General features: G+C 38.1%; 1 protein-coding gene and 1 long non-coding RNA gene across 7 annotated transcripts in view; both read left to right on the top strand.

The window, feature by feature from the left end:
- The window catches only part of pgm3 (phosphoglucomutase 3), a 7,228-nt gene extending 3,228 nt beyond the window's left edge, over positions 1 to 4,000 (top strand). Inside the window, exons 6-13 of the mRNA XM_055191216.2 lie at positions 376 to 571; positions 708 to 865; positions 2,648 to 2,731; positions 2,968 to 3,066; positions 3,151 to 3,270; positions 3,365 to 3,487; positions 3,563 to 3,736; positions 3,824 to 4,000. Coding sequence (XP_055047191.1) covers positions 376 to 571; positions 708 to 865; positions 2,648 to 2,731; positions 2,968 to 3,066; positions 3,151 to 3,270; positions 3,365 to 3,487; positions 3,563 to 3,736; positions 3,824 to 3,913 — 1,044 coding nt within the window. The 3' untranslated portion in view covers positions 3,914 to 4,000. The remainder of the gene's footprint in view (positions 1 to 375; positions 572 to 707; positions 866 to 2,647; positions 2,732 to 2,967; positions 3,067 to 3,150; positions 3,271 to 3,364; positions 3,488 to 3,562; positions 3,737 to 3,823) is intronic.
- Positions 4,001 to 29,047: 25,047 nt separating this feature from the next.
- LOC141350532 (uncharacterized) lies at positions 29,048 to 45,396 on the top strand. 6 transcript variants are annotated; one of them, XR_012358602.1, is made up of 4 exons: positions 29,131 to 29,145; positions 39,504 to 39,545; positions 44,172 to 44,499; positions 44,570 to 45,396. It is a non-coding gene; the product is annotated as an uncharacterized lncRNA (long non-coding RNA). The 6 variants fall into 6 exon arrangements; XR_012358576.1 differs by lacking the exon at positions 39,504 to 39,545 and having other exon boundaries at positions 29,048 to 29,145; XR_012358596.1 differs by lacking the exon at positions 29,131 to 29,145 and having other exon boundaries at positions 38,158 to 39,545.
- The last annotated feature ends 26,693 nt before the right edge of the window (positions 45,397 to 72,089 follow it).

Here is a 72,089-nt window from a genome sequence, read left to right on the forward strand (position 1 = left end):
TCTATAAATATATACATGTAAATGTTTCTTAAATACATACTTGCATGTGTGTGTATTTATATATACAAAATAATTAGACACAGAGTGAACACACACATTATGCAAAAACAAACTCTTATTTTGTATGCAATTAATCAGGATTAATCTTTTGACAGCCCTAATATTTATATTTCATATTTGTTTAACGTTAAACTGTTTCTGTCAAAATATTTTGCAGCATCCTTACCGTGTGTTATTAGTTTATTGTTATCTTGGAATAACAAACCTGCAAATGTCGCGACTGGCCAATCAAAATCAAGCATTCCAACGAGCCGTGTAATAAGTATAAATTGGATCTGCCGTGATGGACAAACAGCATTTCCTTTATTTCCAAAGGCCCTGAATCGTACTGATGACCAGAAAAGGCTGGTAGTGGATGGAGCCAATGGCATTGGAGCATTGAAGTTGAGAGAAATGGAGCCGTTTCTTCGCTCCGAACTGCAGGTGGTGCTTTCAAACGACGGCAGTAGTGGAAAACTCAATCACCTGTGTGGAGCCGATCATGTCAAAGTCCAACAGAAACCCCCTGAAGGTCTGTCAAAACTAAAGACGAGCTCTTTTAAGAAAGAATTAAACATTGGTGCCTGCATTAGATGATCCTGTAAGGGCGACCCTGAGTTGTTTGGCCTTTTACTAAATAATCGTATGAATGCAACACTGTTCTCCAGGTTTAACTATGGGAGTAGGCGAGCGCTGTTGCTCGTTTGACGGTGACGCTGATCGAATTGTTTACTATTACACCGATTCTGATGGACGCTTCCAGCTCCTGGACGGAGACAAGATTGCCACCCTTATCAGCACGTATCTCAAAGAGCTGCTCACACAGGTTCAACACACAAACCTTTAAAGCTTTTATCAAAAGTGTCTTACCGTGCATTTAAAGGAAAACACCACCGTTTTTCAATATTTTACTATGTTTTTACCTCAACTTAGATTAATTAAGACATACCTATCTTTTTTCAACGCGTGTACTGATCTTTGTACAGCGCGTCGTGAATGTGTTGGCATTTAGCCTAGCCCCATTCATTCCTTAGGATCCAAACAGGGATGAATTTACAAGCCACCAAACACTTTCATGTTTTTCCCATTTAAAGACTGTTTCATGAGTAGTTACAAGAGTAAGTATGGTGGCACAAAATAAAACTTTTGTTTGGAGTCATGGGAATGGTTGGGGCTAGGCTAAATGCTAGCTTATTCACAGAGCGCTGTACAGGGATTAAAAGTGCACGCATTGAAAAAAGATGGGTATGCATTCATATATCTAAATTGAGGTAAGAACATATTAATTTTAACCCTTGTGCCTTCTTCCAATTCACTACCCTTTCATGTTGTTGGCGGCCGAAAATGGCCACTGGATTGAACGGCTGTCAAAATGTATCGGATACATTTTTTCAAATTTTTTGCATAAATCTGCTAACTACCAAATGTTTCCAAAAATGTAGTGATTTGGCTCTTTAGTTGCCGGGCTCATAGGTGGTGCCACTGATTTGAGGGAAAAAACCCCCACAAAATCACTGATTTTCAATATAAAAAGTGATTGTGGACTGGATTTTTTCGCACCAATCTTTTTTTTTACCAATTTTTGACATGCCCAAGACTGTGAAAAAGTTAAAAGAAAATCCACTCCACCAAATCAGTGACACCACTTATAAACTTGGCAATGAACGAGTTAAAATCATGGAATTTTTGTAAACTTTTGGTAGTTTTGATCAGTACTGAGGTTGATTAACAGATTTATGCAAAAAAAATTGGGGAAAAAATCATCCAGTACATTTTTACAGCAGTTTGATTTGGTGGCCATTTTTGGCCGCTAACAACACGTAAGGGTAGTAAATTTGCCCACGGTATATTGTTAAGTTTTTGAAAAATTCCAAAGCAATTTCTTAAAATATGTGTAAATATAAGATTTGTCACCAAAAATCATTCTATTTGCTGAAACACAGAGAAAATTGTGGCCAAATTAAGACTAAAAAAATAACAAAAATGGCCCCAACAACACATAAGGGTTAATAAATATATAATAAAATATTGAAAACGATGTAGTTTTCCTTTAAAGCAACACTATGTGGTTTCCATGTAAAATGACTTACAGCTCCCCCATGTGGTTGAAAAGCGCAACAGTGCCTGGTATCAGACACTCTTCTGCAGGCATGGGGAGGGGCGGGGCTGTGTGCTCTACCCTCCACCGCCTCGTTCAGAGTGTGCTTGTAGCAGCTAGGAGGCTGCTCAGGTTGCAGCAACAGTACAATTTGTCCAGTTAAAAGTTGTTCTATCACTGAAATAATTAAAAAAACTACATAGTGTTGCTTTAAGCTATACATTTGTGACCCTGCCATTTTTATAAAATATAAAAATATATATTTTAAAATATAATCTTGATATCTTTAATATTGACTGAGTAAGTCAAAGATTGCCAATTAAAGTAAAATTATTGACTGAAATCCAACTTTGAAGCTTATAATTTCAATCATATGTGTGTTCCCTGGGGCTCGAACCCATGACTTTTTGCGCCACTAATGCAATGCTCTACTAGTTGCTACAGGAACACAGATAAAGCAGGTACTCATCCGGTATGAGTTTTGATATTGTTCATGTTTGTGCACTGCAGGCAGGGTTGGACCTCCAGATTGCTGTTGTTCAGACGGCCTATGCCAACGGAAGCTCCACTCGCTACTTGGAGGATGTGATGAAGGTAAAGTTTTGTTTGGTTTAACTTTCCTATGTTGTTATGCTCTGTGGTTTATGTAAGGAAAAATTGGCAATGGGCCGTTGAATTATTTGAAAATAATGCACACACAAGGTGGTAATGAGACCATCATTTTATCAAAATATCTTCCTTTGCATTCATCAGAAAAAAGAAACTCAGGTTTAGAACAACATGACTTTTGGGGTGAACTATCCCTTTAAATAACCTCTCACGCTTTACAGGTCACTGTATGCTGTACGAAAACAGGCGTGAAGCATCTACATCACGCTGCACAGCAGTACGACATCGGGGTTTATTTTGAGGCCAATGGGCACGGAACTGTAAGTTTATCATGTTTCAGTCAAAAGGATTTCTTGTCTTTATTTAAGCAGACATTTGATGTATTAATTCGGAATATGTTACAGGTTTTATTCAGCAAAGCAGCCCAGAAAAAGATCCAGGAGCTCGTAAAAGATCCAAACGCAAACGATGAGAGAAAACGAGCTGTTAAACTCCTGGAGAATACAGTTAACCTTATTAACCAGGTCTAATCTAGATCACTTCTCTAATGCTACAGCAAATACCTCTGCTGTTGTATTGCTGCCTGTTTGACAATAAAACTTTGGTTAATTCCTGCAGACTGTAGGTGATGCTATCTCAGATATGCTGCTGATCGAAGCTGTGTTGGCCATCAGAGGGATGTCTGTGCAAGACTGGGGTGCAATTTACACCGACCTGCCAAACCGCCAGCTTAAAGTTAAGGTGCGGACTTGGAAAATAGGTTTGCGCACAAATTAATTTACTTTATAAAAAACGTTTTTATTGGCTTGCCTTTAGGTGTCGGATAGGCGTGTCATAGACACGACAGACGCAGAGAGGAGAGCCGTAACACCGGAGGGTCTGCAGGATGCCATTGACTCGCTCGTGAAGAAGTACAAACAGGCTCGGGCTTTCGTTCGACCCTCGGGAACGGAAGATGTCGTCAGGGTCTATGCGGAAGCAGACACACAGGTAAACAAGCACGTATATAGCACAATATCATGCTGACTTTCTACAGTATGATCATAACAATTAAACCAACAACATGTTTGTTTGCAGGAAAGTGCTGATAGTCTGGCTCATGAGGTCAGCCTGGCTGTGTATCGCCTTGCCGGTGGAGTGGGTGATGAGCCTAAACCTCTAAATTAAGATGTTGAATCATAGACATAGTCTGAAGAAATGTCAATATTATGAATACTGTACATTTACAGTAAATTACAGGTTTTGTGGCACAAACATTTGTTTGGAAATGCCTTATTTTACAGTTTACATTTGTATGCATGAGTTGTATGAATGACCATGAAAGTGTATGGCTGTATCCAAACTTTTAAACCATGATATGTGAGATGTAGCTGATCTCAAGCCTTTAAAGAGACTACAATCCTATAATCTATGCTAATCTTTGTCAAATCTAAAACCTACATGGAAGCATCTTTGTCCGATACAAGCCTTTTTAATATACTGTATGCATGAGATTCAGATTTAAGATTTTTATTGTCGTATGTACCTAGGTACATAATGACTTTTTTTACATAGGGTGGAAGGGGGGCAACCGAAATTAAATTAATATAAAAAGTAAATAAAAATGAAGTAAAATGCAAAATAAAGTAAGAATGAAAGTAAAAATGAAAATAAGTTTGCAATAAACACAAAGTATAAAATATAGCTGCAAGCAGCGATGGCGGGCCCTCGCACGTTATTTTTCCGCTACACGGTGCGTCCGAGAAAACGATGCACGGTGGGCAAGGGCCTCAAGTGGGTAAATATCAGTGGGCTATTTAATGTTGTTACTGAACCATTTGGGGACTGTAGGTAAAAGAAACCCCACATTTTAGACAAACGGGGGGGGGGGGGGGCTAGTCAGCCACTAAATAGACACGCCTTTATCTGACCTTTTTGTCAACACTTAACTGCCAACAACTCTGATGTGTGTGCCAAATTTAAAGTTAATCCAAACACGCCAAGAGCCTTAAAAAAGTCTTAAATAAAAGTAAAGTTTGACGCGTTGCCATGGGAACAGCGTTCGAGATATCAAAAATCCCTTCGCAATTTATCATCTACAATGTCTCAGCATCATGTTGACCACTTTTGGTGTCAATCGAATGAATATTCTAGAAGGAGTATTTAAAAGTTCACTGCATGGAACTGAAAGGCTTCAATATGCCTTTAAAATGAAAGTAAAGTTTGACACGTTGCCATGGGAACAGCATTCGAGATATCAAAAATCCCTTCGCAATTTATCATCTACAATGTCTCAGCATCATGTTGACCACTTTTGGTGTCAATCGAATGAATATCCTAGAAGGAGTATTTAAAAGAACATCGGATGGAACTGTCAAAAAAATCCACCTTTGTGACTGACACACTTCCTGGCGCCTGGTGGTGGCGCTATACCCGAGACTCACAATAGGCACATCAATGCGATCGGAATCTTCAGACGAACAAACGCCCCGCGTGTCATCACAATAAGACATTTTTTGCCTTAGATATTAGACACTTCCTGTTTCTCTGATTTCGCCATGACTTTGTCGCTTCGCCATGGCAGAACCGTTCGAGATATCAAAAATCCCTTCGCAATTTAGCAAGTACAATGTCTCGACATCATGATCACCACGTTTGGTGTCAATCCCATGAATCCCCTAGAAGGAGTATTCAAAAGTTCACTGCATGCATTTTTTAAACAATCCGAAATAGCCGACTTCCTGTTGGGCGGAGCTTAAATGTTAGAGGGCGAAAGTTGTTCGGGTCGATGAGATCTATATGTGTACCAACTCTCGTACATGTGCGTACATTTTTGCCCGATCTGTGCCCCAATGTTTGTTTTTGAATTACAGGGGGCGCTACAGAGCTCCCTTGCCACGCCCGTATTCCAGCCTTTGCATGAGCCTAGTGGCACGCGACTCTGACGTGTGTGCCAAATTTCAAGACTTTTCGAGTATGTTAAGGCTCCCAAATTAGCACAAGTGTTGAAAAAAAAAAAAAAAAAAAGAAATAAAAATAAATATAGCGGCAAGCAGCGATGGCGGGCCCGCGAACGTTATTTTTACGCTAAACGGGGCGTCCGAGAAAACGATGCACGGGGGGCAAGGGCCACAAGTGGGTAAATATCAGTGGGCTATTTAATGTTGTTACTGACCCATTTGGGGACTGTAGGTAAAAGAAACCCCACATTTTAGACAAACGGGGGGGGGGGGCTAGTCAGCCACTAAATAGACACGCCTTTATCTGACCTTTTTGTCAACACTTAACTGCCAACAACTCTGATGTGTGTGCCAAATTTAAAGTTAATCCAAACACGCCAAGAGCCTTAAAAAAGCCTTAAATAAAAGTAAAGTTTGACGCGTTGCCATGGGAACAGCGTTCGAGATGTCAAAAATTCCTTCGCAATTTAGCATCTCCAATGTCTCAGCATCATGTTGACCACTTCTGGTGTCAATCGAATGAATATTCTAGAAGGAGTATTTAAAAGAACATTGCATGGAACTGAAAGGCTTCAATATGTCTTTAAAATGAAAGTAAAGTTTGACACGTTGCCATGGGAACAGCATTCGAGATATCAAAAATCCCTTCGCAATTTATCATCTACAATGTCTCAGCATCATGTTGACCACTTTTGGTGTCAATCGAATGAATATCCTAGAAGGAGTATTTAAAAGAACATCGGATGGAACTGTCAAAAAAATCCACCTTTGTGACTGACACACTTCCTGGCGCCTGGTGGTGGCGCTATACCCGAGACTCACAATAGGCACATCGATGCGATCGGAATCTTCAGATGAACAAACACCCCGCGTGTCATTACAATAAGAAATTTTTTGCCTTAGATATTAGACACTTCCTGTTTCTCTGATTTCGCCATGACTTTGTCGCTTCACCATGGCAGAACCGTTCGAGATATCAAAAATCCCTTCGCAATTTAGCAAGTACAATGTCTCGACATCATGATCACCACGTTTGGTGTCAATCCCATGAATCCCCTAGAAGGAGTATTAAAAAGTTTAACGCATGCATTTTTTAAACAATCCAAAATAGCCGACTTCCTGTTGGGCGGAGCTTAAATGTTAGAGGGCGAAAGTTGTTCGGGTCGATGAGATCTATATGTGTACCAACTCTCGTACATGTGCGTACATTTTTTCCCAATCTGTGCCCCAATGTTTGTTTTTGAATTACAGGGGGCGCTACAGAGCCCCCGTGCCACGCCCGTGTTCCAGCCTTTGGATTTCTGCGATGACGGACGACTCTGACGTCTGTGCCAAATTTCAAGAGTTTTCGAGTATGTTAAGGCACTCAAAAAGTCCAAAAGTGTTGAAAAAAATAAAAAAAAAAATAATAATAAAAATAATAATCCGAGCAAAAACAATAGGGCTTCGCACCTTTCGGTGCAGGCCATTCTGGCCTGCTCCTCGGTGCTCGGGCCCTAATAAATTCGAGCAAAAACAATAGGGCTTCGCACCTTTCGGTGCAGGCCATTCTGGCCTGCTCCTCGGTGCTCGGGCCCTAAATAATAATAAACGGAGCAAAAACAATAGGGTCCTCACACTGGTGTGCTCGGGCCCTAATTAAAACTGCAAGCAGTGATGGAAGGGCCCTCGCACGCATGTGCAACGCCACTCTATGGCCTTAGTAAAGCAATAAACCAGGGGGATTGAAATTTCCGTGGATAAATATAGGTGGATATTCAAAGGAACTTTGAAGTGTCACTACTCCTTTATGCAGCAGGTGGCGCTATAATTGTAATTGATTGTTGTAATATTGATGTGTTGAGGCCACGACCCTTGTCAAACGTATGATGTCTGTGACAGGTCGGACATTGCATGTCTGAGTTACAACAGCTTTCTCATGGTGAAAAATCAAACTTTGACAGGCCACAACGGACACGCCCCTTTAACAAAATGTCAAGATCTTCACAATTTATCATTGTGAAGTCCATAAGTTCCGACTGATCAAATATGATGATGATCTGAATACATTTCAATGAGCAACAAATCACTGTGTAAAACATGGCATTTCCTGCTGCCAGCAGGTGGCGCTATAACTTTTTCTGAATATTGTCATGTTGATGTGTTCAGGCCAGGACACTTATCAAACATGTGAAGCGTGGGTCAGATTGGACATTTAAAGCCTGACTTAGAACAACTTCCTGTTTCATTGCCAAACACAGAAATTTGACAGGCCGCCACAGCCACACCCTCCAATGACATGTCAAGATCTACGCAATTTAGCATTGCAAAGCCCTTTAGATGACACTCACCAAATATGATGATTATCTGATTAAATTTATAGGAGGAGTTTGTTAAAATACGAAGGCCAGAAATGGCGAAATTTGCACTCAAGCTACAGAAAATTCAAAATGGCTGACTTCCTGTGAGGTTTAGAGCTTTGCTCCAAGAGACTTTTTTGTAGGTCTTGGGGTGATACATGCTCCTACCACATTTTGTATCTGTGCAATTAACGTAGCGGCGGGGGGCTGCTCTATTGAATTTTTGTAGGTGGCCCTATAGAGCCATTTTAACACCCCAAGTTCTGAGGCCTATATCACATGAAAATATTCACCACTTTTGACACGTGTGCAACGTTTCATGACTTTTTGAGCTCATTTAGGCTGTCAAAAATGGGATTCATTTAGCGATACTTTGCGAGGCCGCAACGGACACGCCCTTTAACGAAAGGTCAAGGTCGTTGCTATTTATCATCACACAAGGTCTTGAGATGAGACTGATGAAATATGATGTTGATATGGTTAAATCTCTAAGAGCAGTAAGTCACAGCATAAAAGGTGGTATTTCCTGCTGCCTCTAGGTGGCGCTATGACTGATACTGAATAATGACATGTTGATGTGTTCAGGCCGGGACCCTTATGAAACGTGTGAAGTTGGGGGCAGATCGGACTATGTATGTCTGAATTACAACAGCTTCCTGTTTCATGGTGAAACATCACACTTTGCCAGGCCGTCACGGACACGCCCTTCAACGAAAAGTCAAGATCTTTGCAATTTATCACCGCAACAGGCTTAACATCAGTCAGACCAAATATGATGATGATTTGATTAAATCTCTAAGAGCAGTAAATTACAGCGTAAAACATGGCATTTCCTGCTACCTCTAGGTGGCGCTATGAGTGAAGTTGAATATTGGCATTGAAATGTGTTCAGGCCAAGACCCTTATCAAACATATGAAGCGTGGGGCAGATTGGACATTGTATGGCTGAGTTAGAGCCACTTCCTGTTTCATGGCGGAAATGCAGAAATTTGTCAGGCCGCCACGGACACACCCTCTGACGAAAAGTCAAGATCTCCGCAATTTAACATTGCAAAGGCCTTTAGATGAGATTGACCAAATATGACCATGATCGGATTAAATCTGTAGGAGGAGTTAGTTAAAGTATGAAGCCTGGAAATGACCAAATTTGCACAAAAATCAAGGCAAAAATTCAAAATGGCGAACTTCCTGTTGGGTTTAGAGCTTCGCTCCAAGAGACTTTTTTGTAGGTCTTGGGGTGATAGATGATCCTACCAAATTTCGTATCTGTACGTTTTTCGTAGCGGGGGGGCTGTTCTCTTGAAATTTTGCAGGTGGCGCTATCGAGCCATTTCTACACGCCCACTTCTGGCGCCTATACCACATGTAAATTTTTGCCACTTCTGACATGTGTGCAAAATTTCATGAGTTTTCGTGCAGGTTTCGCCCCTCAAAAATGCGATTCACTTTGGAGAAGAAGAAGAATAAATAATAAATATAGCTGCAAGCAGCAATGGCGGGCCCTCGCACGTTTTTTTACCGCTACACGGTGCGTCAGAGAAAACGATGCACGGTGGGCAAGGGCATCAAGTGGGTAAAATATCAGTGGGCTATTTAATGTTGTTTCTGAGCCATTTGGGGACTGTAGGTAAAAGAAACCCCACATTTTAGACAAACAGGTGCACTAGTGAGCCACTTAAGAGACACACCTATGTCTGACCTTTTTGTCAACACTTAACAGCCGAAAACTCTGATGTGTGTGCCAAATTTAAAGTTCAATTAAGCAAGCCAAGAGCCTTAAACATGCCTGAAATTAAAGTAAAGTTTGACGCATTGCCGTGGGAACAGCGTTCGAGATGTCAAAAATTCCTTCGCAATTTATCATCTACAATGTCTCGGCATCATCTTGACCACTTCTGGTGTCAATCGCATGAATCCCATACAAGGAGTATTTAAAGGTTCACAGCATGTAACTGTCAGCCTTAAATATGTGTAAAAATGAAAGTAAAGTTTGATGCCTTGCCATGGGAACAGCGTTCGAGATATCAAAAATCCCTTCGCAATTTATCATCTACAATGTCTCGGCATCCTCTTGACCACTTCTCGTGTCAATCGCATGAAAATCCTAGGAGGAGTATTTAAAAGTTAACTGTATGCAACTGAAAGGCTTAAATATGCCTTTAAAATGAAAGTAAAGTTTGATGCGTTGCCATGGGAACAGTGTTTGAGATATCAAAAATCCCTTCGCAATTTATCATCTACAATGTCTCGGCATCATGGTGACCACTTTTGGTGTCAATCGCATGAAAATCCTAGGAGGAGTATTTCAAAGAACATTGCATGGAACTTTCAAAAAAATCCAGCTTTGTGACTGACACACTTCCTGGCGCCTGCTGGTGGCGCTATACCCGGGAGTCACAATAGGCACATCGATGCGATCGGAATCTTAAGACGAACAAACACCCCGCATGTCATCACAATAAGACATTTTTTGCCTTAGATATTAGACACTTCCTGTTTCTCTGATTTCGCCACAACTTTGTCGCCTCGCCATGGCAGAACCGTTCGAGATATCAAAAATCCCTTCGCAATTTAGCAAGTCCAATGTCTCGACATCATGTTCACCACTTTTGGTGTCAATTGCATGCATCCTCTAGGAGGAGTATTCAAAAGTTCAACGCATGCATTTTTTAAACAATCCAAAATAACTGACTTCCTGTTGGGCGGAGCTTAAATGTTAGAGGGCGAAAGTTGTTCGGGTCGATGAGATCTATATGCGTACCAACTCTCGTACATGTGCGTACATATTTGCACGATCTGCGCACTCCTGTTTGTTTTTGCATTACAGGGGGCGCTACAGAGCCCCCGTGCCACGCCCGTGTTCCGGCCTTTGGCTTTCGGCGATCACGGACGACTCTGATGTCTGTGCCAAATTTCAAGAGTTTTCGAGTATGTTAAGGCCCCCAAAATGCCCAAAAGTGTTGAAAAAAAAAAAAAAAAAAAAAAAAAAAAATAATAAAAATAATAATCCGAGCAAAAACAATAGGGCTTCGCACCGGGCTACACGGTGCGTCAGAGAAAACGATGCACGGTGGGCAAGGGCATCAAGTGGGTAAAATATCAGTGGGCTATTTAATGTTGTTTCTGAGCCATTTGGGGACTGTAGGTAAAAGAAACCCCACATTTTAGACAAACAGGTGCACTAGTGAGCCACTTAAGAGACACACCTATGTCTGACCTTTTTGTCAACACTTAACAGCCGAAAACTCTGATGTGTGTGCCAAATTTAAAGTTCAACTAAGCACGCCAAGAGCCTTAAACATGCCTGAAATTAAAGTAAAGTTTGACGCATTGCCATGGGAACAGCGTTCGAGATGTCAAAAATTCCTTCGCAATTTATCATCTACAATGTCTCGGCATCATCTTGACCACTTCTGGTGTCAATCGCATGAATCCCATACGAGGAGTATTTAAAGGTTCACAGCATGTAACTGTCAGCCTTAAATATGTGTAAAAATGAAAGTAAAGTTTGATGCATTGCCATGGGAACAGCGTTCGAGATATCAAAAATCCCTTCGCAATTTATCATCTACAATGTCTCGGCATCCTCTTGACCACTTCTCGTGTCAATCGCATGAAAATCCTAGGAGGAGTATTTAAAAGTTAACTGTATGCAACTGAAAGGCTTAAATATGCCTTTAAAATGAAAGTAAAGTTTGATGCGTTGCCATGGGAACAGTGTTTGAGATATCAAAAATCCCTTCGCAATTTATCATCTACAATGTCTCGGCATCATGGTGACCACTTTTGGTGTCAATCGCATGAAAATCCTAGGAGGAGTATTTCAAAGAACATTGCATGGAACTTTCAAAAAAATCCAGCTTTGTGACTGACACACTTCCTGGCGCCTGCTGGTGGCGCTATACCCGGGAGTCACAATAGGCACATCGATGCGATCGGAATCTTAAGACGAACAAACACCCCGCATGTCATCACAATAAGACATTTTTTGCCTTAGATATTAGACACTTCCTGTTTCTCTGATTTCGCCACAACTTTGTCGCCTCGCCATGGCAGAACCGTTCGAGATATCAAAAATCCCTTCGCAATTTAGCAAGTCCAATGTCTCGACATCATGTTCACCACTTTTGGTGTCAATTGCATGCATCCTCTAGGAGGAGTATTCAAAAGTTCAACGCATGCATTTTTTAAACAATCCAAAATAACTGACTTCCTGTTGGGCGGAGCTTAAATGTTAGAGGGCGAAAGTTGTTCGGGTCGATGAGATCTATATGCGTACCAACTCTCGTACATGTGCGTACATATTTGCACGATCTGCGCACTCCTGTTTGTTTTTGCATTACAGGGGGCGCTACAGAGCCCCCGTGCCACGCCCGTGTTCCGGCCTTTGGCTTTCGGCGATCACGGACGACTCTGATGTCTGTGCCAAATTTCAAGAGTTTTCGAGTATGTTAAGGCCCCCAAAATGCCCAAAAGTGTTGAAAAAAAAAAAAAAAAAAAAAAAAAAAATAATTAAAAATATAGCTGCAAGCAGCAATGGCGGGCCCTCGCACGTTTTTTTACCGCTACACGGTGCCTCCGAGAAAACGATGCACGGTGGGCATGTGCATCAAGTGGGTAAATATCAGTGGACTATTTCATGTTGCTACTGACCCAATTAGGTACTGTAGGTAAAAGAAACCCCATATTTTAGACAAACGGGGGTGCTAGTCAGCCACTAAATAGACACGCCTTTATCTGACGTTTTTGTCAACACTTAACAGCCGAAAACTCTCATGTGTGTGCCAAATTTAAAGTTCAACTAAGCACGCCAAGAACCTTAAACATGCCTGAAATTAAAGTAACGTTTGACGCGTTGCCATGGGAACAGCGTTAGAGATGTCAAAAATCCCTTCGCAATTTAGCGTCTACAATGTCTCAGCATCATGTTAACCACTTCTCGTGTCAATCGCATGAATCCCATACAAGGAGTATTTAAAGGTTCACAGCATGTAACAGTCAGCCTTAAATATGCTGGAAAGTGAAAGCAAAGTTTGATGCATTGCCATGGGAACAGCGTTTGAGATATCAAAAATCCCTTCGCAATTTATCATCTACAATGTCTCACAATTATGTTGACCACTTCTGGAGTCAATCACATTATTTCCTCAGGAGGAGTATTTAAAAGTTTACCGCATGCAGATGTAAGGTTTAAATATGCCTTAAAAACGAAAGTAAAGTTTGACAGGTTGCCATGGGAACAGCGTTTGAGATATCAAAAATCCCTTCGCAATTTATCATCTACAATGTCTCGGTATCATGTTGACCACTTCTCGTGTCAAACGCATGAAAATCCTAGAAGGAGTATTTAAAAGTTAACTGCATGAAACTGAAAGGCTTAAATATGCCTTTAAAATGAAAGTAAAGTTTGACGCGTTGCCATGGGAACAGCGTTTGAGATATCAAAAATCCCTTCGCAATTTATCATCTACAATGTCTCGGCATCATGTTGACCACTTTTGGTGTCAATCGCATGAAAATCCTAGAAGGAGTATTTAAAAGAACATTGCATGGAACTTTGAAAAAAATCCAGCTTTGTGACTGACACACTTCCTGGCGCCTGGTGGTGGCGCTATACCCGGGAGTCACAATAGGCACATCGATGCGATCGGAATCTTCAGACGAACAAACACCCAGCGTGTCATTACAATAAGACATTTTTTGCTTTAGATATTAGACACTTCCTGTTTCGCTGATTTCGCCACAACTTTGTTGCCTCGCCATGGCAGAACCGTTCGAGATATCAAAAATCCCTTCGCAATTTAGCAAGTCCAATGTCTCGACATCATGATCACCACGTTTGGTGTCATTTGCATGAATCCTCTAGGAGGAGTATTTAAAAGTTCACTGCATGCATTTTTTAAACAATCCAAAATAGCCGACTTCCTGTTGGGCGGAGCTAAAATGTTAGAGGGTGAAAGTTGTTCGGGTCGATGAGATCTATATGCGTACCAACTCTCGTACATGTGCGTACATTTTTGCCCGATCTGTGCCCCAATGTTTGTTTTTGCATTACAGGGGGCGCTACAGAGCTCCCTTGCCACGCCCGTGTTCCAGCCTTTGCCGGGTCCTAATGGCCGACGACTCTGACATCTCTGCCAATTTTCAAGAGTTTTTGAGTATGTTAAGGCCCCCAAATTGCCCCGAAACGTAAAAAAAAAATAAAAAAAAAAAAAAAAATAATAAATCCGAGCAAAAACAATAGGGCTTCGCACCTACGGTGCAGGCCATTCTGGCCTGCTCCTCGGTGCTCGGGCCCTAAATATAGCTGCAAGCAGCAATGGCGGGCCCTCGCACGTTTTTTTTTACCGCGACACGGTGCCTTCGAGAAAACGATGCACGGTGGGCAAGTGCATCAAGTGGGTAAATATCGGTGGACTATTTTATTTTGGTACTGACCCTTTTGGGGACTGTAGGTAAAAAAAAACACACATTTTAGACAAACGGGGGCGCTAGTGAGCCACTTAAGAGACACGCCTATGTCGGACCTTTTTGTGCACACTTAACAGCCGACAACTCTGATGTGTGTGCCAACTTTTAGGTTAATCTAAGCACGCCAAGAGCCCTAAATATGCCTGAAATAAAAGTAAAAGTTGGGGCATTGCCATGGGAACAGCGTTCGAGATATCAAAAATCCCTTCGCAATTTATCATCTACTATGCCTTGGCATCATGTTGACCACTTTTGGTGTCAATCACATGAAAATCCTAGAAGGAGTATTTAAAAGAACATCGGATGGAACTGTCAAAAAAATCCACCTTTGTGACTGACACACTTCCTGGCGCCTGGTGGTGGCGCTATACCCGAGACTCACAATAGGCACATCGATGCGATCGGAATCTTCAGACGAACAAACACTCCGCATGGCATCAAAATAAGATATTTTTTGCCATAGATATTAGACACTTCCTGTTTCTCTGATTTCGCCATGACTTTGCCGCATCGCCATGGCAACACCGTTCGAGATATCAAAAATCCCTTCGCAATTTAGCAAGTCCAATGTCTTGACCTCATGATCACCACGTTTGGTGTCATTTGCATGAATCCCCTAGGAGGAGTATTTAAAAGTTCACCGCATGCATTTTTTAAACAATCCAAAATGGCTGACTTCCTGTTGGGCGGAGCTTAAATTTTAGAGGGCAAAAGTTGTTTGGGTCGATGAGATCTATATGCGTATCAACTCTCGTACATGTGCGTACATTTTTGCCGAATCTGTGCCCCAATGTTTGTTTTTGCATTACAGGGGGCGCTACAGAGCTCCCTTGCCACGCCTGTGTTCCAGCCTTTGCCCAGTCCTAATGGCCGACGACTCTGACGTCTGTGCCAAATTTCAAGAGTTTTCGAGTATGTTTAGGCACCCAAAATGCCCAAAAATGTTAAAAAAAAATAATAATAAAATATAGCTGCAAGCAGCAATGGCGGGCCCTCGCACGTTTTTTTACCGCTACACGGTGCGTCCGAGAAAACGATGCACGGTGGGCAAGGGCATCAAGTGGGTAAAATATCAGTGGGCTATTTAATGTTGTTTCTGCCATTTGGGGACTGTAGGTAAAAGAAACCCCACATTTTAGACAAACAGGTGCACTAGTGAGCCACTTAAGAGACACGCCTATGTCTGACCTTTTTGTCAACACTTAACAGCCGAAAACTCTGATGTGTGCAGAGATGTATAGTAACGAAGTAGAACTACTTCACTACTGTACTTAAGTACTAATAGGCAGTATCTGTACTCTACTGAAGTATTATTTTTTTCTCCTACTTCCACTTTTACTTCAGAACATATTTTCGATGAGTTTAATACTTTTACTCCAATACATTTTTTATGTGCTGCATAGTTACTCGTTACACTCAAATGTTACGAATCATTCCAAACCTACATTATCACTGCCGGAGCGGTAATACACATTAGAAACACACACAGATTGTGGTCTAAACCAATAGGAGATAGTGAAGAGCGGACCCCTCCCTCCCTCTCACTCACAATTATGAGCCGCAGTTGTGGACAAATGTGAAGTGAAGAGAGAACCAAAGTGCACGAGAGAGACCGATCGAGAGAGAGAATTCGCGAGAAAGGGCGAGTGTGCGCAAAAGAAGGAAACCTAAATACATTGAAACATCTTGTACCTTTACCTAATACCATTACATCGACTAATATTTTATTAATTCTGAATTCTCTATTGCCATATTAGTTAAATTAATCTGAACATTCCTGTCCTTGTACTCCTGCTACAGCCAAAGCAATTGTGAGTGTCCTTTAGCTTAAACATTTGAAATAATATAAACAATATTATATTCAAACTTTTGACTGTTTTCTTTAATAACTACATTACACAATACTTGTACTTTTACTTTCAGTACTTGAGTAGTATATTTTAAAATAAACTACTTGCAATACTTAAGTACAAAACATGTTTAATACTTCATTACTTCCACTTAAGTGGTGTGCTCACTTTTTTGATAGAGCACTTGTACTTTTACTCAAGTCTGGGTCCCTAGTACTTTATACATCTCTGGATGTGTGTGCCAAATTAAAAGTTCAACTAAGCACGCCAAGAGCCTTAAACATGCCTGAAATTAAAGTAAAGTTTGACGCGTTGCCATGAGAACAGCGTTCGAGATGTCTAAAATTCCTTCGCAATTTATCATCTACAATGTCTCGGCATCATGTTGACCACTTCTGGTGTCAATCGCATGAATCCCATACGAGGAGTATTTAAAGGTTCACAGCATGTAACTGTCAGCCTTAAATATGTGTAAAAATGAAAGTAAAGTTTGATGCATTGCCATGGGAACAGCGTTTGAGATATCATAATCCCTTCGCAATTTATCATCTACAATGTCTCGGCATCAGGTTGACCACTTCTCGTGTCAATCGCATGAAAATCCTAGAAGGAGTATTTAAAAGTTAACTGTATGAAAGGCTTAAATATGCCTTTAAAATGAAAGTAAAGTTTGACAGGTTGCCATGGGAACAGCGTTTGAGATATCAAAAATCCCTTCGCAATTTATCATCTACTATGTCTCGGAATCATGTTGACCACTTCTCGTGTAAATCGCATGAAAATCCTAGAAGGAGTATTTAAAAGTTAACTGTATGGAACTGAAAGGCTTAAATATGCCTTTAAAATGAAAGTAAAGTTTGACGCGTTGCCATGGGAACAGCGTTTGAGATATCAAAAATCCCTTCGCAATTTATCATCTACAATGTCTCGGCATCATGGTGACCACTTTTGGTGTCAATCGCATGAAAATCCTAGAAGGAGTATTTAAAAGAACATTGCATGGAACTTTCAAAAAAATCCAGCTTTGTGACTGACACACTTCCTGGCGCCTGCTGGTGGCGCTATACCCGGGAGTCACAATAGGCACATCGATGCGATCGGAATCTTCAGACGAACAAACACCCCGCGTGTCATTACAATAAGAAATTTTTTGCTTTAGATATTAGACACTTCCTGTTTCTCTGATTTCGCCACAACTTTGTCGGCTCGCCATGGCAGAACCGTTCGAGATATCAAAAATCCCTTCGCAATTTAGCAAGTCCAATGTCTCGACATCATGTTCACCACTTTTGGTGTAAATCGCATGAATCCTCTAGGAGGAGTATTCAAAAGTTCAACGCATGCATTTTTTAAACAATCCAAAATAGCTGACTTCCTGTTGGGCGGAGCTTAAATGTTAGAGGGCGAAAGTTGTTCGGGTCGATGAGATCTATATGCGTACCAACTCTCGTACATGTGCGTACATGTTTGCACGATCTGTGCATTAATGTTTTATTTTGCATTACAGGGGGCGCTACAGAGCCCCCGTGCCACGCCCGTGTTCCAGCCTTTGCCCGTTTGCAATGACGGACGACTCTGACGTCTGTGCCAAATTTCAAGAGTTTTCGAGTATGTTAAGGCACCCAAAATGCCCAAAAGTGTTAAAAAAAATAAAGGGCCCTCGCACGTTTTTTTACCGCTACACGGTGCGTCCGAGAAACAATGCACGGTGGGCAAGGGCATCAAGTGGGTAAAATATCAGTGGGCTATTTTATGTTGTTTCTGAGCCATTTGGGGACTGTAGGCAAAAGAAACCCCACATTTTACAGGGAGCTACACTGCGACCAAAATGGTCGCATATGCGACCTTTTGAACTGAAGTTGCGACCTTAACTTTTAATGGGTCGCAAATGTGCTACCTAATGTTTTAGACAATATGCTATGATTTACTATGAGCATTTATTAAAACATAAATGTGGATTTTAAGAATACGTTTTATAACGTGCTCTGACTCTGAGCCATCAACACGTTGGCTTGATTTTGCGTGAAAGCACGTCGTGTCTCTCCCCATCAGTGTGCGTTTGCGTGCTCAGCTGTTTCTCAATGAATTGGGTGCGACGCGACGCAAGCGCAGTGTCTTCCATGTTTCTGAACTTGAGCAGAGGTCTTTCTTCACTGAGGACGCGGGACCCGTGTGGTTCCGGGTTTATATTTTAAATGGTCTGTCGGGTCCGGTTAGGTCCTAGTTTAATTACTTTGGGTCCCAAGTCTGATTAATGTTGTGTTTATAACCCGAGTCGATCGGAAAACGGCCATGAGCGCTACCGCGCTAAAGCTCGAGTGCAGTTTAGCGTGCCTTCGGTTTCTATGGCGATGGTTCTTGTTACGACCACGCGCTGCGTTTTCTTTCTCACATGTTTTTAATAATCTTATTATTAATAAACCATATATTTTCTAAAACCATATCCATATTAAGTTTGCACAGATTGTAGCAAAAAAGCAATGCTAATGTCAAGCCCATTGACAGCAAGTAGATTTGAAAATAAAATAAGTGGAATAATATTATTGAAATAATAAGTGGATTAAGCTTTTTAAATCGGCAAGAGAGAAATAGAAAGATAGAGCAGAAGCAGTAAAAGTGCCTATTTAATAGAAATTATTACCATTATAACATCAGTCATAACATCAGTCACATTTATAATCTATAGACCTGCACTGTCTATGAATATACTATACATAGTATTGTATTATATTGAGTTTGATAAAAGGGGTCTAATTGCTTCATATATCAGTGCAAAAACAGTAAGTGTTTTCGTGGTGCTTTGACAAACAGTGTCAGCTTTGTTAATGGCAAAGAAAGTTTGGAGTGTTTAGATTAATGAAATATAATGTGAAATTAATATTAATTTTCAATAAATCAAAGTATTGTGTTGTGTCACACATTATTAGTTCTTCGTCATATGTATAGTAGACCATTATTTGTCAGTGGGTAATGATTGCCCTTTTTACCGGTTACCACCACCAAGTAAATTTCAGATCTGTGGGAAATACTGACTGCAACGTTTAAGAAAACAAGGCGGCATGTGGTTTAAAAGATGGCAAGTAAAATAAAAAGCATATCTGTATGCAATACAGTTTCATTATTGTTCATTATTATCCAGAGCGCCTTAATATAACTTGAAAAAAATATGTGCGACCAAATCATATTTTGCGCCAGTAACTGAAAAAGTTGGTAGCGCAAGTGCCACCAGTGGAAAAGGTTAGTGTAGTTCCCTGTTTTAGACAAACAGGGGCACTAGTGAGCCACTTAAGAGACCACCTATGTCTGACCTTTTTGTCAACACTTAACAGCTGAAAACTCTGATGTGTGTGCCAAATTTAAAGTTCAACTAAGCACGCCAAGAGCCTTAAACATGCCTGAAATTAAAGTAAAGTTTGATGCGTTGCCATGGGAACGGCGTTCGAGATGTCAAAAATTCCTTCGCAATTTATCATCTACAATGTCACGGCATCATGTTGACCACTTCTGGTGTCAAATCGCATGAATCCCATACAAGGGGTATTTAAAGGTTCACAGCATGTAACTGTCAGCCTTAAATATGTGTAAAAATGAAAGTAAATTTTGATGCATTGCCATGGCAACAGGGTTCGAGATATCAAAAATCCCTTCCCAATTTATCATCTACAATGTCTCGGCATCATATTGACCACTTCTCGTGTAAATCGCATGAAAATCCTAGAAGGAGTATTTAAAAGTTAACTGTATGAAAGGCTTAAATATGCCTTTAAAATGAAAGTAAAGTTTGACAGGTTGCCATGGGAACAGCGTTTGAGATATCAAAAATCCCTTCGCAATTTATCATCTACAATGTCTCGGCATCATATTGACCACTTCTCGTGTAAATCGCATGAAAATCCTAGAAGGAGTATTTAAAAGTTAACTGTATGGAACTGAAAGGCTTAAATATGCCTTTAAAATGAAAGTAAAGTTTGACGCGTTGCCATGTGAACAGCGTTTGAGATATCAAAAATCCCTTCGCAATTTATCATCTACAATGTCTCGGCATCATGGTGACCACTTTTGGTGTCAATCGCATGAAAATCCTAGAAGGAGTATTTAAAAGAACATTGCATGGAACTTTCAAAAAAATCCAGCTTTGTGACTGACACACTTCCTGGCGCCTGCTGGTGGCGCTATACCCGGGAGTCACAATAGGCACATCGATGCGATCGGAATCTTCAGACGAACAAACACCCCGCGTGTCATTACAATAAGACATTTTTTGCTTTAGATATTAGACACTTCCTGTTTCTCTGATTTCACCACAACTTTGTCGGCTCGCCATGGCAGAACCGTTCGAGATATCAAAAATCCCTTCGCAATTTAGCAAGTCCAATGTCTCGACATCATGTTCACCACTTTTGGTGTCAATCGCATGAATCCTCTAGGAGGAGTATTCAAAAGTTCAACGCATGCATTTTTTAAACAATCCAAAATAGCTGACTTCCTGTTGGGCGGAGCTTAAATGTTAGAGGGCGAAAGTTGTTCGGGTCGATGAGATCTATATGCGTACCAACTCTCGTACATGTGCGTACATGTTTGCACGATCTGTGCATCAATGTTTTATTTTGCATTACAGGGGGCGCTACAGAGCCCCCGTGCCACGCCCGTGTTCCAGCCTTTGCCCGTTTGCAATGACGGACGACTCTGACGTCTGTGCCAAATTTCAAGAGTTTTCGAGTATGTTAAGGCACCCAAAATGCCCAAAAGTGTTAAAAAAAATAAAAATAAAAAAAAAAAAAAAAATAATAAATTCGAGCAAAACCAATAGGGCTTCGCACCTTTCGGTGCAGGCCATTCTGGCCTGCACCTCGGTGCTCGGGCCCTAATAATAAATCCGAGCAAAAACAATAGGGCTTCGCACCTTTCGGTGCAGGCCATTCTGGCCTGCTCCTCGGTGCTCGGGCCCTAATAAATTCGAGCAAAAACAATAGGGCTTCGCACCTTTCGGTGCAGGCCATTCTGGCCTGCTCCTCGGTGCTCGGGCCCTAATAAACGGACGTAAACTGGATTGGATGTGGTATGAAATGAAGATCGTTATTGGAGCGGTTTCACGGACAGTGATTGGCTTAATCCAGGACTAGGCCTTGGTTTAATTAGGAAATATAACTAGTTTTAACAAACATGCCTTAATAAAAACATTACTTGTGTGCATTTTGAGGCAAAACAAAGGGCCCTGATGTATTTTAAGATATGTCAGTGCAAGTTGTTGTCAGTTTGAACAGCACTTAAAAATGTTTTAGTCTAGGACTAGTCTAATCCCTGTCCGGAAAACCGCCACATTGTGAGTTTAAACTGTGATGTTTTAGATATATGCACTAAAGGGTTCTTTATAAACAATCAATTATAACATCATTGTTTCTTTTGGTTTAATTGTACTTTCCAATACAAAAACCGTTGTAAATGTCAATTTAACATTGTTAAACCATAGCTCTGTTAACCTTTTCCTGCACTCTAACCGTGTTGTATAAAACAAATACAAGTCAAAAGTATTTTAAGAAAGTACGTTTAAAAAATTGCGTTTTCATGATTGATTTATAGGAAATTTATTGTGAGTTGCTGAATTTTTATTTTAGTCCGTTTATGATCTGTTTTGCTATTTTTAAATGAAGAGGACCACAATGGAAATTGAGTCTATGGCTTTTATGTGTATATTATAACAGTTTTAAAATGTGTATGAATTAGTTTTAATGGAATTTCTTGTACACTTTAAAAAGTCGGATCAACTTAAAAATTACTTTAATTGGTAACGCCTAAAAAATGTAAATTTATTCAACTTAAAATTTTACTTTAGGTGAAAAATTTAAGTTGAACATTTTAGGTATTACTATTTAAAGTAATTACCAATTAAAATTCATATTTTTTTTACTTTTTACAGTGTGTAATGTTTTTACTTGTTGTAATGTTGTAACTTGTCAAATTAAAACCTACACTTAACTAAAAATGCTGGGTTGTTTTTGAATATTAAAAGGGAACATAATATGCCCGTTTTTACAAGATGTAATATAAGCCTCAGGTGTGCCTAGAATGCGTCTGTGAAGTTTCAGCTCAAAATACACTGTAAAAAATTTATATTTAAAAAATTGTGGAAACAGAATGTTAAGCATTGACTCAACATATTGCTTTCAAATAATTCTCCCCAAACAAAAATATGCATTGTGGTAATTAAAACTTAAGGTAGGCCTATTGGGGTAAAAAAAGTATATTCACAGATATATTAAACTCTGCTGAGCCAATTTATCGTGTCAAATGAAAAATCCGAGTTGACTGAACGTAGTTTGGGCCAGAAAAGCGTATGCACCTGAAAGTAAAATGGCTTCAGTGTGGTTGCACGGGAGTTGATGATCTACATTTACAATAAAAGTTATGGTAGGCCTAAGTACTAGGGCCCGCTGCCGGGCCGATGCGTGTTAAAGCAACACTATGTAGTTTTTTTACCTTTAAATAATTTCTCTAAAATTATTTCAGTTATAGAACAACTTTTAACTGGACAAATTGTACTGTTGATGCAACCTGAGCAACCTCCTAGCTGCTACAAGCACACTCTGAAAGTGATGGTGGAGGGTAGGAAACACAGCCCGCGCCTCCCCCTGCCCGCAGAAGAGTGTCTGATACCAGGCACTGTTGCGCTTTTCAACCACATGGGGGAGCTGTAAGTCATTTTTACATGGAAACTACATAGTGTTGCTTTAAGAAGTTTAATTCTTAACACGCACCGGCCCGGCGGCGTGCCCTAGGGGGCGTTTTTACGTGTTTTTGTACTTTGTTGATTGAATATTTGATGTTAAACAATCATAAACTTTGCATTATTTGAAAGTTTAAACACTCCAAATTCATGTTCTGAGCTTATTTTTGCAATCAATACACTGGTGTGGAAAGGGTTAAATGAAATGCAGACGAAATGCATATAAAAATGGTTGTGGGTACTTACATATCTTGCCATATGGTCAAGGCCGCGTTATCCTAATGGGCAACATGGGCTGCAGCCCAGGGCCCCGAACACTAGGGGGCCTCCGAGACAATTCTATTTAGAGTTTTTAAAAACATTTTGATTGACGTAATGCGTAGCGCTACCTAGAGCAGAGGCCCCCAACCACTGGGTCGCAAGAATGTTCTGAAAAAATGTGTATAATAGCTACGTAATAGCTTATGGGATATTTTGTCCTTTAAGAGCCGACTTCAAATAACATCGATCATTTCCACTCTTGTACAAGGCTGCGGTCTCTCGTTCCCTCTCTCTCTCTCTCTCTCTCTCCCAGCGCATCGGCAATCACATTGCTGTCTAGTTTGAGTATGAGCACAGAGGTATTATTTATGAATCATTTCCAAATTTACCTCGCAAATCATGTATACGTGAAGACGTTCAACCTGGTAACATCCCAAATGACTGAAAAGTAATTTCAGAATTATCCAGCGATCGTGACACCATGATAAAAATAAACTCTTTAACTGTAGAGTCTGTTCCCCCTATGTTCCCCCTATTTTTCCCTTCAGTGTAGTGTTTTTATGGCGTTTTTATCACGTTATAGGTTTTATTATTTATATATTTAAAGTTTTTATGGCTACTGAGATGTATATGTGTGCATTTCTGTAATGTATCTGTATTGTTCTTAAGGGTAAGTCAATTATTTTTACAGTATGAATCATATTATATGTATAATATTTATTTAATTATGTATGCAAACATTACATTTTTAAAACAACCAGTAAAGGAAAAAAAAAGAAAAAGACAGGCTATATTTTAAAAGAAATACCCTAATAGAAAACTGTCAAATGTATGAAATATTTAATAAATTGTATTATAAAATACATGATCTTATGCCTTTTTAGTATAACCAATTCAAATCTTTAATCTTTCTGAATGTAACGTGATGAAAACGTTATAAAAGCACTACACTAAAGGGAAACATAAGGGGAACTGAGTTCGACACAACACCGGTACTGCATATGGTTCTGATAATTTCTGACAATTCCCAGAAACTTCAACGTACATTGCAACGTAAGGGTCCACTCTTCAAAAAGCATCCCACGTTTTAATCCAAAACAATGAAAATAGTGAGAAATCCAGCAATATCCTCCTTTGTTTACATCCGCGCGTCCGGTAAGTATGATCGATCATGTTTATTTTCTATCAAATATCGATTTTTATCAGTGAAAATCCATCTCTTCCTGCTTCGTTAGACTGTTCCGATAAATATCCCGCCCTATTTTTCTGTTTTGTCCAATCAGAAAAGGTTTGACAACTCAAAATGCCATGGGATACCCGATTAGCCGAGCCAGATGTCCTTCAGCTCACCATAGGCTTTTGACTGGATTACGCCAAAACGAAGCCAGCCAATGCATAGCCAGCAAGTTTGAAGGGCAGGGGTACTAACCAATCATGAAACGATTACAAGGATTCAACTTACGTCAGTAAAGTGTACTTCTGCGCAAATCTACAGAAGCGCATGGAGCGAAATGCCCACGCCCCTCCGTGCGCGTTTGTTTGTTTGGGTAGCATAGCAGCCGGCTAGGCTCTCCGGAGCCTCTCCAAAGGTTAGATATAACATCTACATTGTGGATCGTCGACTGCAGATGACTTTTTTGTGTTGAGAGTGTTTTGGAGAAGTTGATAAAGAGCACGATTGCGGAGCAAAAATGCAAGACTGGATATAAACGAAACCGCGTCGTCGAGGAGAGATGGACCGGACTATGAGCTCAGCTACGTTCGCTTGGATAAAGTAAGTTTGGATTCTTTTGTTCATTATTTATTTAACGTTACATTTCTTGTTAGCTGTTTTGATTATAAAGTAACATTGGAGATGACTAAGATGCGAGTTTTACATGGTTTCATTTTTCTATGACATGTTATATAAATGCATCGTATTTATAGCTATATGAATCCAATGCACAGAATATACAAACTAAAAACTAGAAAATAAGATATGTGGTGGAAAATATTAGTATTACCAGCTGAGAAATATAGGTTATTTGGCAAACATAAGACATTTGTAATTATAAATAAATATATTCATGTAATGTGTGTGTGTATATGTATGTATTATATTCATGTATATTACATCATACTTTCTCATACAAATAGTTATATGTCTCTAACTTTTGACTCAAACTAAAATCCTCTCTTGCTTTGTGTGTGTGTTGTAACAGGGCTTCAGTTGACACAGAGGAGGACTGGAATCTGCAGTGCATTCATGAGCGACCACATTTAAAATAGCAAGTATTTTGTTATAATGTGCAAATGTTTTTTTCTGAAATAGTTTTTTCTATGTGCTTTGGTGGGCAGAGAAGTTCTGAATTGATATACATAATGTAATATGTAGTCCTGACTCATTTTCTTTTGATCATAATGTCATTTTGTTATCATGTGTATATTTGGAGTTTCCAAGTGCACTTTTTCTGAAAGGACGCCTGGACTTTTTTAAAATAAAAGTTTGCAGAAACAACATTTTTTGGAGTATCATTCTCAAATTTGAATCACCGCATGGTCAGACATTCAGTTCACCTATATGGTGTCCCCAGGTGTCTTACATGACCATTTCATACCTTTTTTGCTAAGTGAATGTTATTTAAAGAAAAACGGAAGTCATTTAATGTATATTTTACCTTGTTTTACTCTGTTTCTTTACTACTCTGAGTTGTTATGACTATTAGGCAACAATATGTCAAGTGTCTAGTTTCAAACAAGACCAGAATTGTGATTATAGACCATAGGGTTTAAGAGCTGCAGATGTTTTAGTTTGGAGTTGTCTTTTTTCAGAAAATGCTCAAAAATAGAAGTGCTAGCTAACAGGTTAATTATTTACATTTAAGTCATTTTTAAAGTCATTTTCGTGTTAAACTGAGTGAACATCTGAATAATTACAGCATACAAACAAAAGGCATATGTTATGTTTTCTCCTCAGTGTAACGCACCGAGCTAACGCTTCATTTAGTGAGGAAATGGCAAGGTCACTACACCTTCAACAGTGAGTATATGTATTTCTTATATAACATATTTGTGTGAAAACTGTTAGGTTTTTGCGAGATTTAGGTGCGTTTTTTTATTAAGAGCCACTGCGCCGCGCCCACACACGTGCACACATAGACATGAAAGGCTGCTTGCAACCTGCACCTTTCTAGAGAGAAATTGCCGTGTTTTTTAATAAATGAATATATTACGAGTGTAGGGGCTTCTGTATTCGGCCTGGACGTAACGAAATGGGCGCATTGTTTACATGTATTCGAATGCATGCAGCACTGCGCAGACAAATCAACCTATGACATCAAAGTTCCGCGAGAGCCATTCAAAAGCTTATATCTCGCGTTACATTGATCTCATGTGCCAATCGATCTGCGCCGCCCATGCTGCAGTCGTCATGTAGTCTCAGCCTCAGACGTCACGCCCACAAACTGTTTTTTTTTTACGCCCACAAACTGTTGGCTTCAGTATTGAAGGTCTGGCTACGTGAGACTAGTCGTCATCTTGCATCAGGAAAAAATCCACAAGGGAAAGGACGCTCTTGTTGTAAAGCTGCTGTTTATACTCAACAGAGCGAGTCTCAAATAATTGCACGAACACCGCCAAAACGGACGAGATGTTTAAATAATCAGCGCGTTGCCTGTACTGTAAGTAATCGAATATAAAACCAACACGAAGTAGCGCTTATAGGTTTGCTTGAACAATTCGCCCTTAGAAAATTAACCATAGTTTTACTATTGTTTTTGTTGGATAACCATATAACCACACATTTACTAAAGGATATTTTCAGTGAAACTATAGTAATGAAAAATTTCCAATACCAAAATAACCGTAAGTTACTTCTATTTTTCATAATGTTGAACACATTTAAGCTAGTAGCAGCCGTTTTTCAGAATTTTCAGAAGTTTAAACTTTGAGGATATTCTATATTGATCTGGTTTAATTTAGTACATTGGCTTGTACATGTACACTCAGTGATACTTTTTTACTTCTTACAGAGTATCAAGGCTTTGGAGATTTACACACGTGACATGAAAATGGGAATTATTGAAACACTGAGCAGTTGCTGATCCATGTCAAGATTTATTTCCAGTGAGCAGGTTGTGCTGGAAAATTTGTGAGAAGTTACCTAATGGCATGAAACCAAACGACACGTGGACCATGGTAACGTTACTCTAATGTTATGTGCTCTTTAAAGATTTCCCAAGCAAAATCGTATTTGAAGGCAATCCAGACGCACACAGACAAACCAAGCCTGCATCTCAATTTGCCTACTTATACTATGCATTAAAATTATGTACAGTTTTGATAACGTATAGACATTTGAGTGCATTGAAAGAGATGATAAATCTCATTTCGACCACTACTTAGTACCTGCAGGGCAAGTCTGGCCCTGACAGCATCGCAGAGAAAATCATCAAAGGTATTTATACTGTTTTACCACAAAAACACCTGTAGCCCATGGACGCCATGGACATTGTCTTCTATGATGTACAACACAACCATCCCTGTTAACATCATTAAATTGAACTAAACTAAACTTGAGATCTTCAGAAATGTGCAAGCAGAGGATATTAAAAGTGACCGATCTTATGATGAAAAGCCTTTTGGCAATTGTTTTTAATATAATTTTTGTCTGTCTTATGTTGAAAAAATTAGAAATTTGCAGACGGCAACACCCAAAAACAAAGTTGAAAAGCACAGTGTCGTCTTGTTTTAGTTATAAAGAAAACAAACTGTGTGTGTGTGTGTGTGTGTGTGTGTGTGTGTGTGTGTGTGTGTGTGTGTGTGTGTAAATAAAAAAACTGTTTATAAAACACTGCATTTGTGATTCTGTTCTAGCACTTAATTCATGAGTTTTCTCATTTGCTGAAAATATATAGCATAGGAAGTGACTCAGATTTATGTCTCTTCATTTTTGTGAAGCTTCTGGATTTAACATTGTAAGGTTAAAGTAAGATTACGTTGCCCTGGATACTAGTATTTGGGTCAGGTTTTGCTTACATTCTGAGGGCTTTATAACACACACTTTATGTCATAATGTCCATAAATGCGAAAAGGCTTCCCTACTGGAAAATCCAGCATGAGCTGGTTTTAGCTGGTCTCTTAGTTTGGTTTTTGCTAGTGTAGCAAGCTGGTCTAGCTGTGTTTTTGTCACTTTTTAAGATGATCTAGCTGGACTTTGCTGGTCAGGCTGGAAGACCAGCTTGACCAGCTTTGCCAGGTTAAGAGGACCAGCTTAGACCAGCACTGCCACCTTAAACCAGCTAAAACCAGCTTATGCTGGTCTTTGCTGGATTTGTCAGTAGGGTTAGTACATTTTTTTTTTAAAAGCCCCCCCCCCAAAAAAAATTGTTCAGACAGTTAGAAACGAAATTAAGCCAATCTTTTTAGAAAAGAGCTCAGCTGAGAGATAAAAGCCAATTTTTAGGTAAAATTAATTATTATAGACTAATGCCAACTTTAAAAATAGCAAATTTATTATAGTAATTAAAATAATAAAAAACAACATGGTTTATTTGTTCCGAATTTAAAAATAATAGCACATTTATTATAGCAATTAAAAGAAATTGCTATAATAATTTCCTAAGATAAATGCTGTCAGGTTTTTACACAACAATGCGAATGCTAATAACACCTTTATTGAAGTTTGATGTAATGGAATTTAGACGCGTGACGTCACGCACAGGATTGTTTTAGTTTACTTTAATCGTCTAGGCAACCGAAGAAGCAGCTGGATCGCGCCGGACGATTCTGGTATAAACTCGGAGTGCTTTCGACAGCATCTACGCGAAAATTGCAGGTACTGTACAAAATTTTTTTTTTCTTATGTATCTGATGGTTAGTTTATATTTTAACGTGAAAAAGGGTAAATAGAGATTTGTAATTAATAATGTAACGTTAATATGCTAACTTATACAAATTCAACTGTTGGCATAATGTAATTTTTAAATAAGCCGTTAAGGCTTCGTTAAATTCATGAGGTAACTTATTGCTTATTTCTGTTGTGTTTTCCAGTTTGAGTAACGTTAATTAAATTACCCGTAATAACAAGCGTCTGTGGTAATTTATCCGTAATAAAGAATTTACAATTTAGACACTTTATATTTTTCACAATTATATTAAACTGGGTTTGCTATCGTTGTAACAAGTATTGCGATTTTAACAGCAAACTAAAGCTAATTTAAATTAATCAAAAAGATTGCAATCCAATATTAAAGCGTCCTTAGGGATTAAATGCATTAATATACCCACTAACTTGTATGTAACGTTAGGTAACTTAAGTTACGTATATCTACGCTGTCGCGGCTATCAGTTTGGTTCCGCCCAACGCAACTTCGGATTTCCTCAGGCGAAATGCAAAGTAAAAACAGTCTTGAAATTGTAATGGACATTTAGTTGAATTGCTAAACTACAAATGAACGAAATTTCAATGATTTTGAACAACGCGCACCGGAGTTTTACAAACCGCAAAATGGAAAACAATAGGACAAAATAAAGTGATAACTTTCGAGTTTCAAATGGCCAGTTTTTATTTTGTTATTCTTGAACCCATAGACGTGGTCTTAGTGCCATTTTAAAGGATTTTTGAAGCTCTTAGTTTTAGCATTTAACCATGTTGAAAATTTTACTCACATATATGGGATTAGTTAATTTCACGGCATTTTCTTCACTTCTAAAACACAATACAATTTAATGACTAATACAAAATACAAGCAAACACAATGGAACATTAATATGCAACGAACAGTACATAAGTGAATCATTTATCATTTTGGTTCAAGATCACGTACTCCACAAAATACTTTTTTAGGGGGTTAAACAGGCCAGGCGTCGTTCTAAAAACGAGCACTTGAGGGCGCTTTGGAAGCGCAAATGTGCTTCTGTTGATATAATACAAAACATCAGCGGAAGTTTTTTCTTATAAATATACAAATTTTCCAGATAAGTTGTTTAATCAATGCGTATTGACATTGTGGTAGCAAGTTGTGTTATATTTATATATAAAATCGACACGTTATCCACTTTATTTTTTACGTAAATGAGGTCGCCGCCATCTTTGTGCTCGTGTATAACCTCCGGTAAGCCATAACGCTAATGGAAGTCGTATTGCGAGTGTGTCGTTTTGACTGGCTAGTTAATGTTTATTGAGAAATCCAAAAGGAAATCTGGCATAATTTGGGTTGCCATAATAGCTGGTACAAAAGTAAATCTCTACAAAACATTTGACTAATCAACACAACAGAGCTGAATGTGGCTCATGTGCACACATGATCTTTATCCACACATCCATCCAGTAAAACCTTTCATATAAACTAATTTAATCTCATTTATCAATTCTTATCTATACTGTGTTCCAAATTATTATGCATGTTACGTACTGTATTTCAGTAAAAAAAAATTCAGGTTTTAAAGAAGCTTTGATTTATTTCCCATATCTTTTTAACTAACTAATATCCATCTCAGACAGGTTTAATCATTAGTTTGAACTAAAGACAGAAACTATAGACATAAAAGTTTAATGAATGGGAGAGTCATGTCAAAAATGCTCATATATTATTATGTAACTTGTGTTAAATACATTGTTTGATTTACATTGTATTTTTTTTGGGGGGGGGGGGGGTTGTATACGTCCATGCAGCACATTTGACAGATATCTGTTTTGTAGATCATTTTAACCCACAAAATTTTGATAAAGTGCATTCTGACTCAGTGTCCCTTTCTTTTTGTTGTTAATATGAACATCTGATGGAAGATGGCATCTTTATCACTTTCAGTTATTATTAATCTTGGAACGTGTGAAAATATGCATTTTATTAATACATTTATTTATTGCATTTAATTGAACTAAACAGCAGAACCACAGTGCCAAAAACACCCATACGTTTTATGCATAAATATGCACTATGTACAGCCATAATTACAAAATAATGGATGAATCTGCATTATGAAAACAATGACTCGTTGCCTCGCTGCCTCATGAGGCAATGACTTCGGAGGCATGAAGGCAGCTCAGAGAAAGACTTTCGGACACATTTCAAAGGCAGCGTGTTTAAAATATAAACAGAGAGCGCCTTTGTGATAACTAATCACATATTTGAAAACTACAATACTAATTTCTCGCTAGAAATGCAATTAAAAGGTGTAAAAAATGAAAATCTACCTTTATTTACACTAAACTTGTGCTCCAGTCGTACACTTGGCCGCCATTTTATTTTTTCGAACTTGACCAGGCTCGACCAATCACATTCTTATTGTTAGCCCACGCATAGGTATCTCAAGAGACAGAAAGTAAACCTAATATTGAATTCGGACATGCCTTGATACCTTCCTGCCTTGGAAAGCTGCCTCAGAAGGCAGCAATTTAGAGTTTTGGACGCAGCCAATATTTCCCATTAAAAGTCTGTTTGTGGTTTGTTATGTGTTGCTAAAGTTTAGGCCTGTCTTAGCCTGACCCCCTAAATGTACTAATTTAATGTGAAATAATCCACTACAATCGCATTGATGCACAAACTCATTTAATTTACATGTAGTGCAAGTATACAATCTTATTTTTTAAACATCTAAAGTCTTAAAACTTTCATCAAGTTCATCACACAAAAAAAGTTCTTAACGTTTTAAATGTATGTAACCTAAATTAATATGCATATTTGTCCATTTGTCTCACCTACACTGTCAGATTTTCCTACCATAGCGCAAAATTATACCCATTTTTTTCAATCCAAACTCACTAAAAATCCCAATGTGGGTTTCTACTTTGCGTTTGTGACTACGTTAATTATTTAGTGCAGCCTTGCCCTAGATTCTAATTAGGTACTGGTACAATGATTTTATAGTGGATAAAATAATTGTATTAAATATGATGTGACCGCGCAAAAATCAGATTGTCTAATGTAGTATAAAATAAACAGGTAGGATGCGACCGTGCAAAAATCAGATTGTATTATGTAGTATAAAATAAACAGAATGCGACTGTGCAAAAATCAGATTGTATTATGTAGTATAAAATAAACAGAATGTGACTGTGCAAAAATCTGATTGTATTATGTAGTATAAAATAAACAGAATGTGACCGTGCAAAAATAAGATTGTATTATGTAGTATAAAATAAACAGGTAGAATGCGACCGTGCAAAAATCAGATTGTATTATGTAGTATAAAATAAACAGGTAGGATGCGACGATTAAAAATCAGATTGTATTATGTAGTATAAAATAAACAGGTAGGATGCGACCGTGAAAAAATCAGATTGTCTTATGTAGTATAAAATAAACAGGTAGGATGCGACCGTGCATAAATCAGATTGTATTATGTAGTATAAAATAAACAGGTAGGATGCGACCATTCAAAAATCTGATTGTCTTATGTAGTATAAAATAAACAGGTAGGATGTGACGATTAAAAATCAGATTGTATTATGTAGTATAAAATAAACAGGTAGGATGCGACCGTGAAAAAATCAGATTGTCTTATGTAGTATAAAATAAACAGGTAGGATGCGACCGTGCAAAATCAGATTGTCTTATGTAGTATAAAATAAACAGGTAAGATGCGACTGTGCAAAAATCAGATTGTCTTATGTAGTATAAAATAAACAGGTAATATGCGACCATGCAAAAATCAGATTGTATTATGTAGTATAAAATAAACAGGTAGGATGCGACCGTGCAAAAATCAGATTTTCTTATGTAGTATAAAATAAACAGGTAGGATGTGACGTTTAAAAATCAGATTGTCTTATGTAGTATAAAATAAACAGGTAGGATGTGACGGTTGAAAATAAGATTGTCTTATGTAGTATAAAAAACAGGTAGAATGCGACCGTGCAAAAATCAGATTGTATTATGTAGTATAAAAAACAGGTAGAATGCGACCGTGCAAAAATCAGATTGTATTATGTAGTATAAAATAAACAGAATGCGACTGTGCAAAAATCAGATTGTCTTATGTAGTATAAAATAAAAAGAATGTGACCTTGCAAAAATAAGATTGCATTATGTAGTATAAAATAAACAGGTAGGATGCGACCGTGCAAAAATCAGATTGTTTTGGTATAAAATAAACAGGTAGGATGTGACGGTTAAAAATCAGATTGTCTTATGTAGTATAAAAAACAGGTAGAATGCGACCGTGCAAAAATCAGATTGTATTATGTAGTATAAAATAAACAGAATGCGACTGTGCAAAAATCAGATTGTATTATGTAGTATAAAATAAACAGAATGTGACTGTGCAAAAATCTGATTGTATTATGTAGTATAAAATAAACAGGTAGAATGCGACCGTGCAAAAATCTGATTGTATTATGTAGTATAAAATAAACAGGTAGGATGTGACGATTAAAAATCAGATTGTATTATGTAGTATAAAATAAACAGGTAGGATGCGACCGTGCAAAAATCAGATTGTCTTATGTAGTATAAAATAAACAGGTAGGATGCGACCGTGCAAAAATCAGATTGTCTTATGTAGTATAAAATAAACAGGTAGGATGTGACGATTAAAAATCAGATTGTATTATGTAGTATAAAATAAACAGGTAGGATGCGACCGTGCAAAAATCAGATTGTCTTATGTAGTATAAAATAAACAGGTAGGATGCGACCGTGCAAAAATCAGATTGTCTTATGTAGTATAAAATAAACAGGTAAGATGCGACTGTGCAAAAATCAGATTGTCTTATGTAGTATAAAATAAACAGGTAGGATGCGACCGTGCAAAAATCAGATTGTCTTATGTAGTATAAAATAAACAGGTAAGATGCGACCGTGAAAAAATCAGATTGTCTTATGTATTATAAAATAAACAGGTAGGATGCGACCGTGCAAAAATCAGATCGTCTTATGTAGTATAAAATAAACAGGTAGGATGCGACCGTGCAAAAATCAGATTGTCTTATGTAGTATAAAATAAACAGGTAATATGCGACCATGCAAAAATCAGATTGTATTATGTAGTATAAAATAAACAGGTAGGATGTGACGTTTAAAAATCAGATTGTCTTATGTAGTATAAAATAAACAGGTAGGATGTGACGGTTGAAAATAAGATTGTCTTATGTAGTATAAAATAAACAGAATGCGACTGTGCAAAAATCTGATTGTATTATGTAGTATAAAATAAACAGAATGTGACTGTGCAAAAATCTGATTGTATTATGTAGTATAAAATAAACAGAATGCGACTGTGCAAAAATCTGATTGTATTATGTAGTATAAAATAAACAGAATGTGACCTTGCAAAAATAAGATTGCATTATGTAGTATAAAATAAACAGGTAGAATGCGACCGTGCAAAAATCAGATTGTCTTATGTAGTATAAAATAAACAGGTAAGATGCGACCGTGCAAAAATCAGATTGTATTATGTAGTATAAAATAAACAGGATGCGACCATTCAAAAATCTGATTGTCTTATGTAGTATAAAATAAACAGGTAGGATGCGACCTTGCAAAAAATCTGATTGTATTATGTAGTATAAAATAAACAGGTAGGATGCGACCGTGCAAAAATCAGATTGTCTTATGTAGTATAAAATAAACAGGTAAGATGCGACCGTGCAAAAATCAGATTGTATTATGTAGTATAAAATAAACAGGATGCGACCATTCAAAAATCTGATTGTCTTATGTAGTATAAAACAAACAGGTAGGATGTGACGGTAAAAAATCAGATTGTATTATAACAGGTAGGATGCGACTGTGAAAAAATCAGATTGTCTTATGTAGTATAAAATAAACAGGTAGGATGCGACCGTGAAAAAATCAGATTGTCTTATGTAGTATAAAATAAACAGGTAGGATGCGACCGTGAAAAAATCAGATTGTCTTATGTAGTATAAAATAAACAGGTAGGATGCGACTGTGAAAAAATCAGATTGTCTTATGTAGTATAAAATAAACAGGTAGGATGCGACCGTGAAAAAATCAGATTGTCTTATGTAGTATAAAATAAACAGGTAGGATGCGACCGTGAAAAAATCAGATTGTATTATGTAGTATAAAATAAACAGGTAGGATGCGACCGTGCAAAAATCTGATTGTCTTATGTAGTATAAAATAAACAGGTAGGATGCGACCTTGCAAAAAATCTGATTGTATTATGTAGTATAAAATAAACAGGTAGGATGCGACCGTGCAAAAATCAGATTGTCTTATGTAGTATAAAATAAACAGGTAATATGCGACCGTGCAAAAATCAGATTGTATTATGTAGTATAAAATAAACAGGTAGGATGCGACCGTGCAAAAATCAGATTGTCTTATGTAGTATAAAATAAACAGGTAGGATGTGACGTTTAAAAATCAGATTGTCTTATGTAGTATAAAATAAACAGGTAGGATGTGACGGTTGAAAATAAGATTGTCTTATGTAGTATAAAAAACAGGTAGAATGCGACCGTGCAAAAATCAGATTGTATTATGTAGTATAAAAAACAGGTAGAATGCGACCGTGCAAAAATCAGATTGTATTATGTAGTATAAAATAAACAGAATGCGACTGTGCAAAAATCTGATTGTATTATGTAGTATAAAATAAAAAGAATGTTACCTTGCAAAAATAAGATTGCATTATGTAGTATAAAATAAACAGGTAGGATGCGACGGTTAAAAATCAGATTGTCTTATGTAGTATAAAAAACAGGTAGAATGCGACCGTGCAAAAATCAGATTGTATTATGTAGTATAAAATAAACAGAATGCGACTGTGCAAAAATCAGATTGTATTATGTAGTATAAAATAAACAGAATGTGACTGTGCAAAAATCTGATTGTCTTATGTAGTATAAAATAAACAGAATGTGACCGTGCAAAAATAAGATTGTATTATGTAGTATAAAATAAACAGGTAGAATGCGACCGTGCAAAAATCAGATTGTATTATGTAGTATAAATAAACAGGATGCGACCATTCAAAAATCTGATTGTCTTATGTAGTATAAAATAAACAGGTAGGATGTGACGGTTGAAAATAAGATTGTCTTATGTAGTATAAAATAAACAGAATGCGACTGTGCAAAAATCTGATTGTATTATGTAGTATAAAATAAACAGAATGTGACCTTGCAAAAATAAGATTGCATTATGTAGTATAAAATAAACAGAATGCGACTGTGCAAAAATCAGATTGTATTATGTAGTATAAAATAAACAGAATGCGACTGTGCAAAAATCAGATTGTATTATGTAGTATAAAATAAACAGAATGCGACTGTGCAAAAATCTGATTGTATTATGTAGTATAAAATAAACAGAATGTGACCTTGCAAAAATAAGATTGCATTATGTAGTATAAAATAAACAGGTAGAATGCGACCGTGCAAAAATCAGATTGTCTTATGTAGTATAAAATAAACAGGTAGGATGTGATGTTTAAAAATCAGATTGTCTTATGTATTATAAAATAAACAGAATGCGACTGTGCAAAAATCAGATTGTATTATGTAGTATAAAATAAACAGAATGCGACTGTGCAAAAATCTGATTGTATTATGTAGTATAAAATAAACAGGTAGGATGTGACGGTTAAAAATCAGATTGTCTTATGTAGTATAAAATAAACAGGTAGAATGCGACCGTGCAAAAATCAGATTGTATTATGTAGTATAAAATAAACAGGATGCGACCATTCAAAAATCTGATTGTCTTATGTAGTATAAAATAAACAGGTAGGATGTGACGGTTAAAAATCAGATTGTCTTATGTAGTATAAAATAAACAGGTAAGATGCGACTGTGCAAAAATCAGATTGTCTTATGTAGTATAAAATAAACAGGTAGGATGCGACCGTGAAAAAATCAGATTGTCTTATGTAGTATAAAATAAACAGGTAGGATGCGACCGTGCAAAAATCAGATTGTCTTATGTAGTATAAAATAAACAGGTAAGATGCGACCGTGCAAAAATCAGATTGTCTTATGTAGTATAAAATAAACAGGTAGGATGCGACCGTGCAAAAATAAGATTGTCTTATGTAGTATAAAATAAACAGAATGCGACTGTGCAAAAATCAGATTGTATTATGTAGTATAAAATAAACAGGTAGGATGCGACCGTGCAAAAATCAGATTGTCTTATGTAGTATAAAATAAACAGGTAAGATGCGACCGTGCAAAAATCAGATTGTCTTATGTAGTATAAAATAAACAGGTAGGATGCGACCGTGCAAAAATAAGATTGTCTTATGTAGTATAAAATAAACAGAATGCGACTGTGCAAAAATCAGATTGTCTTATGTAGTATAAAATAAACAGGTAAGATGCGACCGTGCAAAAATCAGATTGTCTTATGTAGTATAAAATAAACAGGTAGGATGCGACCGTGCAAAAATAAGATTGTCTTATGTAGTATAAAATAAACAGAATGCGACTGTGCAAAAATCAGATTGTCTTATGTAGTATAAAATAAACAGGTAGGATGCGACCGTGCAAAAATCAGATTGTCTTATGTAGTATAAAATAAACAGGTAGGATGTGACGTTTAAAAATCAGATTGTCTTATGTAGTATAAAATAAACAGGTAGGATGCGACTGTGAAAAAATCAGATTGTCTTATGTAGTATAAAATAAACAGGTAGGATGCGACCTTGCAAAAATCAGATTGTATTATGTAGTATAAAATAAACAGGATGCGACCATGCAAAAATCAGATTGTCTTATGTATTATAAAATAAACAGGTAGGATGCGACCGTGCAAAAATCAGATTGTCTTATGTAGTATAAAATAAACAGGTAGGATGCGACTGTGAAAAAATCAGATTGTCTTATGTAGTATAAAATAAACAGGTAGGATGCGACCTTGCAAAAATCAGATTGTCTTATGTAGTATAAAATAAACAGGTAGGATGCGACCGTGCAAAAATCAGATTGTCTTATGTAGTATAAAATAAACAGGTAGGAGTTTACACCATTTGTAGAAATAAAACTAACTATAAATAAGGTATATTATTGTTTTAATAGAGAATCAAATAAATAAGCACAACAAATATTTCTTCTTGCAAAGAGAAATGTAATATCCCTTTAAAAAGGTTTATGTCTGTTAAAATAAAACACTTCACAGTCTTTACTGTATGAATTAAATATACATGCATTCGTATGAAGTGCAACAGTTCTTCAGTGATGAGCAGAGAATAATTTTATTGAGAGATGAATTAGGATGTAGCTTTAAGACGTGGGAGAGATCGTTCTCTTCTCGTGCACTGATGACCGGCTGCTGTGTATGCGTGCGGCGGGTGTCCGCAAACAAGAGCAGCTGTGAGGAAAATGGAAGTTTAAACCTTCAAAACTTTAAAATGAATGCAAGTAATAAACTTTCGGCATAAGAATGCAATTGTCCTTGATAGATATGTGTTGTATTCGCTGTTTGATAGGGATGTGAAGACGCATCACGCTGAGGACCGGAGCGCGTCCTCATAGAAAATACGCATATCTCTGTAAAGGCAGAGAGAGAAATCCAAATGTGCACGTCACACATGAGCAACGGGTTACAAAATGCTCGCACTGTGTAAAATGGTCTCTAATTGCAGCCGCCTCAGGAAAGCTATGATGACAAAAGTAAACAGAAAGATCGGCTCATGAGATCGGAAAATTTAGCGAGTGCCGATCGCGTCACTTAATGCCGTTACCGCCCAATTACGATTGGCGGCCGATCGATCGGAGCATCCTTAAAAAACAACAATTATATTAATGTTAAGAGGCTTAATGCACTTCACTGCATGAAAACAATCCCAGGGTTAGTTAATTTTCTTTGATTCTAAAACACAACCCAATTCAATTTAAAATACAAATATAGCCTATATTGCTATTCTTTGTTTTTTTTTAAATGTATTTCCTTAAAATATTTTTTACTACTTTAGGCGTCATTTTTTTACTACTTTAAGAGTCATAACCTGAACACCCTGCCCGTTATCTGACATCAGCATCATTCAATTCCACTTCCCGTCCGATTGACATAAAAAATTATTCCTTATTGATGCCTAATTGATTCCCAACCTGGAAATGACACGTTAATATTATTTTACCCGTTACATTAAATTACATTACATTAAATATTATGCGTTTTACCCGCCTGCGTGCCCTGCTGTTCTGTCTATAAACAGATGGAACACAGTCTCTCTGTCTGCCTCAAGTTCAATATTACTAACGTCTTTCTCTTTCTATAGGAATAATGTAGCTTTTACTCTATTAATGTCTTGCAGTCTCATGTAAGTATTTAGTATTTATCGTACCTTTTGGTTTTGGACAATTATCTTCATTTAAAGGCGCTCTAAGCAAATGTTTGACGTTACTTTTTGTTGATGTTTGAACTGTTTTCAAACAAACGGAGCATAGCTAACGACTTCCCCTCCCTTCCGTGCTTTTATAAATGCGCCTAACCCCCACCCCCAAATCCTTCTTGTCGTTTATTGGCTGGAACAGTTTGTTATCATTTCTGGTGGTAGGTTTGGCGACTTTGTTTTTATTGCAGTTCATGGAGCCTAGGCTGTCTACAGAGATCACGTTTTTTTACAGTTTGATCAGTGGACATAGGTCTGTCATAGACGTCCAAATGACATCCAAAGAATCACCCAGTTCAAACATCAAATGTTGCCCGTAAATATGACGTCCAAATGACGTCCAAAATATTACCCAGTTCAAACATCAAATGTTGCCATAAATATGAGGTCCAAGTAGGGTCATGGTTGGATGTCTAAATAGTGGACCTAGTTTGGACGTCGAATAGATGTCCAGAATTGGTCATGGACCGACGGACCCAATATAGACATGATCTGCACGTCAACCCGACGTCCTGTGTTTAGTGGGATACGATGATTAGCTTGCATCACAACTTGCACCTTAAATTGTGGTCATACAGATAAGAGTAAAAAACATTCAGTCAGAAAATCATATAGGTTAGGCTACTTTTTGATTTGTTTTGTTAATCTGATAATTATTTAAGTTAAACATATTTCGTGTAAGCTTACATGTTTGCACATAAAACTAAACCCCTGAGGAAAATTATGATACTTTATTTACGTATTTATAAATGAGTGAACAATGCGAATCAAGGGAGGACTTTATTTCTCTATTTAAGACAGCCAGTCTGGAAGTGATGACATTGAATTTGCCAGCTGCAACTGTGGGTTTTGTCTAAAAGGCATATTCACCTTATTCCGCCACGCCCCTTTTTAATTCTTCGCTCTTCCGCATTTTGTCAACCGACTTCCGCTGCTAATATGGCACAGTGCATTCTGTGTTTAGAAGATTTTTTGTAGTTTACAATAACTTAAGCGAAATGACAAATATCGCTACTGCTGTAAATGTTTTAAATTAGGAGCACGGTTAAAACTTCATACGACGCTCGGATAGTCTTATATTGTCCCATCAATCGTCTCGTGGTTAGACGATATGAAGCGGCCGCGGCAAGTAACCTATGGGACATATTAACTCGTCCTGTCAGGAGTTGATGGAGCAGCATTGGAAATTATTAAAGTACTTATGCCTACCAATATTTATACAGTGATTTCGTCTTTTTTAAAGCAAATGTGCACCTTAGCCAGTCCAATAACTATTTCGTTTTTATGTGGTAATGTACCATGATAGAATTCATTTGCAAACTTGCCAACACTTATTCATTCAAATCAGCAGACATAAATCCTTTTAAGTGGAATCTACAAAGCTTACATATGGTTTAAGAAATTCCTTACAGATAATATCTGATCACAGGTTTATATAACTGCATGGCAGGTTACACATAGTAAATGTTTAATATAACTGCATGACAGGTAACAGCTGATCACATAGTAAAGGTTTAATATAATTGCACAACATCTGATCACATTGTAAAGGTTTAATATAATTGGACAACATCTGATCACACTGTAAATGTTTAATATCACTGCATGACATCTGATCACATATGAAGGTTTAATGTAACTTTACAACATGTAAAGCAAGACCACCCTGCAATAAATTAAGACACAGCTTTATAAGAGTCATCAGGAGCTGAACCCAAGTGTTTATCTGGAAGCTGTTGGTGTATGTAAAGTAAAGTGCTTGGCGACTGTGTAATGGATGCAATATCAACCCTGTGTAAAGCTGACAAAGATGGTTGTTTCTCAGCAGAGATATGTACATTTGTGCCAGCTCAACACATTGAAGCAGTATCTCGGACAGGGTTTACAGGACTAGGATTTAATTATATTAGGACATTTTAGTTTTTACAAACAAACCCTACAAAAAAAAACAAGACTGGTGCGCATCTTGTGACAAAACAATGACACTCATATATGTTGAGGTATGTCAGTACAAGGTGTTTTTAAATGATTGTAGCTCAAATATGCATTTTAGCCTGGGACCAGCATAAGCTCTGTCAGGGAAACCGCACCATTGTTTTCCCATATCAGATGTATGTTGCTTCAGGTTGAGTTGTGATTTTAAAGTGTAGTTGTGGTCAGAGACGGATGGATCCTCCCATTGTGTTTCTGCATCACAGTTTAGGAACATGTTGATTGTATCATCCTCACAGTTGTCCACTGCATCACTACACATCAATGCATCTGTGAAAACAATATAACCATAAACATTTTTATGTTAGTATTTAAAATAAACTTGCATCATGAGAATTAACATATAAATGGCACACATACTAAAACAGAACAGTGTGTAAGAGAGAGATGCATTAAAAAGAGACAGTAACATTATACACACAACCTTTAACTTCAGTGTTAAATAATACGTTGTTTAATAGGTCATTATCAATATCTGAATGAGAAATGAACTGACATTCTAGCATCTGAAATCTGCAGTAACTTGTAGGAATCACGTGGGCTACTGTAAGAATGTAATGTACTATAATATCTCGTTGTACTATCGTAAATATAAAAATATAGGTGGACAATTAAAACCATTCAAATAGTTGCATTTTATAAACTAACGTTACTGATCTTAAGTGTATTTGTAGAACGGACTTCACAAATCTAACTTTAGGCGAACGAGCACAAAGTTAGCTGAGATAGCTTACCTAAAACTGGCCACCTTTTCAACACCCGGCATGGTTTAAAGTTACCGGAACATCGTAGTCGAACCATTACTTGGGATAAGGGTGTTCCTCAGTTGGCTTAAAATTGGTAAGAAGAAACATAAAGGCGCTCGAGTGAGCTTTTTAAGCTTAACGCGTCGCCTTCAGTCACTGCCTCAGCTGCTCATCGTCTATGCGGCCGGAAGAACCTTGACAAAAATAGCGCAATGGCGCCGCCCATGTTGTCGTGAAAAATAAGGTGAATAGCAAATGCCAAAAAGTTTAGGATTAGATTTGGAGGTAGTATTAGCATGGGGGGGGGGGGTGTTTTAGATGTCTCCTTATATGAAACACCTGATTTCACTCATCGGCTCCTTAATTAACACACTAACGAGCTGATGATCGGAATCAGGTGTTTTTATATGTGGAGACATCTAAGGCTATGTTTACACATGGGCGGCTATTTTCATAAACGGACATTTCAACCTCTCCGGTTTCAAAAATTATATCGTGCACACATGTCAGTTTTCAGAAAAGTGTTTATTTACACGTACCCGTGCATATTTGCCGTCAAGAGACGCTCAAGCCCACGTAAGCCAATCACCGGCAGCGCTGGTGGTGACGTGAACTGGTTCTTCATGTTGGAGGGAGGAGTTGTTGCAGTAGGTGATTGATGACGTCAACGTACCGCGAGAGCGAGTTGAGGAATCACACGTAGATGTCTAATTTCGAATCGCTCTCGCGGTACTTTGAAATCATCCGTCCGTCGGTTCTTGCAGCGCCGCATGAAGTCAAACACGCGTTAAATTGCTGACCTCCGAGCACTCGTCTCTGCTCCTCGACATAATGGAGCAGCTGTATTTGCAAATACAAACACACGAAACGAGTTTGCAGGAACATAAATGTGATCTTGGAAGCATTCAGAGTAGCAGTCACATGTAAACATGGGTCGCACTTTTGACGTAGGTGCGAGCTCTGGCGCATACTCAGTGACGTTGCCTGCTTAAACATCCGTTTGTCTCACTTTACATGCAACCGTGCAACCGAAGGTTTTCAAGATCTCCACTCTGGCCGGAGTTTTTAGAAACAATCGGTTTCAGAGGCGAGTTCTCCGTTTGCGTGTAAACGAGGGGCACAAACGAAGGTAAATCTCTCAGTTTTTAAAAATAACCATGTACGTGTAAACAGAGCCTAAAATGTTCTGGGAGGGGGGGCCGAGGACTGGAATTGAAAACCACTGGTCTACATCAACCTTTGAGATCTTTTCGCTCTAAGAATCAACTGTGCCTGACGATTCCTCGATCATGCTTGAATTGAAGAAGAGATAGATCTTTTTTGTGGCTACCCCTAGACCAGTGGTTCTCAAACTTTTTCAGCGTGCGGCCCCCCTTGTGTACGGCACATTCCTTCGCGGCCCCTCCAAAGAAAATTTATGGCAAAAAACTGTTCTAAAACTCAATTTTAATTAAACAAAACATATTGAATTATACAAAGTAGTGCTGTTGGTTAGTATACTTATTTTTTTAGGTTTAATTGCATAGAATTCATGATAAATTAATTTATTTTATAAAATGTCATAAAACTGGGGCCCCCCTGGCACCATCTCGCGGCCCCCCTGGGGACCCCGGCCCCCAGTTTGAGAACCACTGCGCTAGACTATGGAATGAGCTTCCCCTGTCCATAAAAACTCCTAATCCTATCTCCTAATCTAGGGTCTTTTCAGAGAATGTTAAAAACGTATTTATTTTCCTTGGCTTTTAATAATGTGTTGGAATTTCTATGACAATGAATTTTATGTATTTATTTTTGTTTTTTTCTCTTTCATGTACAGCACTTTGGTGCCTAGTAGTAGCAGTAAGTAGGACAATCTGAAAGCATCTTGCACCTTCAGGTCATCCTACCCATTTAATTTATACTAGTAGGACAATCTGACAGCATTTTGCGCTTTCAGGTCATCCTACGTCTGTTTTATACTAGCAGCAAAATCAGATCTGTCTTATGTAGTATAAAATCCTACCTGTTCGTTGTATACTATTAGGTGTTATGATACCACAGACCAAATGAGAGAAAGAATTTAAAAAAGTGAGTTTTTATTAGACATGAGCAGTTAAACAGCAGATGGTATAGTTCGGGAGAAGATGATTGGTTGATGAACACAGGTAATCTCCTCATATACACTTCTTTAATGTCCCAGATATAACAAGACAATTAACTTTACTTTCCTTGTAGGTACACAGATGATGACGACGACAGATAACCATACCTTCAGGTCATCCTACCTGTTTATTTTATACCAGTAGGACAATCTGACAGCATTTGGTACAGTCAGGTTATCCTCCATGTTTATTTATACTAGTAGGAGAATCTGAAAGCATTTTGTACCTTCAGGTCATCCTACCTGTTTAATTTAAACTAGTAGGACAACCTGGAGGCATTTTGCGCCTTCAGGTCATCCTACATTTTAAATTTATACTAGTGGGGCAATCTGAAGGCGTTTTGCACTTTCAGGTCGTCCTACCTGTTTAATCTATACTGGTGGGACGATCTGAAGGCATTTTGCACTTTCAGGTCATCCTACCTGTTTAATTTATACTAGTAGGACAATCTGACAGCATTTTGTACAGTCAGGTCATCCTACCTGTTTAATTTATACTAGTAGGACAATCTGACAGCATTTGGTACAGTCAGGTTATCCTCCATGTTTATTTATACTAGTAGCACAATCTGAAAGCATTTTGCACCTTCAGGTCATCCTACCCGTTTAATTTATACTAGTAGGACAACCTGAAAGCATTTTGCACCTTCAGGTCATCCTACCTGTTTAATTTAAACTAGTAGGACAATGTGAATGCATTTAGCACTTTCAGGTCATCCTTCCTGTTTAATTTAAACTAGCAGTTTAACAGCAGATGATATAGATCTGCAGAAGATGATTGGTTGATGAACACAGGTAATCTCCGCACAAACACTTCTTTAATGTCCCAGATATAACAAGATGATTAACTTTACTTTCCTTGTAGGTAAACAGATGATGACGACGACAGATAACCACACCTTCAGGTCATCCGACCTCTTTAATTTATACAGGTAGGACAATCTAAAACAATTTTGTACAGTCAGGTTATCCTACCTACTCTGTAGGTTGTACTATAATCCCTCCTCTCCTTAAGTACCTAGGGTCTTACTAAACTGGGTGAATGTTTATGGTAGGAGAAATAATGCAGTGTGTATATAAATCTATTGTCTTTATTGTAACATATTGTGTAGATAATTTGCTGTATTAAAAAATAAAGTTGTCCTCCGAAGAGGGGGGGTGGTGGCGGGCCAAAAAAAGTAGGATAATCTGAAAGCATTTTGCACTTTCAGGTCATCCTACTTGTTTAATTTATAATAGTAGGACTATCTGAAAACATTTTGCACCTTCAGGTCATCCTACCTGTTTAACTTATACTAGTAGGACAATCTGAAAGCATTTTGCACCTTCAGGCCATCCTACCTGTTTAACTTATACTAGTAGGACAATCTGACAGCATTTGGTACAGTCAGGTTATCCTCCATGTTTATTTATACTAGTAGGACTATCTGAAAACATTTTGCACCTTCAGGTCATCCTACCTGTTTAACTTATACTAGTAGGACAATCTGAAAGCATTTTGCACCTTCAGGTCATCCTACCTGTTTAATTTATACTAGTAGGACAATCTGAAAGCATTTTGTACTTTCAGGTGATCTTACCTGTTTAATCTATACTAGTAGGACAATCTGACAGCATTTGGTACAGTCAGGTTATCCTCCATGTTTATTTATACTAGTAGGACAATCTGAAAGCATTTTGCACCTTCAGGACATCCTACTTGTTTAATTTAAACTAGTAGGACAACCTGAAAGCAGTTTGCACCTTCAGGTCATCCTACCTGTTTATTTTAAACTAGTAGGAGAATCTGAAAGCATTTTATACCTTCACGTCATCCTACCTGTTTAATTTAAACTAGTAGGACATCCTAACAGGATTTTGCACCTTCAGGTTATCCTACCTGTTTAATTTATACTTATAGCACAATCGTGGGCAGTGGGCAGATGCCTTGCATCTGCACGGGAAATGAACGACCCCGCCTTCCACGAGTTTCCTGCTGCCTTGCAGGTTGGCCTTGTCTGGTCAAAGGCTATGGGAGTAAACCCAAATAGAAAATCCGGTATGGAGACCCGTATACTAGTAGGACAATCTGACAGCATTTTGTACAGTCAGGTCATCCTACCTCTTTAATTTATACTAGTAGGACAATCTGAAAGCATTTTGCACTTTCAGGTCATCCTACCTGTTTAATCTATACTAGTAGGACAATCTGAAAGCAATTTGCACTTTTAGGTCATCCTACCTGTTTAATTTATACTAGTAGGACAATCTGACAGCATTTTGTACAGTCAGGTTATCCTACTCTGTAGGTTGTACTATAATTCCTCCTTTTCTTATGTACCCAGGGTCTTACCAAACTGGGTGAATGGTTATGGTAGGTCAAATAATGCAGTGTGTATATTAATCTATTGTCTTCATTGTAACATATTGTGTAGATAATTTGCTCTATTAAAAAATAAAGTTGTCCTCCGAAGAGGGGGGGTGGTGGCGGGCCAAAAAAGTAGGATAATCTGAAAGCATTTTGCATTTTCCGGTCATCCTACTTGTTTAATTTATACTAGTAGGACAATCTAACAGCATTTTGCACCTTAAGGTTATCCTACTTGTTTAATTTATACTAGTAGGACAATCTGACAGCATTTGGTACAGTCAGGCTATCCTCCATATTTATTTATACTAGTAGGACAGTCTGAAAGCATTTTGCACCTTCAGGTCATCCTACCTGTTTAATTTAAACTAGTAGGACAATCTGACAGCATTTGGTACAGTCAGGTTATCCTCCACGTTTATTTATACTAGTAGGACAACCTGAAAGCATTTTGCACCTTCAGGTCGTCCTACATTTTAAATTTGTGCTAGTAGGGCGATCTGAGGGCGTTTTGCACTTTCGGGTCGTCCTGCCTGTTTAATCTGTGCTGGTAGGACGATCTGAAGGCATTTTGCACCTTCAGGTCGTTCTACCTGTTTAATTATTACTGGTGGGACGATCTGAAGGCATTTTGTGCAGTCAGGTTGTCCTACTCTGTAGGTTGTACTATAATTCCTCCTTTTCTTATGTACCCAGGGTCTTACCAAACTGGGTGAATGGTTATGGTAGGTCAAATAATGCAGTGTGTATATTAATCTATTGTCTTCATTGTAACATATTGTGTAGATAATTTGCTGTATTAAAAAATAAAGTTGTCCTCCGAAGAGGGGGGGTGGTGGCGGGCCAAAAAAGTTGGATAATCTGAAAGCATTTAGCATTTTCCGGTCATCCAACTTGTTTAATTTATACTAGTAGGACAATCTAACAGCATTTTGCACCTTCAGGTCATCCTACTTGTTTAATTTATACTAGTAGGACAATCTGACAGCATTTGGTACAGTCAGGATATCCTCCATGTTTATTTATACTAGTAGGACAATCTGAAAGCATTGTGCACCTTCAGGTCATCCTACCTGTTTAATTTAAACTAGTAGGACAACCTGAAATCATTTTGCACCTTCAGGTCATCCTACCTGTTTAATTTTAAACTAGTAGGACATCCTAACAGATTTTGCACCTTCAGGTTATCCTACCTGTTTAATTCATACTAATAGCACAATCGTGGGCAGTGGGCAGATGCCTCGCATCTGCACGGGAAATGAACGACCCCGCCTTCCACGAGTTTCCTGCTGCCTTGCAGGTGGGCCTTGTCTGGTCAAAGGCTATGGAGAGTAAATCCAAATAGAAAATCCGGTACTTTAATTTATACTAGTAGGACAATCTGAAAGCATTTGGTACAGTCAGGATATCCTCCATGTTTATTTATACTAGTAGGACAGTCTGAAAGCATTTTGCACCTTCAGGTCATCCTACCTGTTTAATTTAAACTAGTAGGACAATCTGACAGCATTTGGTACAGTCAGGTTATCCTCCATGTTTATTTATACTAGTAGGACAACCTGAAAGCATTTTGCACCTTCAGGTCATCCTACATTTTAAATTTATACTAGTAGGGCAATCTGAAAGCATTTTGCACTTTCAGGTCATCCTACCTGTTTAATCTATACTAGTAGGACAATCTGAAAGCATTTTGCACTTTCAGGTCATCCTACCTGTTTAATTTATACTAGTAGGACAATCTGACAGCATTTGGTACAGTCAGGTTATCCTCCATGTTTATTTATACTAGTAGGACAATCTGAAAGCATTGTGCACCTTCAGGTCATCCTACCTGTTTAATTTAAACTAGTAGGACAACCTGGAAGGATTTTGCACCTTCAGGTCATCCTACTTGTTTAATTTAAACTAGTAGGACAACCTGACAGCATTTCCCACTTCAGGTCATCCTACCTGTTTAATTTATACATGTAGGACAACCTGAAAGCATTTTGCACCTTCAGGTCATCCTACCTGTTTAATTTAAACTAGTAGGACAATGTGAATGCATTTTGCACTTTCAGGTCATCCTTCCTGTTTAATTTAAACTAGCAGTTTAACAGCAGATGATATAGATCTGCAGAAGATGATTGGTTGATGAACACAGGTAATCTCCGCACAAACACTTCTTTAATGTCCCAGATATAACAAGATGATTAACTTTACTTTCCTTGTAGGTAAACAGATGATGACGACGACAGATAACCACACCTTCAGGTCATCCTACCTCTTCAATTTATACAGGTAGGACAATCTAAAACAATTTTGTACAGTCAGGTTATCCTACCTACTCTGTAGGTTGTACTATAATCCCTCCTCTCCTTAAGTACCTAGGGTCTTACTAAACTGGGTGAATGTTTATGGTAGGAGAAATAATGCAGTGTGTATATAAACCTATTGTCTTTATTGTAACATATTGTGTAGATAATTTGCTGTATTAAAAAATAAAGTTGTCCTCCGAAGAGGGGGGGTGGTGGCGGGCCAAAAAAAGTAGGATAATCTGAAAGCATTTTGCACTTTCAGGTCATCCTACTTGTTTAATTTATACTAGTAGGACTATCTGAAAACATTTTGCACCTTCAGGTCATCCTACCTGTTTAACTTATACTAGTAGGACAATCTGAAAGCATTTTGCACCTTCAGGTCATCCTACCTGTTTAATTTATACTAGTAGGACAATCTGAAAGCATTTTGCACTTTCAGGTGATCTTACCTGTTTAATCTATACTAGTAGGACAATCTGACAGCATTTGGTACAGTCAGGTTATCCTCCATGTTTATTTATACTAGTAGGACAATCTGAAAGCATTTTGCACCTTCAGGACATCCTACTTGTTTAATTTAAACTAGTAGGACAACCTGAAAGCAGTTTGCACCTTCAGGTCATCCTACCTGTTTATTTTAAACTAGTAGGAGAATCTGAAAGCATTTTATACCTTCACGTCATCCTACCTGTTTAATTTAAACTAGTAGGACATCCTAACAGGATTTTGCACCTTCAGGTTATCCTACCTGTTTAATTTAAACTAGTAGGACAATCTGACAGCATTTGGTACAGTCAGGTTATCCTCCATGTTTATTTATACTAGTAGGACAACCTGAAAGCATTTTGCACCTTCAGGTCATCCTACATTTTAAATTTATACTAGTAGGGCAATCTGAAAGCATTTTGCACTTTCAGGTCATTCTACCTGTTTAATTATTACTAGTAGGACAATCTGAAAGCATTTTGTACAGTCAGGTTATCCTACTCTGTAGGTTGTACTATAATTCCTCCTTTTCTTATGTACCCAGGGTCTTACCAAACTGGGTGAATGGTTATGGTAGGTCAAATAATGCAGTGTGTATATTAATCTATTGTCTTCATTGTAACATATTGTGTAGATAATTTGCTGTATTAAAAAATAAAGTTGTCCTCCGAAGAGGGGGGGTGGTGGCGGGCCAAAAAAGTTGGATAATCTGAAAGCATTTAGCATTTTCCGGTCATCCAACTTGTTTAATTTATACTAGTAGGACAATCTAACAGCATTTTGCACCTTCGGGTCATCCTGCTTGTTTAATTTATACTGGTAGGACAATCTGACAGCATTTGGTACAGTCAGGATGTCCTCCATGTTTATTTATACTAGTAGGACAATCTGAAAGCATTGTGCACCTTCAGGTCGTCCTACCTGTTTGATTTGAACTGGTAGGACGGCCTGAAATCATTTTGCACCTTCGGGTCGTCCTGCCTGTTTAGTTTAAGCTGGTAGGACGTCCTAACAGATTTTGCACCTTCAGGTTGTCCTACCTGTTTAATTCATACTAATAGCACAATCGTGGGCAGTGGGCAGATGCCTCGCATCTGCACGGGAAATGAACGACCCCGCCTTCCACGAGTTTCCTGCTGCCTTGCAGGTGGGCCTTGTCTGGTCAAAGGCTATGGAGAGTAAATCCAAATAGAAAATCCGGTACTTTAATTTATACTAGTAGGACAATCTGAAAGCATTTTGCACTTTCAGGTCATCCTACCTGTTTAATCTATACTAGTAGGACAATCTGAAAGCAATTTGCACTTTTAGGTCATCCTACCTGTTTAATTTATACTAGTAGGACAATCTGACAGCATTTTGTACAGTCAGGTTATCCTACTCTGTAGGTTGTACTATAATTCCTCCTTTTCTTATGTACCCAGGGTCTTACCAAACTGGGTGAATGGTTATGGTAGGTCAAATAATGCAGTGTGTATATTAATCTATTGTCTTCATTGTAACATATTGTGCAGATAATTTGCTCTATTAAAAAATAAAGTTGTCCTCCGAAGAGGGGGGGTGGTGGCGGGCCAAAAAAGTAGGATAATCTGAAAGCATTTTGCATTTTCCGGTCATCCTACTTGTTTAATTTATACTAGTAGGACAATCTAACCGCATTTTGCACCTTAAGGTTATCCTACTTGTTTAATTTATACTAGTAGGACAATCTAACAGCATTTGGTACAGTCAGGTTATCCTCCATGTTTATTTATACTAGTAGGACAACCTGAAAGCATTTTGCACCTTCAGGTCATCCTACATTTTAAATTTATACTAGTAGGGCAATCTGAAAGCATTTTGCACTTTCAGGTCATCCTACCTGTTTAATTTATACTAGTAGGACAATCTGACAGCATTTGGTACAGTCAGGTTATCCTCCATGTTTATTTATACTAGTAGGACAATCTGAAAGCATTGTGCACCTTCAGGTCATCCTACCTGTTTAATTTAAACTAGTAGGACAACCTGGAAGCATTTTGCACCTTCAGGTCATCCTACTTGTTTAATTTAAACTAGTAGGACAACCTGACAGCATTTCCCACTTCAGGTCATCCTACCTGTTTAATTTATACATGTAGGACAACCTGAAAGCATTTTGCACCTTCAGGTCATCCTACCTGTTTAATTTAAACTAGTAGGACAATGTGAATGCATTTTGCACTTTCAGGTCATCCTTCCTGTTTAATTTAAACTAGCAGTTTAACAGCAGATGATATAGATCTGCAGAAGATGATTGGTTGATGAACACAGGTAATCTCCGCACAAACACTTCTTTAATGTCCCAGATATAACAAGATGATTAACTTTACTTTCCTTGTAGGTAAACAGATGATGACGACGACAGATAACCACACCTTCAGGTCATCCTACCTCTTCAATTTATACAGGTAGGACAATCTAAAACAATTTTGTACAGTCAGGTTATCCTACCTACTCTGTAGGTTGCACTATAATCCCTCCTCTCCTTAAGTACCTAGGGTCTTACTAAACTGGGTGAATGTTTATGGTAGGAGAAATAATGCAGTGTGTATATAAATCTATTGTCTTTATTGTAACATATTGTGTAGATAATTTGCTGTATTAAAAAATAAAGTTGTCCTCCGAAGAGGGGGGGTGGTGGCGGGCCAAAAAAAGTAGGATAATCTGAAAGCATTTTGCACTTTCAGGTCATCCTACTTGTTTAATTTATACTAGTAGGACTATCTGAAAACATTTTGCACCTTCAGGTCATCCTACCTGTTTAACTTATACTAGTAGGACAATCTGAAAGCATTTTGCACCTTCAGGTCATCCTACCTGTTTAATTTATACTAGTAGGACAATCTGAAAGCATTTTGCACTTTCAGGTGATCTTACCTGTTTAATCTATACTAGTAGGACAATCTGACAGCATTTGGTACAGTCAGGTTATCCTCCATGTTTATTTATACTAGTAGGACAATCTGAAAGCATTTTGCACCTTCAGGACATCCTACTTGTTTAATTTAAACTAGTAGGACAACCTGAAAGCAGTTTGCACCTTCAGGTCATCCTACCTGTTTATTTTAAACTAGTAGGAGAATCTGAAAGCATTTTATACCTTCACGTCATCCTACCTGTTTAATTTAAACTAGTAGGACATCCTAACAGGATTTTGCACCTTCAGGTTATCCTACCTGTTTAATTTATACTTATAGCACAATCGTGGGCAGTGGGCAGATGCCTTGCATCTGCACGGGAAATGAACGACCCCGCCTTCCACGAGTTTCCTGCTGCCTTGCAGGTTGGCCTTGTCTGGTCAAAGGCTATGGGAGTAAACCCAAATAGAAAATCCGGTATGGAGACCCGTATACTAGTAGGGCAATCTGACAGCATTTTGTACAGTCAGGTCATCCTACCTCTTTAATTTATACTAGTAGGACAATCTGAAAGCATTTTGCACTTTCAGGTCATCTTACCTGTTTAATCTATACTAGTAGGACAATCTGAAAGCATTGTGCACCTTCAGGTCATCCTACCTGTTTAATTTAAACTAGTAGGACATCCTAACAGATTTTGCACCTTCAGGTTATCCTACCTGTTTAATTCATACTAATAGCACAATCGTGGGCAGTGGGCAGATGCCTCGCATCTGCACGGGAAATGAACGACCCCGCCTTCCACGAGTTTCCTGCTGCCTTGCAGGTGGGCCTTGTCTGGTCAAAGGCTATGGAGAGTAAATCCAAATAGAAAATCTGGTACTTTAATTTATACTAGTAGGACAATCTGAAAGCATTTTGCACTTTCAGGTCATCCTACCTGTTTAATCTATACTAGTAGGACAATCTGAAAGCAATTTGCACTTTTAGGTCATCCTACCTGTTTAATTTATACTAGTAGGACAATCTGACAGCATTTTGTACAGTCAGGTTATCCTACTCTGTAGGTTGTACTATAATTCCTCCTTTTCTTATGTACCCAGGGTCTTACCAAACTGGGTGAATGGTTATGGTAGGTCAAATAATGCAGTGTGTATATTAATCTATTGTCTTCATTGTAACATATTGTGTAGATAATTTGCTCTATTAAAAAATAAAGTTGTCCTCCGAAGAGGGGGGGTGGTGGCGGGCCAAAAAAGTAGGATAATCTGAAAGCATTTTGCATTTTCCGGTCATCCTACTTGTTTAATTTATACTAGTAGGACAATCTAACAGCATTTTGCACCTTAAGGTTATCCTACTTGTTTAATTTATACTAGTAGGACAATCTGACAGCATTTGGTACAGTCAGGCTATCCTCCATATTTATTTATACTAGTAGGACAGTCTGAAAGCATTTTGCACCTTCAGGTCATCCTACCTGTTTAATTTAAACTAGTAGGACAATCTGACAGCATTTGGTACAGTCAGGTTATCCTCCACGTTTATTTATACTAGTAGGACAACCTGAAAGCATTTTGCACCTTCAGGTCATCCTACATTTTAAATTATACTAGTAGGGCAATCTGAAAGCATTTTGCACTTTCAGGTCATCCTACCTGTTTAATCTATACTAGTAGGACAATCTGAAAGCATTTTGCACCTTCAGGTCATTCTACCTGTTTAATTATTACTAGTAGGACAATCTGAAAGCATTTTGTACAGTCAGGTTATCCTACTCTGTAGGTTGTACTATAATTCCTCCTTTTCTTATGTACCCAGGGTCTTACCAAACTGGGTGAATGGTTATGGTAGGTCAAATAATGCAGTGTGTATATTAATCTATTGTCTTCATTGTAACATATTGTGTAGATAATTTGCTGTATTAAAAAATAAAGTTGTCCTCCGAAGAGGGGGGGTGGTGGCGGGCCAAAAAAGTTGGATAATCTGAAAGCATTTAGCATTTTCCGGTCATCCAACTTGTTTAATTTATACTAGTAGGACAATCTAACAGCATTTTGCACCTTCAGGTCGTCCTACTTGTTTAATTTATACTAGTAGGACAATCTGACAGCATTTGGTACAGTCAGGATGTCCTCCATGTTTATTTGTGCTGGTGGGACGATCTGAGGGCATTGTGCACCTTCGGGTCGTCCTGCCTGTTTGATTTGGACTGGTAGGACGGCCTGAAATCATTTTGCACCTTCGGGTCGTCCTGCCTGTTTGATTTAGGCTGGTAGGACGTCCTAACAGATTTTGCACCTTCAGGTTATCCTACCTGTTTAATTCATACTAATAGCACAATCGTGGGCAGTGGGCAGATGCCTCGCATCTGCACGGGAAATGAACGACCCCGCCTTCCACGAGTTTCCTGCTGCCTTGCAGGTGGGCCTTGTCTGGTCAAAGGCTATGGAGAGTAAATCCAAATAGAAAATCCGGTACTTTAATTTATACTAGTAGGACAATCTGAAAGCATTTTGCACTTTCAGGTCATCCTACCTGTTTAATCTATACTAGTAGGACAATCTGAAAGCAATTTGCACTTTTAGGTCATCCTACCTGTTTAATTTATACTAGTAGGACAATCTGACAGCATTTTGTACAGTCAGGTTATCCTACTCTGTAGGTTGTACTATAATTCCTCCTTTTCTTATGTACCCAGGGTCTTACCAAACTGGGTGAATGGTTATGGTAGGTCAAATAATGCAGTGTGTATATTAATCTATTGTCTTCATTGTAACATATTGTGTAGATAATTTGCTCTATTAAAAAATAAAGTTGTCCTCCGAAGAGGGGGGGTGGTGGTGTAAGGGGCAAAATGTGGCCCCATCCATCCGTTTGGCCCAACGACGGAATCCAAACGAAGGGTAATAGCGCGTTCGGTCTTTTCCGGCGCTTGCAGGTGACGTTTTGGCATTTATGTAATTTTGTATTATTATCTCTTATCTGACTCCAAAGACAAAGATTTTGTTTATATTATATTACAAATCAGATTGATTATTACTTTTAAAACTTACAGAATTTAGATGGATGTTTGTTTATTTATTCTGATAAAGCTCTGGTATTACACTCGTTCATTCGGTTCTCATAGTCGCACATGATCCTAGTACGGGCCTCATAATTAATATACTGGTCAACGGTCATAAGCGAATCAGTATTGGTCGCTGCCAGAGGTTGGACTATACGCTTAAGCGGCCGCTCTCTGCGTGCTCAACTTTAAACATACTTTATTTAGTCCCCTTAGAGGTGACACTTAATTATTACAATAATTATTTCTAATCACAATGAATGAATAGAATAATATTGAAATAAACAGAGGTTGAGACTTACCCTATTTAGAGTAATCAGAGATGTTACTCTAAACGGAAACACAGCCTCCACGCTTCTAAGTACACTTAAACTAACGCCAATTTGCTAGTCGTATCTCACAAATCCTCAGCTGATGTATTATTCACTATCTAACTGTGATTTGGGCCGATCCTAGCCTGATTTCTGTCCTTACGGTAACTACGGATACAACGGTATTACTTGCAGTGTCAACATTTACCGAACAACACAGAATAAAATCAAACATAACAATTTATTAACCAGGTAAGGAAAAACATAATTCAGAAGCCAATTTACATTCCAATTCAAATACAAAACAAACGGAAAACCATTGCATACCTGGTAAGGAGATGAAGATCTGGTTACAGATTCCTCAAAATAAAATAAAATACATGATGCTATATCAAAGATACAGCATCATGGGGTGCATTTCTAGATATTGAAAGTCCCCCTAAATCTTCTACACATCTCCTTAAATAACCAGAGAACAAAACATATAGGAATTTGGTACTGATTGGTTGTTGTAGAACTAAGGGCTGTCCTTAATCTGTATACAGTGGGTGATTGGTTTATGCTTAGAATGGGAGGTGTCTATTAACATTGAATGAAGTTTCACATATACTTTAACATTGTATTCTGTTATTATATGGGTGAGACCATTGTAACCACTTGCAATGAGATATTTCAATGAAAAACAAATAAGATACAGATTTTAGATTCTTTGTGCATGTAGCATTTCATATACAGTTTGCTTTGAGACAATAAGAATACAAATGTATGACACCCTAAAGGTGTGTCTTTGAAACCCAAATGTTTCTCAGTGGGAAGTCCACTGTGAATCGTAGAGAGTTGCTTTCCCGAGCACTCACTTTGCCCCCATGCAGTATCCTTTGGGGAGGTGCTATATTTATTCAGGAAATTATCTTACAGTGGCGGGCCAAAAAAGTAGGATAATCTGAAAGCATTTTGCATTTTCCGGTCATCCTACTTGTTTAATTTATACTAGTAGGACAATCTAACAGCATTTTGCACCTTAAGGTTATCCTACTTGTTTAATTTATACTAGTAGGACAATCTGACAGCATTTGGTACAGTCAGGCTATCCTCCATGTTTATTTATACTAGTAGGACAGTCTGAAAGCATTTTGCACCTTCAGGTCATCCTACCTGTTTAATTTAAACTAGTAGGACAATCTGACAGCATTTGGTACAGTCAGGTTATCCTCCACGTTTATTTATACTAGTAGGACAACCTGAAAGCATTTTGCACCTTCAGGTCATCCTACATTTTAAATTTATACTAGTAGGGCAATCTGAAAGCATTTTGCACTTTCAGGTCATCCTACCTGTTTAATCTATACTAGTAGGACAATCTGAAAGCATTTTGCACCTTCAGGTCATTCTACCTGTTTAATTATTACTAGTAGGACAATCTGAAAGCATTTTGTACAGTCAGGTTATCCTCCATGTTTATTTATACTAGTAGGACAATCTGAAAGCATTGTGCACCTTCAGGTCATCCTACCTGTTTAATTTAAACTAGTAGGACAACCTGGGAGCATTTTGCACCTTCAGGTCATCCTACTTGTTTAATTTAAACTAGTAGGACAACCTGACAGCATTTCCCACTTCAGGTCATCCTACCTGTTTAATTTATACATGTAGGACAACCTGAAAGCATTTTGCACCTTCAGGTCATCCTACCTGTTTAATTTAAACTAGTAGGACAATGTGAATGCATTTTGCACTTTCAGGTCATCCTTCCTGTTTAATTTAAACTAGCAGTTTAACAGCAGATGATATAGATCTGCAGAAGATGATTGGTTGATGAACACAGGTAATCTCCGCACAAACACTTCTTTAATGTCCCAGATATAACAAGATGATTAACTTTACTTTCCTTGTAGGTAAACAGATGATGACGACGACAGATAACCACACCTTCAGGTCATCCTACCTCTTCAATTTATACAGGTAGGACAATCTAAAACAATTTTGTACAGTCAGGTTATCCTACCTACTCTGTAGGTTGTACTATAATCCCTCCTCTCCTTAAGTACCTAGGGTCTTACTAAACTGGGTGAATGTTTATGGTAGGAGAAATAATGCAGTGTGTATATAAATCTATTGTCTTTATTGTAACATATTGTCTAGATAATTTGCTGTATTAAAAAATAAAGTTGTCCTCCGAAGAGGGGGGGTGGTGGCGGGCCAAAAAAAGTAGGATAATCTGAAAGCATTTTGCACTTTCAGGTCATCCTACTTGTTTAATTTATACTAGTAGGACTATCTGAAAACATTTTGCACCTTCAGGTCATCCTACCTGTTTAACTTATACTAGTAGGACAATCTGAAAGCATTTTGCAACTTCAGGTCATCCTACCTGTTTAATTTATACTAGTAGGACAATCTGAAAGCATTTTGCACTTTCAGGTGATCTTACCTGTTTAATCTATACTAGTAGGACAATCTGACAGCATTTGGTACAGTCAGGTTATCCTCCATGTTTATTTATACTAGTAGGATAATCTGAAAGCATTTTGCACCTTCAGGACATCCTACTTGTTTAATTTAAACTAGTAGGACAACCTGAAAGCAGTTTGCACCTTCAGGTCATCCTACCTGTTTATTTTAAACTAGTAGGAGAATCTGAAAGCATTTTATACCTTCACGTCATCCTACCTGTTTAATTTAAACTAGTAGGACATCCTAACAGGATTTTGCACCTTCAGGTTATCCTACCTGTTTAATTTATACTTATAGCACAATCGTGGGCAGTGGGCAGATGCCTTGCATCTGCACGGGAAATGAACGACCCCGCCTTCCACGAGTTTCCTGCTGCCTTGCAGGTTGGCCTTGTCTGGTCAAAGGCTATGGGAGTAAACCCAAATAGAAAATCCGGTATGGAGACCCGTATACTAGTAGGACAATCTGACAGCATTTTGTACAGTCAGGTCATCCTACCTCTTTAATTTATACTAGTAGGACAATCTGAAAGCATTTTGCACTTTCAGGTCATTCTACCTGTTTAATTTATACTAGTAGGACAATCTGAAAGCATTTTGTACAGTCAGGTTATCCTACTCTGTAGGTTGTACTATAATTCCTCCTTTTCTTATGTACCCAGGGTCTTACCAAACTGGGTGAATGGTTATGGTAGGTCAAATAATGCAGTGTGTATATTAATCTATTGTCTTCATTGTAACATATTGTGTAGATAATTTCCTGTATTAAAAAATAAAGTTGTCCTCCGAAGAGGGGGGGTGGTGGCGGGCCAAAAAAGTTGGATAATCTGAAAGCATTTAGCATTTTCCGGTCATCCAACTTGTTTAATTTATACTAGTAGGACAATCTAACAGCATTTTGCACCTTCAGGTCATCCTACTTGTTTAATTTATACTAGTAGGACAATCTGACAGCATTTGGTACAGTCAGGATATCCTCCATGTTTATTTATACTAGTAGGACAATCTGAAAGCATTGTGCACCTTCAGGTCATCCTACCTGTTTAATTTAAACTAGTAGGACAACCTGAAATCATTTAGCACCTTCAGGTCATCCTACCTGTTTAATTTAAACTAGTAGGACATCCTAACAGATTTTGCACCTTCAGGTTATCCTACCTGTTTAATTCATACTAATAGCACAATCGTGGGCAGTGGGCAGATGCCTCGCATCTGCACGGGAAATGAACGACCCCGCCTTCCACGAGTTTCCTGCTGCCTTGCAGGTGGGCCTTGTCTGGTCAAAGGCTATGGAGAGTAAATCCAAATAGAAAATCTGGTACTTTAATTTATACTAGTAGGACAATCTGAAAGCATTTTGCACTTTCAGGTCATCCTACCTGTTTAATCTATACTAGTAGGACAATCTGAAAGCAATTTGCACTTTTAGGTCATCCTACCTGTTTAATTTATACTAGTAGGACAATCTGACAGCCTTTTGCACCTTCAGGTCATCCTACTTGTTTAATTTATACTAGTAGGACAATCTGACAGCATTTGGTACAGTCAGGATATCCTCCATGTTTATTTATACTAGTAGGACAATCTGAAAGCATTGTGCACCTTCAGGTCATCCTACCTGTTTAATTTAAACTAGTAGGACATCCTAACAGATTTTGCACCTTCAGGTTATCCTACCTGTTTAATTCATACTAATAGCACAATCGTGGGCAGTGGGCAGATGCCTCGCATCTGCACGGGAAATGAACGACCCCGCCTTCCACGAGTTTCCTGCTGCCTTGCAGGTGGGCCTTGTCTGGTCAAAGGCTATGGAGAGTAAATCCAAATAGAAAATCCGGTACTTTAATTTATACTAGTAGGACAATTTGAAAGCATTTTGCACTTTCAGGTCATCCTACCTGTTTAATTTATACTAGTAGGACAATCTGACAGCATTTTGTACAGTCAGGTTATCCTACTCTGTAGGTTGTACTATAATTCCTCCTTTTCTTATGTACCCAGGGTCTTACCAAACTGGGTGAATGGTTATGGTAGGTCAAATAATGCAGTGTGTATATTAATCTATTGTCTTCATTGTAACATATTGTGTAGATAATTTGCTCTATTAAAAAATAAAGTTGTCCTCCGAAGAGGGGGGGTGGTGGCGGGCCAAAAAAGTAGGATAATCTGAAAGCATTTTGCATTTTCCGGTCATCCTACTTGTTTAATTTATACTAGTAGGACAATCTAACAGCATTTTGCACCTTAAGGTTATCCTACTTGTTTAATTTATACTAGTAGGACAATCTAACAGCATTTGGTTCAGTCAGGCTATCCTCCATGTTTATTTATACTAGTAGGACAGTCTGAAAGCATTTTGCACCTTCAGGTCATCCTACCTGTTTAATTTAAACTAGTAGGACAATCTGACAGCATTTGGTACAGTCAGGTTATCCTCCATGTTTATTTATACTAGTAGGACAACCTGAAAGCATTTTGCACCTTCAGGTCATCCTACATTTTAAATTTATACTAGTAGGGCAATCTGAAAGCATTTTGCACTTTCAGGTCATCCTACCTGTTTAATCTATACTAGTAGGACAATCTGAAAGCATTTTGCACTTTCAGGTCATCCTACCTGTTTAATTTATACTAGTAGGACAATCTGACAGCATTTGGTACAGTCAGGTTATCCTCCATGTTTATTTATACTAGTAGGACAATCTGAAAGCATTGTGCACCTTCAGGTCATCCTACCTGTTTAATTTAAACTAGTAGGACAACCTGGAAGCATTTTGCACCTTCAGGTCATCCTACTTGTTTAATTTAAACTAGTAGGACAACCTGACAGCATTTCCCACTTCAGGTCATCCTACCTGTTTAATTTATACATGTAGGACAACCTGAAAGCATTTTGCACCTTCAGGTCATCCTACCTGTTTAATTTAAACTAGTAGGACAATGTGAATGCATTTTGCACTTTCAGGTCATCCTTCCTGTTTAATTTAAACTAGCAGTTTAACAGCAGATGATATAGATCTGCAGAAGATGATTGGTTGATGAACACAGGTAATCTCCGCACAAACACTTCTTTAATGTCCCAGATATAACAAGATGATTAACTTTACTTTCCTTGTAGGTAAACAGATGATGACGACGACAGATAACCACACCTTCAGGTCATCCTACCTCTTCAATTTATACAGGTAGGACAATCTAAAACAATTTTGTACAGTCAGGTTATCCTACCTACTCTGTAGGTTGTACTATAATCCCTCCTCTCCTTAAGTACCTAGGGTCTTACTAAACTGGGTGAATGTTTATGGTAGGAGAAATAATGCAGTGTGTATATAAATCTATTGTCTTTATTGTAACATATTGTGTAGATAATTTGCTGTATTAAAAAATAAAGTTGTCCTCCGAAGAGGGGGGGTGGTGGCGGGCCAAAAAAAGTAGAATAATCTGAAAGCATTTTGCACTTTCAGGTCATCCTACTTGTTTAATTTATACTAGTAGGACTATCTGAAAACATTTTGCACCTTCAGGTCATCCTACCTGTTTAACTTATACTAGTAGGACAATCTGAAAGCATTTTGCACCTTCAGGTCATCCTACCTGTTTAATTTATACTAGTAGGACAATCTGAAAGCATTTTGCACTTTCAGGTGATCTTACCTGTTTAATCTATACTAGTAGGACAATCTGACAGCATTTGGTACAGTCAGGTTATCCTCCATGTTTATTTATACTAGTAGGACAATCTGAAAGCATTTTGCACCTTCAGGACATCCTACTTGTTTAATTTAAACTAGTAGGACAACCTGAAAGCAGTTTGCACCTTCAGGTCATCCTACCTGTTTATTTTAAACTAGTAGGAGAATCTGAAAGCATTTTATACCTTCACGTCATCCTACCTGTTTAATTTAAACTAGTAGGACATCCTAACAGGATTTTGCACCTTCAGGTTATCCTACCTGTTTAATTTATACTTATAGCACAATCGTGGGCAGTGGGCAGATGCCTTGCATCTGCACGGGAAATGAACGACCCCGCCTTCCACGAGTTTCCTGCTGCCTTGCAGGTTGGCCTTGTCTGGTCAAAGGCTATGGGAGTAAACCCAAATAGAAAATCCGGTATGGAGACCCGTATACTAGTAGGACAATCTGACAGCATTTTGTACAGTCAGGTCATCCTACCTCTTTAATTTATACTAGTAGGACAATCTGAAAGCATTTTGCACTTTCAGGTCATTCTACCTGTTTAATTTATACTAGTAGGACAATCTGAAAGCATTTTGTACAGTCAGGTTATCCTACTCTGTAGGTTGTACTATAATTCCTCCTTTTCTTATGTACCCAGGGTCTTACCAAACTGGGTGAATGGTTATGGTAGGTCAAATAATGCAGTGTGTATATTAATCTATTGTCTTCATTGTAACATATTGTGTAGATAATTTGCTGTATTAAAAAATAAAGTTGTCCTCCGAAGAGGGGGGGTGGTGGCGGGCCAAAAAAGTTGGATAATCTGAAAGCATTTAGCATTTTCCGGTCATCCAACTTGTTTAATTTATACTAGTAGGACAATCTAACAGCATTTTGCACCTTCAGGTCATCCTACTTGTTTAATTTATACTAGTAGGACAATCTGACAGCATTTGGTACAGTCAGGATATCCTCCATGTTTATTTATACTAGTAGGACAATCTGAAAGCATTGTGCACCTTCAGGTCATCCTACCTGTTTAATTTAAACTAGTAGGACAACCTGAAATCATTTAGCACCTTCAGGTCATCCTACCTGTTTAATTTAAACTAGTAGGACATCCTAACAGATTTTGCACCTTCAGGTTATCCTACCTGTTTAATTCATACTAATAGCACAATCGTGGGCAGTGGGCAGATGCCTCGCATCTGCACGGGAAATGAACGACCCCGCCTTCCACGAGTTTCCTGCTGCCTTGCAGGTGGGCCTTGTCTGGTCAAAGGCTATGGAGAGTAAATCCAAATAGAAAATCTGGTACTTTAATTTATACTAGTAGGACAATCTGAAAGCATTTTGCACTTTCAGGTCATCCTACCTGTTTAATCTATACTAGTAGGACAATCTGAAAGCAATTTGCACTTTTAGGTCATCCTACCTGTTTAATTTATACTAGTAGGACAATCTGACAGCCTTTTGCACCTTCAGGTCATCCTACTTGTTTAATTTATACTAGTAGGACAATCTGACAGCATTTGGTACAGTCAGGATATCCTCCATGTTTATTTATACTAGTAGGACAATCTGAAAGCATTGTGCACCTTCAGGTCATCCTACCTGTTTAATTTAAACTAGTAGGACATCCTAACAGATTTTGCACCTTCAGGTTATCCTACCTGTTTAATTCATACTAATAGCACAATCGTGGGCAGTGGGCAGATGCCTCGCATCTGCACGGGAAATGAACGACCCCGCCTTCCACGAGTTTCCTGCTGCCTTGCAGGTGGGCCTTGTCTGGTCAAAGGCTATGGAGAGTAAATCCAAATAGAAAATCCGGTACTTTAATTTATACTAGTAGGACAATTTGAAAGCATTTTGCACTTTCAGGTCATCCTACCTGTTTAATTTATACTAGTAGGACAATCTGACAGCATTTTGTACAGTCAGGTTATCCTACTCTGTAGGTTGTACTATAATTCCTCCTTTTCTTATGTACCCAGGGTCTTACCAAACTGGGTGAATGGTTATGGTAGGTCAAATAATGCAGTGTGTATATTAATCTATTGTCTTCATTGTAACATATTGTGTAGATAATTTGCTCTATTAAAAAATAAAGTTGTCCTCCGAAGAGGGGGGGTGGTGGCGGGCCAAAAAAGTAGGATAATCTGAAAGCATTTTGCATTTTCCGGTCATCCTACTTGTTTAATTTATACTAGTAGGACAATCTAACAGCATTTTGCACCTTAAGGTTATCCTACTTGTTTAATTTATACTAGTAGGACAATCTAACAGCATTTGGTTCAGTCAGGCTATCCTCCATGTTTATTTATACTAGTAGGACAGTCTGAAAGCATTTTGCACCTTCAGGTCATCCTACCTGTTTAATTTAAACTAGTAGGACAATCTGACAGCATTTGGTACAGTCAGGTTATCCTCCATGTTTATTTATACTAGTAGGACAACCTGAAAGCATTTTGCACCTTCAGGTCATCCTACATTTTAAATTTATACTAGTAGGGCAATCTGAAAGCATTTTGCACTTTCAGGTCATCCTACCTGTTTAATCTATACTAGTAGGACAATCTGAAAGCATTTTGCACTTTCAGGTCATCCTACCTGTTTAATTTATACTAGTAGGACAATCTGACAGCATTTGGTACAGTCAGGTTATCCTCCATGTTTATTTATACTAGTAGGACAATCTGAAAGCATTGTGCACCTTCAGGTCATCCTACCTGTTTAATTTAAACTAGTAGGACAACCTGGAAGCATTTTGCACCTTCAGGTCATCCTACTTGTTTAATTTAAACTAGTAGGACAACCTGACAGCATTTCCCACTTCAGGTCATCCTACCTGTTTAATTTATACATGTAGGACAACCTGAAAGCATTTTGCACCTTCAGGTCATCCTACCTGTTTAATTTAAACTAGTAGGACAATGTGAATGCATTTTGCACTTTCAGGTCATCCTTCCTGTTTAATTTAAACTAGCAGTTTAACAGCAGATGATATAGATCTGCAGAAGATGATTGGTTGATGAACACAGGTAATCTCCGCACAAACACTTCTTTAATGTCCCAGATATAACAAGATGATTAACTTTACTTTCCTTGTAGGTAAACAGATGATGACGACGACAGATAACCACACCTTCAGGTCATCCTACCTCTTCAATTTATACAGGTAGGACAATCTAAAACAATTTTGTACAGTCAGGTTATCCTACCTACTCTGTAGGTTGTACTATAATCCCTCCTCTCCTTAAGTACCTAGGGTCTTACTAAACTGGGTGAATGTTTATGGTAGGAGAAATAATGCAGTGTGTATATAAATCTATTGTCTTTATTGTAACATATTGTGTAGATAATTTGCTGTATTAAAAAATAAAGTTGTCCTCCGAAGAGGGGGGGTGGTGGCGGGCCAAAAAAAGTAGAATAATCTGAAAGCATTTTGCACTTTCAGGTCATCCTACTTGTTTAATTTATACTAGTAGGACTATCTGAAAACATTTTGCACCTTCAGGTCATCCTACCTGTTTAACTTATACTAGTAGGACAATCTGAAAGCATTTTGCACCTTCAGGTCATCCTACCTGTTTAATTTATACTAGTAGGACAATCTGAAAGCATTTTGCACTTTCAGGTGATCTTACCTGTTTAATCTATACTAGTAGGACAATCTGACAGCATTTGGTACAGTCAGGTTATCCTCCATGTTTATTTATACTGGTAGGACAATCTGAAGGCATTTTGCACCTTCAGGACATCCTACTTGTTTAATTTGAACTAGTAGGACAACCTGAAAGCAGTTTGCACCTTCAGGTCATCCTACCTGTTTATTTTGGACTGGTAGGAGAATCTGAAAGCATTTTATACCTTCACGTCGTCCTACCTGTTTGGTTTAAACTAATAGGACATCCTAACAGGATTTTGCACCTTCAGGTTATCCTACCTGTTTAATTTATACTTATAGCACAATCGTGGGCAGTGGGCAGATGCCTTGCATCTGCACGGGAAATGAACGACCCCGCCTTCCACGAGTTTCCTGCTGCCTTGCAGGTTGGCCTTGTCTGGTCAAAGGCTATGGGAGTAAACCCAAATAGAAAATCCGGTATGGAGACCCGTATACTAGTAGGACAATCTGACAGCATTTTGTACAGTCAGGTCATCCTACCTCTTTAATTTATACTAGTAGGACAATCTAAAAGCATTTTGCACTTTCAGGTCATCTTACCTGTTTAATCTATACTAGTAGGACAATCTGAAAGCATTTTGCACCTTCAGGTCATCCTACCTGTTTAACTTATAATAGTAGGACAATCTGAAAGCATTTTGCACCTTCAGGTCATTCTACCTGTTTAATTTATACTAGTAGGACAACCTGAAAGCATTTTGTACAGTCAGGTTATCCTACTCTGTAGGTTGTACTATAATTCCTCCTTTTCTTATGTACCCAGGGTCTTACCAAACTGGGTGAATGGTTATGGTAGGTCAAATAATGCAGTGTGTATATTAATCTATTGTCTTCATTGTAACATATTGTGTAGATAATTTGCTATATTAAAAAATAAAGTTGTCCTCCGAAGAGGGGGGGTGGTGGCGGGCCAAAAAAGTTGGATAATCTGAAAGCATTTAGCATTTTCCGGTCATCCAACTTGTTTAATTTATACTAGTAGGACAATCTAACAGCATTTTGCACCTTCAGGTCATCCTACCTGTTTAATTTAAACTAGTAGGACATCCTAACAGATTTTGCACCTTCAGGTTATCCTACCTGTTTAATTCATACTAATAGCACAATCGTGGGCAGTGGGCAGATGCCTCGCATCTGCACGGGAAATGAACGACCCCGCCTTCCACGAGTTTCCTGCTGCCTTGCAGGTGGGCCTTGTCTGGTCAAAGGCTATGGAGAGTAAATCCAAATAGAAAATCCGGTACTTTAATTTATACTAGTAGGACAATCTGAAAGCATTTTGCACTTTCAGATCATCCTACCTGTTTAATCTATACTAGTAGGACAATCTGAAAGCAATTTGCACTTTTAGGTCATCCTACCTGTTTAATTTATACTAGTAGGACAATCTGACAGCATTTTGTACAGTCAGGTTATCCTACTCTGTAGGTTGTACTATAATTCCTCCTTTTCTTATGTACCCAGGGTCTTACCAAACTGGGTGAATGGTTATGGTAGGTCAAATAATGCAGTGTGTATATTAATCTATTGTCTTCATTGTAACATATTGTGTAGATAATTTGCTCTATTAAAAAATAAAGTTGTCCTCCGAAGAGGGGGGGTGGTGGCGGGCCAAAAAAGTAGGATAATCTGAAAGCATTTTGCATTTTCCGGTCATCCTACTTGTTTAATTTATACTAGTAGGACAATCTAACAGCATTTTGCACCTTAAGGTTATCCTACTTGTTTAATTTATACTAGTAGGACAATCTGACAGCATTTGGTACAGTCAGGTTATCCTCCACGTTTATTTATACTAGTAGGACAACCTGAAAGCATTTTGCACCTTCAGGTCATCCTACATTTTAAATTTATACTAGTAGGGCAATCTGAAAGCATTTTGCACCTTCAGGTCATCCTACATTTTAAATTTATACTAGTAGGACAATCTGAAAGCATTTTGCACCTTCAGGTCATTCTACCTGTTTAATTATTACTAGTAGGACAATCTGAAAGCATTTTGTACAGTCAGGTTATCCTCCATGTTTATTTATACTAGTAGGACAATCTGAAAGCATTGTGCACCTTCAGGTCATCCTACCTGTTTAATTTAAACTAGTAGGACAACCTGGAAGCATTTTGCACCTTCAGGTCATCCTACTTGTTTAATTTAAACTAGTAGGACAATCTGACAGCATTTGGTACAGTCAGGTTATCCTCCACGTTTATTTATACTAGTAGGACAACCTGAAAGCATTTTGCACCTTCAGGTCATCCTACATTTTAAATTTATACTAGTAGGGCAATCTGAAAGCATTTTGCACCTTCAGGTCATCCTACATTTTAAATTTATACTAGTAGGACAATCTGAAAGCATTTTGCACCTTCAGGTCATTCTACCTGTTTAATTATTACTAGTAGGACAATCTGAAAGCATTTTGTACAGTCAGGTTATCCTCCATGTTTATTTATACTAGTAGGACAATCTGAAAGCATTGTGCACCTTCAGGTCATCCTACCTGTTTGATTTAAACTAGTAGGACAACCTGGAAGCATTTTGCACCTTCAGGTCATCCTACTTGTTTAATTTGTACTAGTAGGACGGCCTGACAGCATTTCCCACTTCAGGTCATCCTACCTGTTTGGTTTATACATGTAGGACAACCTGAAAGCATTTTGCACCTTCAGGTCATCCTACTTGTTTAATTTAAACTAGTAGGACAATGTGAATGCATTTTGCACTTTCAGGTCATCCTTCCTGTTTAATTTAAACTAGCAGTTTAACAGCAGATGATATAGATCTGCAGAAGATGATTGGTTGATGAACACAGGTAATCTCCGCACAAACACTTCTTTAATGTCCCAGATATAACAAGATGATTAACTTTACTTTCCTTGTAGGTAAACAGATGATGACGACGACAGATAACCACACCTTCAGGTCATCCTACCTCTTCAATTTATACAGGTAGGACAATCTAAAACAATTTTGTACAGTCAGGTTATCCTACCTACTCTGTAGGTTGTACTATAATCCCTCCTCTCCTTAAGTACCTAGGGTCTTACTAAACTGGGTGAATGTTTATGGTAGGAGAAATAATGCAGTGTGTATATAAATCTATTGTCTTTATTGTAACATATTGTGTAGATAATTTGCTGTATTAAAAAATAAAGTTGTCCTCCGAAGAGGGGGGGTGGTGGCGGGCCAAAAAAAGTAGGATAATCTGAAAGCATTTTGCACTTTCAGGTCATCCTACTTGTTTAATTTATACTAGTAGGACTATCTGAAAACATTTTGCACCTTCAGGTCATCCTACCTGTTTAACTTATACTAGTAGGACAATCTGAAAGCATTTTGCACCTTCAGGTCATCCTACCTGTTTAATTTATACTAGTAGGACAATCTGAAAGCATTTTGCACTTTCAGGTGATCTTACCTGTTTAATCTATACTAGTAGGACAATCTGACAGCATTTGGTACAGTCAGGTTATCCTCCATGTTTATTTATACTAGTAGGACAACTGAAAGCATTTTGCACCTTCAGGACATCCTACTTGTTTAATTTAAACTAGTAGGACAACCTGAAAGCAGTTTGCACCTTCAGGTCATCCTACCTGTTTATTTTAAACTAGTAGGAGAATCTGAAAGCATTTTATACCTTCACGTCATCCTGCCTGTTTAATTAAAACTGGTAGGACATCCTAACAGGATTTTGCACCTTCAGGTTGTCCTACCTGTTTAATTTATACTTATAGCACAATCGTGGGCAGTGGGCAGATGCCTTGCATCTGCACGGGAAATGAACGACCCCGCCTTCCACGAGTTTCCTGCTGCCTTGCAGGTTGGCCTTGTCTGGTCAAAGGCTATGGGAGTAAACCAAAATAGAAAATCCGGTATGGAGACCCGTATACTAGTATGACAATCTGACAGCATTTTGTACAGTCAGGTCATCCTACCTCTTTAATTTATACTAGTAGGACAATCTGAAGGCATTTTGCACTTTCAGGTCATCTTACCTGTTTAATCTATACTAGTAGGACAATCTGAAGGCATTTTGCACCTTCAGGTCATCCTACCTGTTTAACTTATAATAGTAGGACAATCTGAAAGCATTTTGCACCTTCAGGTCATTCTACCTGTTTAATTTATACTAGTAGGACAATCTGAAAGCATTTTGTACAGTCAGGTTATCCTAGTCTGTAGGTTGTACTATAATTCCTCCTTTTCTTATGTACCCAGGGTCTTACCAAACTGGGTGAATGGTTATGGTAGGTCAAATAATGCAGTGTGTATATTAATCTATTGTCTTCATTGTAACATATTGTGTAGATAATTTGCTGTATTAAAAAATAAAGTTGTCCTCCGAAGAGGGGGGGTGGTGGCGGGCCAAAAAAGTAGGATAATCTGAAAGCATTTAGCATTTTCCGGTCATCCAACTTGTTTAATTTATACTAGTAGGACAATCTAACAGCATTTTGCACATTTCAGGTCATCCTACTTGTTTAATTTATACTAGTAGGACAATCTGACAGCATTTGGTACAGTCAGGATATCCTCCATGTTTATTTATACTAGGAGGACAATCTGAAAGCATTGTGCACCTTCAGGTCATCCTACCTGTTTGATTTAAACTAGTAGGACGACCTGAAATCATTTTGCACCTTCAGGTCGTCCTGCCTGTTTGATTTAAACTGGTCGGACGTCCTAACAGATTTTGCACCTTCAGGTTGTCCTACCTGTTTAATTCATACTAATAGCACAATCGTGGGCAGTGGGCAGATGCCTCGCATCTGCACGGGAAATGAAGGACCCCGCCTTCCACGAGTTTCCTGCTGCCTTGCAGGTGGGCCTTGTCTGGTCAAAGGCTATGGAGAGTAAATCCAAATAGAAAATCCGGTATGGAGACCCGTATACTAGTAGGACAATCTGACAGCATTTTGTACAGTCAGGTCATCCTACCTCTTTAATTTATACTAGTAGGCAGGCCAGCTGACAGTCTTGCCTGGGCCCGGGACAAGATAACCTTAGAGGGCCCCCCACCCCTTACTTTTTACTGGTAACAAGACATTTGGCATTATCAGATTCAGGACCCACGAATATTGCATATTATACATTGTATAAAACATTTAGTTAAAGGTGCAGTGTGTAATTTTTAGAAGGATCTCTTGACAGAAATGCAAAATAATATACAAAACTATATTATCAGGGGTGTATAAAGACCTTTTTATAATGAACCGTTATGTTTTTATTACATTAGAATGAGAAGTTTTTATCTACATACACAGAGGGTCCCCTTACGTGGAGGTCGCCATTTTGTGTCGCCATGTTTCTACAGAAACCTTTAACGGACAAACTTTTTTTACTAAGTTGTCTCTGACGATGACATTTTTTACCGGTGGTGGCTACTGTAGCTTCTCTATGCGTTTCAAAAGCGAGGGGTGAGTGGATTGAGCCGTTGGTTGCAATTTGCAACCTCACCACTAGATGCTTCTAAAATTTACACACTGCACCTTTAAATGTAGTACACTGAAAAAAAATATTCATTGAATTTAATCAATTTTTTAAGATAAGCGGTTGCAATCAATTTACTTAAGCTACATTTAAACAAAAAAGATTAGTAAAGTAAAATAAAATATAAAACTTTTGTTTAAATGTAGCTTAAATAAATTGATTGCAACCACTTACCCTAAAAAACTGATTAAATTCAATGAATATTTTTTTCAGTGTACTGACACTGTATACTGACACAAAATATCATAATCACGTATGAATTATGAACAGACTATTGGAAATATCAGTAAAACAACTTCAGCTAATATTATGCCGTGTTTGGACTAAAAATTGAATAAATATTACTCCTCTCTTTAGAAATTTGAAGTAAACATATAAACTCAATCAAAATTTCTCCAAACATGCACGCCTTTGAACCAAAAGCCCAGAGGGATATTATTTTGTAAAGAGCTTTCATGATGAGCATGCATTGCATTTTTCTCAATGAATGCGACTGAGGGTAGAGCCCTGCATTTCAGCCCAAGCCCGACCCGACCTTTTTACACCCCTCAGGTCGGGTTTCGGCCAATTTTAACCTCACAGCTGATACGCGGGCGGACCTCGAGTTTATTTAGGCTTCTCCGTCTTTTTATATTTTGCAATTTAATTAAAATAACATTTTGACAGACGATGATTGCAAAACAAACGTAGTAAGATTTTTAACCTATAGCACGAGTCCGCTATAAGCACAGCCAGCCACACATTTACAATGCAGCTGTTGCGTATTTAACAGCAGTACCGCAGCGCACCGGGAAAAAATATTAATGGAGGACTAAAACCTTGGATACTGCGCATAATCTATGCAAACAGCATCCAATACATAATCTATATATGCATAGCGAAGTTGTAA

This window comes from Misgurnus anguillicaudatus, chromosome 1, assembly GCF_027580225.2.
Source record: "Misgurnus anguillicaudatus chromosome 1, ASM2758022v2, whole genome shotgun sequence".
Lineage (NCBI taxonomy): Eukaryota > Metazoa > Chordata > Actinopteri > Cypriniformes > Cobitidae > Misgurnus > Misgurnus anguillicaudatus.